The sequence below is a fragment of the Pinus tabuliformis genome, chromosome 3_2, assembly GCF_031772625.1.
Source record: "Pinus tabuliformis cultivar Carrire ecotype Pingquan chromosome 3_2, CPIR1, whole genome shotgun sequence".
Classification (NCBI taxonomy): Eukaryota; Viridiplantae; Streptophyta; class Pinopsida; order Pinales; family Pinaceae; genus Pinus; species Pinus tabuliformis.
In genome coordinates, this window is record NC_142302.1 from 600848139 (window position 1) to 600920227 (window position 72089).

The following is a 72089-nucleotide window of genomic DNA, read 5'->3' on the forward strand; positions in this document are numbered from 1 at the left end:
TGTACAGAAAGATCAAGGACAAAGGTAGAACCAAAGGAATGATTAAATGATAAGTATCTGTATTTTATTTTAGTTTTATTATGCATGTGATGTATGACTCTGATTTATTCTGGTTACACGTGATCTATGATTCTGGTATATGATGATTTCATGAGATTCTTGATGTTTGTTTATGATGGTGGCACTTTGAGCTAACTGGATGTGATATGTTTATGAATGATGATTTGATCAAATCGCTAGTTTCACTTGTTGTGATAGGAAGTTGACAAAATTGCAGGTGTACCTTATTGATAGTCCACAGACGAGGTATGGTGTGAATTTATTTCATTTTTTTTTATTATAATGGAAATTATGTGCTTGGTACAGGAAAGCATGCCAGAAAATTCTTGGTCTGGGTGGTTGAAATTGACTGAAATAATTAGAAACATAAGTAAAAGGAATTAGAACATGCAACAATATGCTAAAACCACTTCAGGAGCAGGGCCATTATGGGACACTGGTATCCAATAGTGTTCATTGATTTCCATAAGCATGCTATGAACGATATGATGGTTTTGAGGCAGGGATATGCCTTGGTTTTTAGACCTTCCGGTACGAGGAAACCTTGCCAAGGGTGGGGTCACCCGAGGGACTATGTAGCAGAGAAGGGGATCCTCACGGAACTTAGAAGGTGTTTGACTACACTGAAGGGGGTGACCAGATTTCCTGAGGGACTATGTAGAAGATAATGGAAGGTCAGGGATGGATTTTTTTTTTGGTCATTAGCATTTCTGGATGGAATCAAATGCACATTAGAAGTGTTCCCTGGAACAATAATCTGGTAACTACTCATTGAGAGGAAAAGTGGCACATGCTTGTAGCACTGGACATTGGATGCAAATTTGACTCTGGCAATGGATTCTGGACTTCACAGGAAGGACATGAATCTTGGTACGAGTTTTGAGGGTGGAGGTGTGAGCCTTTAAATTCCCTTCTTGTTGATGCAGATATCATATCATTTTTTTTTTTTTTTGAGAAATTGTGCATATGTGTATATGTGTATATTATTCTAAATATGTATCGGGTTGTATTTATAAAGCTCCACGAACAATATGGTTATTTGTTTCCTGAAGCAAATATGTATGAGTATATGTGGTTGTTATTGTAAATACAGTAAAGGGTTGTGTTATAAATCTCTAGTACATGGTATGTTTTTCATGTTTTCAGCAGTAGTCATTATAAATATTGCATTGAGTTGTGTTATAAATCTCCATGGGTAGTATGTTTTGTTTTTAGTGGTGTTGTTGGTTATAGGTTCCATAGAACACTGAGGAAGGTGTTCCCCCAAGGGGGAGGGTTCTGTAACAAACCTCGTTGAATTTCAATGTATATATGACCTTGTTCTGTAAGGTCATGGGACACGTATTCTAAGTTGATGGTGGGAAAAACATCCTATTGGTTGTCACTTTTAGTTTACTATGGCTAGGGAAATTGGCAAAAGAAAGAGGCATTAATTGACATTTTATCTATGAAAATAATGGGAAATAGGAGAAAAGGAAGGTGAAAAGTCACACGTTGCATGTGAGGAGGAAAATGAAGGAAAAATAATGGAAATTGAAGAAAATGGATGCCTCAATGATAAAAAGGCTTCTAGGGATTAGTTCATGGATTTTTGTTAGTGTTAGCTTTTTTCAGTTTTAGCATAGAGCTCTCTCTTCTATTCTCTCTATCTCTCAAACTTTTTGACACATAGATTCTTCTTGGAGCACTCTTGGAGGAGTATGTCATACTTTAGATTTGGATCAAGAAGGCAAACAAAAAGAAGGAAAGTGTAAAGGGGACATCAGTATTAGCAGTTACAGCTGGATTTCTCTAAAGATATTGAATTGCATGTATCATTTCCTTTATAGTTTTGGCATGCATTGTAGATTCATTTGTTTTCTTGGTTATGACCTATCATTGGCATGGAAGATTATCTAGATTGGTAGTGGTCTTTCCTAGCCTTGTCATTTCCTGAATAACCATGGTGTTGTGGGTTTTCCCTTTTGTTTTCTATTTGGTGCACATGTTCCTTATGGATGTGGGTTGAGTTATTATTTCCTGGAGCCTTAGTTGGACAAATTCTCTGGAATCCCTATAACAACATGCGTTGAGTAACTAGTCCTGGAAGCCTTGGTGGGAAAAACGCTTTGGAGCCCTTGGTGGGTTGAATTACTAATCATGGAAGCTCTGGTTGGACAAACTCTTTGGATCCTGACAACAACTATGGGTTGAGTTACTATTCTTGGATGCCTTGGTTGGAAAAAATGCTCTAGAGCCCTAGAAAACTTGGGTAGAGACCAATCTAGTGATGGTTAGTGATGTTCGATTGTGAGGTAGAATCACTGGTTCAGGGTTGAGGTGGTTTTTCCTATAGAAGCCCTAGTTTGGTTTTGTTTGATTTTTTCCATGAAATCCCATATTCATGCTTGGAAATGGCTTGTGGGTGATTGGTTGAAAGAGATATTTGGTTCATCCCAATCTATGGTCAGGTGGTACGTGGAAGTCCCTGACTTGGTTAGATTTTAATATTTTAGTAAGAGCACATTTTCCTTGGTATTTTCATGAGTAAATGTGCTTGATATTATGTGTATTTAATGGTTTTTCCTTATTGATATATCTCTAGCTATTTGTTGGTTATAAGTATGTTTTATGACATTTATGATGTATGAGTATAATAATGTTTTGGTTAGTATATGAAATGTAATTAATGCATGACCTAATAAATAACAATTCAACTATTGTGAGGAGATAACAGTCCTCTTTGACAATTCTCAGATATGTATGAGATCTCTGTGTTTAGATTTTTTTCTATGACCTGTAGATTTCATGTTTATGATATGTTTGACAAAATATCTATCATGGCTAATAGGGATAAAATCAAGTCCTTGTTCAAATGTTTTCATTATTAACCTTGTTTCAATGTTATTTGACATTTTGGAAGTTTCATGAAGTTCTGGGTAGTTGTTGAGTCCGAGCCCTGAAAAGGTGGCACAAAATATGGGGTTGTTGTCACAGAATTGTCTGAATAGGGCCACAGTCGCATGGATTCCTTGTTCTGGGAGAGATTATAGGGTCTCAATCACATACATTCCTTGTCATGGGAGCGGCTGAGGCTCTAGGACAGTATAAAAGCAAGTTCTCTTAGGGTTTCTACACCTAAAGGGGCTAGTTGGATACTGAAGGTTCTGAAGAAGTTCGGTTTGGTGTTGTCATGTTGGTTCCACTTCCTTAACCGTACCTAGGGAGTTTAATCATAACATGGTAACTCTTCATCACATGTTTACCCCAGTGGACTGGTTAGCTTGGGTAAATGTGTGAGAAGGGTGTTACATCTATTAGAAAATCAGAAAGGCAGAAAGATTTTATTTATACTTGATAATTACTTGTGATGTTCTTGAATTCTTATTAGGCTTCTCTTATATCTTATTTATTTTATTTTATCAACCAATTACTTAAGAAATAGCAAATAAAAATGGACAGTATATGTAGGCTCACAATCATGGAAAAACCCCTCTCTATTGGAAAAACCACTTAGTAATTCTTCCTTTGAAAGTTTTCGAGAGATATTCCAAGACTCTTAACCTTGAAACAAACTTTTTTTCACACCAAGTCAGCCTTCTCCCTTACTTTGCGATGATCCTTCTTAACCTAGCAGTAGCAGTAGCAGTGGTCGCACTTTCTTCAACCCAACAACTACAATTTTTTCTTAGGGACTTCGATCTTCAGTTAGAGACTTTGATCTTGGCCCACTACAACTTCTTGAGGTGACAAAATCACACAACAAATGGCCACAACATCAACAAATAAACTGGTTATGGAATCATACAACAATCGGCTACGACATTAATAAGATAACTTCAATCTTCCAAACTAGGGCACAAGAGAGAGACGGTTGCAACAGAGGTTTGATTTTACCTTTCTTCTTCTCCTGGACCAAAATCTCACTTCCTTCTCATCCTTCTTCTATTTCACACTTCTTCAAGCTTCACGAGATATCAAACTTGCTTGTGAGAGAATATTCTTCAAATGGATTTCATACTACTCTATTTATAGTCCTTTGGTGAGGTCGAATAGCCTCCTTGAGGTCGACTTGATCATCTTAAGGCCGACTTGGTGTGGAGACAACATAATTCATATTTGACTCAATACTTAACCTTCTTACATGATTCAAATGCCCAAGAAAGGTATCTTTAAAAGTATAATGACTCTGTTGACTCATAATAAATTGTAGAAGTACTCAATGGGAACTTTTACCTAAAAAATGATGACCCAAGCATGAAACCCATACTTTACCAAGTTATAATAATAATAATAATTATTATTATTATTATTATTTTCTTCATTATTTTGATAGGTACATTACAAGGTGACTCAAATATATTAAATGAAGACCAAACCTAATTACATTTTCCAACACTCCCTCTTAACTAAGGACATATTCATCATATACAAGTACAAGGAAGAACTCATGTATATGAGCCATGAATAAATTTAGGCACTGCTATGACATGGACTAGATTCCTGACCAGGGAAATTTATCCAGTGGTCTCTCAACAATTTCATCACTACAATGGCACAAACTAGATTCCTAGCCAAGGAAATCTATCGAAGTGGAGATAACATACACTCAAGATTTCATCCTATCTAGGTAGCATCGGGCTTACTTGCTAACCACCAACCCAAAGATCCAGGTGTGTATCCAAAAGCAAAGCTCTATAATCAACACAATATTTTTCCAACTTCGAGGCCTAGACATCAACACAAAGTGTCGGCCAAATGCCCTCCCAGGAAATGCTTCACTCACAAAGCCTCAACACTCATTCATCTAGTAGACCAGGGATAACCATTCTCTCCCAATCAACCTAATTAGTAACCAACATGCTATTAAAAACATCGAGAGATTCACCTATACAAACATAACCCCAATTGATAATATTCTTTCATATGTACATAATCAAATACAAACCTCTCGGGACTTCCAAGCAACTTGATGTTCAACTTTTCATAGTAGGAATATTAACTGAATCTTTAACAGAATGTTCCTCAATCATACACTTTCCTACTTCTCATGTAGCAACACATCCTTCAAAATTCATTCTCCATTGAAAACTATGCTATGCCCTCCCTCTCAACTAGGGAGCTTCCCTTTAACCAAGATCCCTCTTAATATCAGGGAGATCTTTCTGATTCAGACTCCCCCTTAACCTAGAGAGATAAACTTCTTTACTTCGACATCATAGAATCTTTCGTGGCTTACAACTATTTCATCAAAGTTATTATTGTCATCACTATTCACATCGAACATCTTCACCATATTCAAGATTGTGTACGTGTAGAATTTAGATAGAAAGTACAACCAAATATATAGAACCATGAAGTTATTCATATTACAATTATCGAAGCATTTCAACCTTATACATATCATATACCCTAACTTAATTACAAACAAGAGGCATATACTCCTCAACATATCGCAAGGGACTTTGTCATAAATCCTATATTACCTCATAACAACTTTCATTACATCCAGGGTTTCAATGTTTCTTCCAAAGGTATGACATACCCTCCTACAACATAAAGCATAGAAACAATTCAAACAAATATAGATCTACATTGCCTCTAACAACTTTCAGAATTCATATGTTAGTCTTTCTACTAGTGTTTCCTACAAATCCTAGATTTCATAAAAAATCAATTACAACCAAGCACAACTTAGTCATCAACATGAATAACTTCCACAAGGGTTAGTTCCAACCCCTAGATTTTCATACAATCAACAAATCACAACTAAATCTAAACTTTCAATGATCTTACACAAATCTCAAATTATCACATTGTCATCATACATCAAATGTTTTTACTTCTACTAAGGTTTAACTCCAAAAACCTAGAATTTCATTTTCACAATCTCAACGATCATTATAAATAGATCTCATATTGTTATATCACACATACTAGAGAATTTAAATACTACTAGGGTTTAGCTGCAAAACCCTAGATTTCCAAATATCATCATCTTAGAATCTCAGACAAGGACTTATATCTAAGACTTATGTCCATCAATAACTAGGTCAACACAAATATGTAAGAATTTTTTATCAGGCATAAGCATATCATATGTCAGAAAACATTAATACATTGAACATATACTAACCTAGTCCAAGCTATGGTTTTGACAACATATACATACCTAGGGCTTCATTCCTAGGATTTTACTTTAAACACATAACAAAGGCTTTTCTTATAGGCTCAACCAAATCCTAAAGATCTAGGGTTTCATAACTTAGCAAAGAAAACCATATTATTCCAAAATTTCAAAGGTTTGAGATCTCATAAAAACATCATTCAACCCTAATAAGATAAGATTCCATGATCATACTGAAATCCTAAACATGACATCATCAACAAGAAATTCAAATAGCATTTCACGATAACCCTAAGTAGGCTAGAGTTTCATACATTGTCAACATACACTTATCTTATTTTTTTCTAGAGAACCTGTATACGGCTCTATAAAATCAGTTAAGAATATGACTGTGGTATATTTATCAATTCATCAATCACCTAGAAAAAGAATCATTATGATTCAATATAGATAGACACAACAATGTTAGTAATAGATCATCAAATGAATAAGCATTTACTATAAAGAAATCAATGTTTTTTAGTTTAAGGCATACCTTTCTTTCTTGAAAAACCTTATCTTTGGGTGCTTTCTTCTATACTCCTTGAGGATATAGCAGATGTCTTCCTAATCAAGAAAATAGAGGGAGAATGGTGATTAGTATTTAACATAATAAAAACTAAATAAGTACATGAAACCAAAACTAAAAGTAAATGAGATACCTATCTTTGGGAGTTGTTGGGGGCTCCCTCCAAAACTTTAGGGTTACCTATAAACTTATAAAACAAAAGAAAAAGTGTTTTCTAAAAACATGTTAAAACCTATATATTCTAAAAATGAAAAATAGAATATATAAGACTAAAAGAAAAAGACTTAATAGTGTAAATCCATTATCAGATTCTCTAGGTTTGACTTTCTTTGGGTCTTGTTCTTCAGCAATGTTAGCATGATCTCTATCTCTCTTATTATTCTTTGGATTATCAAGATAGTCACTCTTGTAGTGACCCTTCTTATGGCATTGATAGCATTATACCTTGGACATGTCTACTTTCGTCCTTGATCCTTTCTATTTCTTTCCTTTATGTTGAGAAATGTAGGTATTTGATACTCCTTTAGGATTTGCAACTAGAGATATCCTCAATTCTTCTTGACTGCGGGAAATCCATCTTTCTTCTAAAGTAGGAGCTTCCTTCCAACTGCTAAGACCCGTACCAACACCCCAAGTAGGTGGAAATCCTAATAGAGTAGTAATCACAAGTTCTTTGTTTAGAAAAATTTCATCAATGGTCAAAAGATCATATTTGATTCTCACCATCTTCACAAAGAAGGATGACACTATATATTCTTTAGTCATATTTGTGGTACTTGTTTCATTCTTCATGCTTGCCACTTGACCAATGCTCTTAGTAGAGAATAACTTTGAAAAGGATTCATACATTTCCTGAGCATGATTGATGTTGGCTATGAATGGTACACAATTGTCTTTTATTCCTTCTACCATTAGAGTCATGGCCACCAATTCTAGTTATATGAATTTTACTTTATCAGCATCACTGGAGTCATCTATAGGATTCTTTACATTTCCTTTGACCAAGTCTAGTACCTTGTTCTTTTCAAGGATGAGGTCGATCCTCTTCTTCCAAGACCTGTAGTTTGAGGATCCTTAAATTTTTTTCTCTCCCTTGATTGTGTTAGGCATTTTCCTTGACTATAGTAGACTCCTTCCCTGAAATAATCCTTTTGAATGGTTCACAGATCAAGCTTGAGACAACCTTTTTATTTTTTCTTCCCCAAAGCTCGAAACCATGTTAGAAAATCAAAAACGTAGAAATATTTTCTTTATACTTGATAATTACTTATGATGTTCATGACTTCTTATTAGGATTTTTTATATCTTCTTTCCTTTAGTTCATCAAGGAATTAAAAAAGTAATAACACATCAACAATGGACACTTGATGTAGGCTCACAGCCAAGGAAAAACCCCTCTCTAGGGTAAAACTCTGTCAATAATTCTTCCTTCAATTGTTTTCAAGAGATATTCCGAGACTCGTAACCTTGACACAATCTTTCCTCCACACCAAGTGAGCCTTCTTCCTTACTTGCAAATGATCCTTCTTGACCTAGTAGCAACAACAACAATGGAAACACTTTCTTTGACCCAACAACTTTTACCTTGCCTTAGAGACTTTGATCTTCACTGAAAGACTTCGATCTTCACTTATAACCTTCGATATTGGACCAATACATCTTCTTGGGGTGACAACGTCAACACAATAATTGCTTACGACAACTGGCTACGACACCAATAAGAGAAATTTTATCTTCCAAACTAGAGCACGAGAGACAGAGAGAGTTCCACCAAAGGTTCGATTCTCACTTTCTCCTTTCCCTAGACAAAGCTCGCACTTCCTTCTCCTCCTTCTTCTATTTCGCACTTCTTCTAGATTCAAGAGAGATCGAACTTGCTTGTGAGAGAGTATGCTTCAAATGGAATTCGAACTTCTCTATTTATAATCCATTGGTGAGGTTAAATAGCCTTCCTTGAGGCCAACTTGATCATTTTAAGGGTGGCTTGGTGTGGAGACAACATAATTCATATTGACTCAATACTTAACCTTTTTACATGATTCAAAAGCCCAACAAGGGTCTCTTTAAAAGTACAATGGCTCTATTGACTCATAATAAATCCTAGAAGTACTAACTGGGGACTTTGACCTAAAACATGATGACCCAAGCATGAAATCCATGCTTTAATAAGTCATAACAATAACAGTAATAATTGTTTTCTTTACTGTTTTGACAAGTACATTGCAAGATGACTCAAATAGATTAAATGAAGACCAAACCTAGTTACATTTTCCAACAACATCCACTAGGAGGGAGAAGAATTAAACCCACACCAGGGATGCTAAAAATTGCTCTTTCTCCGGGTTGTAACATTCTTGCTAGTTTCTAAGGAATAGCCCCACATTACCCATGAAATATGGGCCATTCTCAAACACTGTTTCCGGTACTCTAGGTCTGCAAAGCCTCATTGTGAACAAACCCTTTTCCCACAAATGTAGTTCCACTACTCCACTTAGGTTCCATTTGGTTTGGATCCACTGCACAATATCTTGTTCGTTGGGCCAGATGCCCATGAATTTACAAATCCAAGCATGATCTTTCATGAACTGTCGTGTTTTCTCCAGTCGATTTTTGGGGATCACAAATTTGGGGTTTTTGACAATTTTCAAGAGGCAACGGTTTCATCCTTTAGACTACCATTGTGCCCCCATAGTTGGGGAATTTTTTGTGCCCACATTGTCTCATCCAAACCTGAATTTTTGGGATGCTGTATAATTGGTCCTTTGACGACATCGTGAAAGGGGGAGGGTCCTGCCCTCCCCTGCATGGGGGCCACTCATGAGCCTCCCTCTCATTTGGCAGCTCAAAAAACTCTAACTTGTTTTCAATAATTGTTTGATCTGCCTTCCGAGGCGATTGTGGCAGGGGTTGCATCACTCTTCCTGCTGAAAACTAATTACTGCAAACCTTAGTAGAGGGAGCTCCGTAATAATATTATCATATTATTATAATATAATAGTATTTATTTTAAACTCTGATTCTAATTGTTTTAATTATTATCATATTTATAATATAATAATAATTATATTTTTTAATATAATTATTTTTATTGTATTATTATTATTATATTTATATATTTATTAATATCGATAATAATATTAATATTAAATCTATATCTATTTAATAATGTGAATGTGCATATAATTAATATTAAATTTATATTTATTTAATAATGTGAATGTGCATATAATTGATATATATATATATATATTTATCTATAGAAAAGGTGTATTAACCATATTAATTAATATGATTGTGCTAATATAATTCAAATAATTATAAAAATGTGAGAGAAAAAATTTATGTTCAAAATTGAGATGAAAATATGTATTAAAATAAGTAAATGAATATTAACTTACTTACACTTCATAGCTAATCCATAAAGTGATTATAATACATTTGATAAAATGTGAGATGATTTATCTATAGAGAAAGTGTATCAACCAGGTGAATTAATATAATTGTGCTAATATAATTCAAATAATTATAAAAATGTCAAAGAAAAATTTAAATTCACATTTGGGATGAAAATATGTATTAAAATAAGTAAATGAATATTAACTTAGTTACACTTCATAGTTGTTAAACACACATGGACAGCAAAGAATAGGAAAGATAAATCAGTGAGTTCATTTTTTATTTACATAAGATACACATTTATAGTACAATACGTGACTCTTGGGATTCATATCCCAAGGTCTCTTGGAATGCTTAGTCTTTTCGGCTTCCACACTAACCCTTTAGGATTAGGTGTCCAACATTCCCCCCCTTAATCCGAAGGGTTATGTATGAGTCCAAGAAAAGAGCTGTAATACAAAATGTGCAAAAAATACATGGCAGCACTAGGCTGAATGTGCTCTATGAAATGTTGGTAAAAAAGGGCGGTGGTTTAAGGATGACCACCAACACTGGAACTCTTAGTGCAGTTCCCGGAACTCTTCCAAAACTGGCAAGAAATTGAAGTTTTCTGCTAGAGGAAGTGATCCTATTGTTTTAAAGAGGGAAACCTTCAACCATAAAAGGGAGGTCTCACCCCGCATAAAAGGTAAAACTTCAACCTGAAAAGGGAAGTCTCAACCTGTGATGGTTTAAGGATAACCAACAACTCTGGAATGCTTAATGAAATTCCTGGAACTCTTCTAAAACTGGCAAGAAGTTGGAGTCTTCTGCTAGAGGAAGTGTTCTTAATCTGTGATGGTTTAAGGATGACCAACAACTCTGTAATTCCTGGAATTCTTCCAAAACTGGCAAGAAGCTGGAGTCTTCTGCTAGAGGAAGTATCCCAGATCGCCAACTGAAGGCATGTTCAGGCATCTTTGTCTCTGGCTACAACTCTGAAACTGGTGTGGCAGGTTGTGGCTCAGGCTCGCTTGATGTGGCTTTGAAGCTTGTAGATGACCATCATTTCCCCCCCTGTCAGGTACAAGGTGAGAAGATGGAGAAAACTCAACTGCAAGACTGTTCAATACTCTGGAACAAGTTCTAACATGTGTTTGGAATATCTTCTTGGCTGTTGATGCCCATTGCCAAGAAGCGATCCATCCAAGATGAATCTTTGTTCTTGCAGGACGTTTGTTTTTGAAGCATCTGTGTGAAGAATGGCTGGTTTTATGACAGTGCTTACATGGATGAAGATCAAAACAGTGATCTTTCAGATGGCCAACTCGATCACAGTGTTGGCATTTCTCAATCTGTTGTTGTTGTTGTTGCTGTGGAAGAGGGGCAGAATCTAGAACAGATGAAGCTGAACTGTTATGAGGAGTAGACGCACTGTCATGAGGAGCAGGTGGACTGTCATCACTGAATCCAGCACTCTGAAACTGAATGGGCTTTGAGTAGTCTGGAATATGAAAGGACAAGTCCTCGTCATATCCAAGACCAGTTCTGTGCTTGTTGTGGACAAGCTGTTCCCAAGGTCTGATGATGGGCTTGGGAAGTGCAGACTGAGTTTCTGCATCTGCATATACAACTGCTACTTTATTGGATTCTGGATCTGATTCAACTTCAATCTTACTAATTTCACCACTTGTTGTTTTAACCTTGAACAACATATTGTTTTGAGCAGAAAACAATTTGGAATGACAAATCTGTTGAAGCTCATCTTGTTGGAACTGAGATTCTAGTTGAAAAAAATCAATCTTTTCTTGTGCATCATGCAGGCAGGTCTGAATGTCACAAAGAGTGTCTTTGCTGACATTTACCTTCCCATCAATAGTGGAGTGTATTAGTGTATTCAGTAACTCTAATACATCATCAAATCTAGCCATTGTCTCAACAAAGAAATGAACACTCAACAATCCTAGTGGAGACTATAGCAAGTCTAGACAAACCCCAGCTATTGAAGATTTCAAAAAATTAAGAATATCAGTTTGAAAAATACATTGTCCAATACCAGTCTTTCAGAGATTCTGTTCTTTAAATTCTGTAGAAATTTCACATCTGACTAGACTTTGTAGCTGATTCCTTCAAACTCTATAAAACTTGCCTCTATATCCCTTCTGGAAGCTCAGGAATGCAAAAAGAATAAAAAATTCGCAAATACCAGAAAATGTTAGGAAGAATAGTGTCAATTTAGGTCCGTGGAAGAACAAGTCACCACGCTGTTCTATTCCTTAATCAGCATTTATAGATCTTCAAAAGCTTACTGCTGACCCAAGGATACTCTGACTATAGCAAATTTCTCATTTTCTTCATCAAATAAAAGTCAAACTACCTATGTTAACGAGAGACAATTCCAAAGGTCATGTGCCTCATCCTGTGGATTTTTATATAAGTAAATCATAAAACCATCACTGCCAGAAACTATTACTTTACATAGCAAACTAATCCCTGCTTGCCGGGTATTTGCAATTGAATTTTACAAAACCTTGTGTGCACGAGAAAAATGTAACCAAAAAAAGTGCACTTGGTGCCTACCCACTATTGCATATACTTGCCAACCTTTTCCGCAGTAGTACAATTCTAATCATAAATCTCATGCAGCACAAAGCCTAGCAGAACGCTGCTTCTCGATATCCTAGACCTCCCTTTTGATAAGTCACCACAAAGGGTGTAAAAGCTGTAGATTCTATACTTAAAAAATTTCCAGAGCATGGAGAGACATTGTCAATGAAGGGTTTGATTTATAATTGCATGGACCACAAGACAGAAGCTTATGACCTTGTTCGGCATGGCTTAAAGAATGATGTGAAAAGTCACGTCTGTTGGCATGTTTATGGCCTTCTATACCGTTCAGATAGGGAGTACAGTGATGCAATCAAAAGCTATAGGAATGCTCTTAAGATTGATCCAGAAAATATTGAAATTCTACGGGACCTTTCTCTTCTACAGGCACAAATGCGAGGACCACCCACGCTTCCGCTTCAGGCAACTCTGATGTATATCAGCAGCAAACTGTCATTGAAAGCACACGACGGACATCAAACTATTAATACAGAGATGAGCCAAGAGGTTAATGAAGACAGGTGCGCTCTCGCGCTATATCTGCATAAAATCAATTTAATGTATCTCATATAAAGCCGCGCATCAACGCTTTACATATGTGCCAATCACGCACTGAAACACCAACAAGACTACAATTTCGAGTGAAAGAGATAAACTCCCTGCGGAACTGCATCGAGAAGAAATTCGCCGAGAGGAATTGCTGAGAGAAGATATGCTACGCTATCAGGAGGAAGCAAGACGTGCAGCACGTACTGATTATCCTCAGGCTCCTTTAACTGGTTATGGTGTTGATCCTGCTATAGCTGAGAGGGAGCTATTACTATATGGAGCTGGAAGGGATTATATTCCTCAGGCGGCTCTGCAATCTCAAGATCCATATGCGAGTCTGCAATCACAATCCCCACGGCCCTACGTTGAGGAAGATCGATCCTCCCAAGAGCAATTCAATTCGAGCCTATGCTTATTGACTATTTGGAAATGATGCGTTATGACAGATATGTAGCTCAGCGTTCCAGACAAGAAAAATACACGGAGAAAATTACGTAACAGCAGCGACCGAATAACCTTACTTTGAGTCGTTGAATCCGCCTCTACTTAACAATACCGTTGAGCATACCTCATAACCGCGCGGGGCAGATGCATTCCGTAAATCAATTCCTGGTGGAGTGGACGAGCGGAGCTTCATATGGTGGCCCCAGGGTTGACATTATGTTCTGAAACTTTCCTTCCCTTCCACAAATTAACGAAAAACCTTTCGATAAGAGCATTAATGGGAAGATGGATTTTCTCTGCACAAAACTTTAAACCTGGGCAAAGGATTTTCTTTTAACGACAGTTTGAATCTTCTCGGCTGAGCAAAACACGTTCAGATGCATGTAACCCGAAAATAGTGTTCAAACGCTTCAACGGATGTATAGTGCGCAGTCTTCATGACACCTCTGTCCTGATGATTGAGCGCAGCAGAAAACGGATGCGCAGAGAATCAAGCAGAGGATAGAGCGCTGGCAGAGGTAGAGGACAGAGCGCTAGGAGGTGCAGAGAATCACGCAGAGGACAGAGCGCTGGCAGAGGTAGAGGACAGAGCGCTGGAATTTATGGGAGAGAACGTTTCGATTCTAGAACTGATAGAATGTTTTGATTACAACAGCCACTGAATGGTCTCCAGCAGCGTAACGCACCATTACACTCATGAACCGCACCATATACCATTCAAATGATTTAAAAACAAGTCAATATCAAGCATCAACCATTCAAATGTTATTATTCAAAAGCATTCCAACGAACATATATACTAGCATATAATCGGTCTTCAAAATATATTTGCCATCACCATCTTACATATACAACCAGTGTATAATCGATGCGTAGGTTTACACAGGCCACAAAAAACAAGTGGCTCACAAAGGATTGAGCAGATTATGAACGAACTCGCTCTGATACCATGTTAAACACACATGGACAGCAAAGAATAGGAAAGATAAATCAGTGAGTTCATTTTTTATTTACATAAGATACACATTTATAGTACAATACGTGACTCTTGGGATTCAGATCCCAAGGTCTCTTGGACTCCTTAGTCTTTTCGGCTTCCACACTAACCCTTTAGGATTAGGTGTCCAACAATAGTTAATCCATAAGATGATTATAATACATTCGATAAAATGTGAAATGAAACTAAATTAAATGCTATATAACGTGAAAAGGTTTAGTAGAATGGCGGGAGAGGCAGGGCTATCGAACATGCTAGAGTAAATAAGCAAATGAATATTAACTTGCTAAAGTAAATGAAATGCTATGTAAAGTCAGAAGGTTTAGTAGAATGGCATGGGAGAGGCAGGTGACCGAACACTATGGATTGCTAAAGGTTTAGTAGAATGGCATGGGAGAGGCAGGTGACCGAACACTATGGATTGCTAGAGTCACGCCACCGAAGACTTGTTGTGAATAGGTCACCTTTACATTGGGATTGATGCTTGTTATGGATGAACATCAAACATCAATACGAAATCCATAATTTTGTAATTTTGACTGCGCGCGAGATATTTTGATTGGTTAAATTGGTCATCTTCTCGTTGTGATCGATGATTGTTGTGGATGAACATCAGAAATGTATCTGAATTCCAAAATTTTGTTGTTTTAATTTAGTGAGATATCTTGCTGGGTTGATTTGAAAGGAAAAAGGATATTGCTTCCTAGGTATTTTGAACAAGTGATAAGAAATCATAGTTTTGAAATTTGATAGAGTTGGGTTTATGATTGGGACGTTGAAGGGCGGAATGAGATACCTTGTTATAGGTGGGAAATTTGGCTTTCTCTTGTTTGAATTAGAGATCCGGACATAAGCGGTGAATTTCTTCTATGTAAGGTTGATCACTGCGCCCACTTCAATCAGCTTGCATGCTATATGAAAACTAGTTCATACATAGTACCTGTGACTGTTCGCTCCGTCTCGTATTCTTATTTGGAGTTGTTTGATATTAGCAGAGCACACAGCGATCTATGGCGTCAAATGTTCTAGGTTTTCTCAATGACAAGAGCATATTAGTAACTGGATCGACCGGTTTCCTCGGCAAAAGTATTTGAGACAGTAATGTTATTCTTACTTATATCTGGTTTTCACGCTCACAGTGATGCTAACTGCAGTTTGTTTACTTGGTGCAGTTTTCGTGGAGAAAATCTTGCGTACGCTGCCCGGGATTAGATGCATTTTTGTTTTGTTAAGAGCGGAAGATTTGGAATCTGCCAAACTCCGTTTTAAAAACGAAGTAAGAAATCGCTGGACTATTTGTATTCATCCATGGATTAAATCTATGACTACTGTTATCGTTCAGTAAAGAAATAGTTTCTTGCGCTATGAATGGCAGGTTATAGGAGCAGAGTTGTTCAAGACATTGAGGGGGCAACATGGGGACAACTTTGAAAACTTTGTGTTCCAGAAAGTTGTCCCTGTAGTGGGAGACGTTGCAGCAGATCATAATCTTGGAATTGACCAAGAGAGCACGAGAGAGCATCTTTGGGAGATTCTGGACGCCGTTGTAAATATTGCAGCAAGCACAGCGTTTGATGACAGGTTTGTTGAGTTCATATCTAGTTGTAATCGTTCCAATTATATAATTTAAGTGCTTATTGCCTAACATCAAGCAAGCGTAGATATGACGTTTCACTCAATGTCAACACACGGGGAGCTGAAAATGTTGTGGAATTCGCCAAACGATGCCGTAAACTTCAAATCCTCCTGCACGTCTCGACCGGTAAGTGGGATACATTACAGTTACGCTTATGATGCATAATAAATTGGATTTATATGTTGTGGCTACATCTCTTTTTTTTTTGACTTATCAATTTATTTGGCTTATATGATATATTTCTTTATTGGAAAACCATTTGTTTTCGTTAGTGTTATCAATTTATTTGTAATATGATATATTTTAAAATTTGTTTTAGTTATATGTAATAGAGTTTTTATTTTAATATTTGATTTATAATTATATTTTTTATTGGAGATTTATTATGTAAGAGTTTTAAAATTTTAATTTATTATTATTAATATAAATAATTATTTATTTATATATAATATATATATATATATATATATAAATATGAAATACTTAAAATATATAGAAAGATTTAGTTTTATTTTTTTATGATATTTAAGATATATAGAAAGATTTAGTTATATTTTTGTTATGATTTTTTGTTTTTTAATTTATTAATTATTTAAAAAATATATTATATGAATAAGTGTTATAAAAACCTAGTTATAGATTTTTCAAAGTATAAGGTTGATAAATCATGATATTGACTCAATATATCATAATAAAGCCTATTTAAAATTAAGAATTTCTATGATCAAGAATTTTATTATCTTATTATTGTTTTAAAATTAATAATAATAATCTTAGTCTAATTAGTAGATGAAATTATCTTTTTCTTGACATTTTCTTAGTTAATTTCAATAAAATTTGACATAGAATTTTAAAAACTTATTTAATCTACATAATTCAAGTTCTCTAATTTTTTTGAAAAAATTAAATCTAATTATACTTTCAAAAATATATTTTAACCAAAAAAATAACAATTTTTCTTAAAATTTAATTATTATATATATATATATATATATATATATATATATATATATATATATATACAACATAAAAATATTATAAATATTTTAACAGTGATCATGGATTCATTGATGTCCATAAATTTTATTAGTCATATAGTTGAGCTAGTGGTACTAATTTAGTAAAACTAGTTATTTCTAGTTTTAGTTAGTTCATATTTATCCCTGGAAAGATAAATTGTTATGCTTTGTTATTTTGATTATTTCATTAGTGCATCATGTTAGTAATTCCATATTAGGTTGGTTGTTTTACTTTTTTTTGAAAACAAAATATTTATGTTTTACCAGCGAACTTATGCTCCGTGGAATGTGAAAGATAAAGAAAACAGTAAAAACATAAAGTCCTTATGTTTTATTTTGTGATTGGTAGAAGTGATTATTTTAATATGAAGAAAGAGTTATGGTTTTATATTTTATAAAAAATAATATTAAAGGTGTGTTTAAGTAAATTTTAAAATTAATTATTGAGAGAACTGATTGTCATAATTGTTTTGTAATAGTTATTAGCAGAGTGATATTAATAAATATTTAATAAATGTTGTTGATATCTATAAATTTAATATTAATTTTGATATTAATATTCATATCGATAAATATATAATAATAATATTATAATAATAATAATTATTAATTATTAAAACAATATTAATAATAATTAATAAAATTATTTTATAAAATATAAATAATAATTAATTAATTAACTTAATAATAATTTAATATTTAATATTTAATAAAAAAATTAAATAATATTAAATATCAAATAAACAAATAAATAATTGAATTTATTATATACTAAATTATTAAATATTATTAAATAATTATATAATATTAAATATTATTAAATAATTTAATTAAATAACAATAGCATTGTTACTAGTAATATTAATTAACTGAATAAATATTAATCATTGTTGACCATGGTTTATCATAGTTGATTTTCATTTGAGACAATCTTTGTCACAATGAGAGGTTGGACAATGGTTGACCATGGTTGATTTTCATATTGAGACAATCATTGTCGCAATGTGACATTGGACTATGGTTGACCATGATTATAAACCCTAAAATAAACATGATTGATGATGGTTGACCATGGTTAAATTTCATATTGAAACAATCTTTAACACAATGTGACGTTCGACCATGATTGGCTATGGTTGAGCATGATTGATTTTCATATCGAAACAATCTTTGTCACAATGCGACATTGGATCATGATTGACCATGGTCGAGCATCGCTGATTTTCATATCAAGACAATATTTTTCACAATGCAACATTGGACCTGACTGATTTTCATATTGAGAAAATCTTTGTCACAATGTGAAGTTGTACCATGGTTGACCATTGTTATAAATCCAAAGATTAATATTACAAACGTTAGAATAATATTGTACCTTAGGAATATGAACCTTTGAATTAATAATAAAAACCGAAGAGAACTTTTAGCTTAATTATAAAAACCCAAGATATTATAAACCCAAAGAAATAACATTTAATTAAATTTATTAAATATTAAATAATTTAAATACTATTAATTAATTTAATTAAATATTCATAATAATTAATTAATCATTTTAACTAATAATAATTAGTTCATTCATTTTTATTTAATATTAATTAACTAACTAACTAACAATAATCAATTTATTATTATTATTATTATTTAGTAAAAAATATATATTTTTTTAATAATTTATATTAATTATTGATAATTAAATAAATCCAGAGATTAATATTATAAACCCTATGAATAATATTATACCCTAAGAATATGAATCCTTAGATTAATAAACATAAGGGATTGATATTATAAACCGAAGGGGTTAATATTATAAACCCTATGTATATAAACCTTAAGATAAATATTATAAACCCTAAAATGATCGTCGTTGACCATGGTTTACCATGGTTGCTTTTCTTTTGAGATAATATTTGTCACAATGCGATATTGGACCATGTTCGACCATGATTGATTTTCATATTGAGAGAATCTTTGTCATAATGCGACGTTGGACCATGGTTGATTTTTGTATTGAGATAATATTTGTCACAATGCAACATCGAAACATGGTTGACCATGGTTAACCATGGATGATCATGGATGACCATGTTTGTCACCATGTGAAGTTGGGCCATGGTTGACCACAGTTATAAACTCAAGGGATTTATTTTAAACCCTAAGATTAATACTATAAACCCTATGAATAATATTATATCCTAGGAATATAAACCCTTATATTAATTAACCCAAGGGATTGATTAAAAAAGATAAGCCTAGGGCGGGGCTGAAGGGCGAGGGTCGAGGTCGAGGGGATGAAGGCCAGAGTAAGCCTAGGGTGGAGTTGAAGGGAAAAGTATGGATTGGAGTACTGGTAGATTAAATTATAAATATTAAAAAAAGAAGGTGTATGGGCCCTATAGGGGGTTTGAAGGTTTGGAAGGTGGGGTGATGGGGTCCCTTACCTGAGCAGAGCCTTTTGATAAGTAGGGCTTTGGGGGGAATAAAGAAAGGGTGAGCAAGTATAAACCTAAGGGACTGATAAACCCAAAGATTAATACTAAAAATACAAGGGATTATAAACCCAACAGAATAATATTAAATCCAAGGGATTAACATTATAAACCCAAGATACATAAACCCTAATATAAATATAATAAACTCTAAAATAAACATGGTTGACCATGATTCAATTTCATATTGACACAATCTTGGTCACAATGCAATGTTGTTCCATGGTTGAGCATGATTTATTTTCACATAGAGACAATATTTGTCACAATGTGATGTTGGACTATGGTTGACCATGGTTGATTTTTATATTGAGACAAATTTTCTCACGGTGCGACATTGGACCATGGATGACCATCGTTGTCACAATATGATTTTGGACCAAGTGACAATCTATTTCAAAATGTGACCATGGTTATTGGCCATGATTGACCAAGGTTGACCATGGTTGAACACGATTAATGTTATAAACATAAGAAATTCTTAATATTATAAACCTAAGTATTATTGAACACAATAATTTTTTATTATAAACATAATGGATTATAAACCCTAGGATTAATATTATAAATCTCATCAACAATATTATACCCTAGGAATATGAACCCTTAGATTATTAAACCCAGGAGATTGATATTATAAACCAAGATATTAATAAACCGAAGGGATTAATATGAAAACTTAATGAAATAATATTAAACCAAAGGGATTAATATTGTAAACCAAAGATATATAAACCTTAAGGTAAATATTATAACCCTAAAACAAACATGGTTGACCATGATTGATTTTTGTATTGACAAAATCTTTGTCACAATATGACGTTGGATCATAGTTGACCATGGTTAACCATGGTTGATTTTCATATTGAGACAATCTTTGTCACGATGTGATGTTGGACCATGGTTGATCATGGATGACCATGGTTGTCACAATGTGACATTAGACCATGGTTGACCATGGTTATAAACCCAAGGAATTTATATTAAACCCTATTATTAATATCATAAACCCTATGAATAATATTATACCTTGTCAAATAAGGTTGACCATGGTTCATTTTCTTAAGATTGACCATCATTCATTTTCATATTGATAACATATTTATCACAATGCGACATTGGACTATCGTTGATCATGGTTGAACATGGTTGATTTCCATATTGAGACAATCTTTGTCACAATGTGACGTTGAACCATTGTTGACCATGGTTAGCCATGATTGACCATAATTAACCATGGCTGACCAATTTTTTTCCAATGTTGACCATGATTGACCATGGTTTATTTTCATATTGACATAATCTTTATCACAATGCAACGCTGGACCATGGTTGACCATGATTGATTTTCTTATAGAGACAATCTTGGTCACAATGCAATGTTGAACCATGGTTGACCATGGCTTATTTTCATATTGAGACAATCTTTCTCACAATGTGACATTTTACCATGGTTAAATGGTTGACCATAGTTGTCACAATGTGACGTTGGACCAAGAGACAATCTTTATCACAATATGGCTCAGGCTATTAACCATGGTTGACCATGATGGAGCAAGGTTGACCATGGTTTATTTTGATATTGATAAAATATTTGTGACAATGCTACGTTGGATCATGGTTGGCCATGGTTGATTTACATATTAAAACAATCTTTGTCGCAATGTGATGTTGGGCCATGGTTGACTAGGGTTAACAATGATTGACCATAATTTACCATGGTCGACCAATTTTTACTAGTGTTGACCGTGATTGAGGTTGATTGAGCATGATAGACCATGGTTGACCACGGTTGGCCATAATTGATTTTAATATTTAGAAAATCCTATCATAAACATTAAGATAAATATTATAAACCAAGGTATATAAACCCTATGATAAATATTATAAACGATAAACTAAACATGGATTACTATGCTTGATTTTCATATTGAAACAATGTTTGTCACAATGCGACATTAGACCATGGTTGACCATAATTGATTTTCATGTTGAGACAGTCTTTGTCACAATGTGACGTTGGTACATGGTTGATCATGCTTGACCATGGTTGATTCAATGTGACATTAAATCCTAAGATAAATATTATAAACCCTAAAATAAACATTAAACCCTAACATTGATATTGTAAGCCTCAAGATTAATATTATAAACCCAAGCGATTAATAAATCTAAGGGATTAATATTAAAGAGCCAAGGGATTATATACCCAAGGGAATAACATTTAACCCTAGTATTAATATTGAACCATAGGAATATAAACCCTAATATTAATAAATCCAAGAGATTATTACTGTTAGATAGAGTTCTATAACATTCCAACATCAAAATATTGTTAAGTAATATTAAGGTTGAATATTGTGAAATATGGTAAACAAAGAGTTGACCAAGTTTGAGCATGGTTAGCTATGTAAAGGTTGACTTTATTTGACTATGTTAGAATAGTTTGGTTGACTATGTTTGACTATTAATATGGTTGACTATATTGAACTATCAATAAGGTTGAATATGTTTAATAAATATTGTAGAATAATTATTTAAACTCTAATATTAAACCCAATACCATAACTTTAATTCACTCAATTTAAAAATATTTAACTTTATTATATGAATTCTATCTTGCTTTTAAATAAATATATGAAACTTGTACATGATTATGATAGAAAACCTAAATCCCCTTCATATGTTAAACATTCATTAAACTTTCATTGCATTCATTAATACGACTATTACACTACAATGTAATTTATTATAGACATTTTTCGTTATCTTATAAAATATTTAGTTTTTCCATCACATGCATGTACGAGTCTCATATGATTATTTAAAAGCAAAGCCGGTTTCATGTAATAATATTTTGAATTGTTCCTTTTTCCTGTATCATAACATTATTGTTAAGAATTTATTTATAAGGAAGAAGAAGTGAAAAAAATAGAATATTTCAAGAAACACGGAAAGAGTAATTTTATATTTACAACTGTGTAATTTTATATTGACGATTATTTTATTATTAGTATTTATTTATAATTTTATTTTCATTGAAAAATAGAATAGTTAAACGATCAATCAAAAAATATCTTTAGAAATATAGTCTTATTATTAGTGTTTACTCACTATATTAATTAATTTTATAATATTAGTATAATCGTAAGAATTATTGGAAATATCTAATTTATTTACGTGATACTCCACTCTTTTAATAATAAAAGAAGTTACAAAAATATATTAAAGGAGAGGAGAGTATTAGAGTTTTTATTTATTAAGAAAAATGGTTGATAGCCTAAAATTATTATGGAATTAAAAAGAAATTTCCAACTTTGATATAACTTAATTCATTTTCAACACTAATATAACTTCATTAATTATGAGAAATTGTGATTTTAGTGTACGAGTAGTGGAGTTATGACTTTTAGTGTAATAGTTTATTTTTATTATTTTGTAGTTTGTATTTATATTTTTACACTTTTATTTATCAAATATTTTAAATATTAAAATTTAGTTCTATTATATTAAATAATATTTGTTATATTATATTGTAAATGATAATATTGAAAGAAAAATTATTTAAGTTATAAATATAATTTGTATAATTGTAATTATTATAAATTTTATAAAATTTAAATAATTTTATTAGATAATTTTAATTTTTTTATTACTTTTTATTAATTAAATAATAATTTAAAAATTTCGAAAATGAGAAGTATTAGAGTTTTTATAATTTAACATGCACATACACATTAAATTTGGACTTCTCCAAATATAGATTGAACTCAACCTGACTCACACATAACTCAGTTAATTCGCACTTTAAATTTGGAATGCACCTAACTCAGCTTACCTCTTCATTTATCACTTGACTTCAATCTTGCTAGATCTTCATGCGAGGGTAATTACTATTTCCAACACTCCCCCTTAATTATGATCATATGAGTCAACATAACTCCACATGAGTCAACTGTCTGCTAGGTTTTCAATAAAAAATGACTTAATCAACACTAAAACATGCCCACTGGTCTAAGTCTCAGTTAGGCTTACAATGACTCAAAACATTGACAATTTTCTTTTTCTTTTTCATTTCTTTCAGATTCTATATCCTCGAAATTGCTTCATTCTCTGTTGTGTGTTCTTTATGTAGGCTCCATATTTCTTTACTTGTTATTGTTGCAATGTTCCTTTGACTTGTCTTGAATTTGTGCTCAAAAAAATCTGATCACGTCTTTTGAAACTTCCTCTTCATAGATTCTTTCAACTTGGAATATTGCCACAACTCTCCATCTTCAAATTATCTCTTTTTACTCTGCTTCATGTGGTTCATATTCCTATCTTTCTTTCTGCCATATTTCTTGATAGCATAATTTTATTTCTTCTTGAATTCATTGCTGAAAAATGGTTTTAATGCATTCTTCCTTGTTTTCATAAACTGTCGTATCCTTCTCTTCATTTTCATCATCAGGTACTGCTTCTTGTTTCTGATAGTCTGCACACTCAAGATCATCATTAAACTTACATGTAAAATCATAATCATGATCATTTTTCTTGTTCACCACTTCATTTAATTCTTTTATTCCAATTGTTGCTTTAAAAATATCATCAACCTGTTCAATTGACTTCTCAATCCATTCTTCAATGAGCTTTGAATTTGCATCAAATTTATTAACAAACTTGTTTTCAACTTCCACTCCATTGCTATTTTAGAGACTTACATATTCAAAAATAATGTTAAAATCGTCTTCATTAAGGTTCGCAGTGAAAGGTTTCTCCTCTTCCTCTTCCTTCTCTACTTCTTCAACTTCACTGAAGCTAACTTCCACTATTATGGCGTTAGTGGATTTTCTCATCAAAATCTCTTGAATCACTTTATCCTCTTCTTGATCATCAACTGTTGCTAGATCATATACTACGTCATGTGTAGTTCCAAGCTTTGCTTCATAACTTGTTGCTATAGTGGTAGCTTCAAGCTTCAATTCTTCATCAAACATGGCGCTTACCATATTGTCACAATCAATCCATATTTCAAAAAAAACTCACACATCATCAATCTAATGTTCTCCCACTCCATGGTGAGTTATTTGAGCATCCATGTCATTAACAAATTCAACTTCATCAAGTTTATCAATTGTTGTTGGATTCACGAGAGATGCACTCTCAGATCCACAAAGCATTACTACATATGACAAAGTCTCTTTTTCGTTCTCAAACTTAAATATCTCAACATCTAATGAATAGAGGTGATCATTAGCGTCAATCATACCAATCAATATTTTTTACATCACCCCTAAAACAAATATGGTTTTCAATATGTACCCAGTAAAACACAATCTTTATCCAAAACATTATCTCTAAAACATTATCATACTTGACAAAACAAAACCAAAAAATTACAAACTTATGCAAACTCCAAACTCGAAATCAAATAAAACCTTTTTCTTTTTATTTTAATATTTTTTTTTTTTAAATCACTTTTAAAAATCTTGCTTTTTCCCTTTATAAACCTTTTCCAAATTCTTTATATACCATGCACTTGTTTTTATAAGCTTGTTAAAAAAAGACCCGTTTAACATCGCTCAAAACTTTAAAACACACTTTTCAATCTCGTTAATAATAATTTTTAAATGAGCCCCTTTCAAAAAATGTAATAATACCATGTCACTTATATCCAAGGTATACATTCAAGAAATTAGCGAACCGTAATGAACCTTTTTTACTTTTCTTAACGAACTTCATACTCTGACTTTTTGTCACTCATGCCTTTAAGATTCATTCTTTATTATATTTTGGTTGTCCCTTCTTAGAATGAACAAGGGGGGAGTGACTTCAAAATCTTGTGTGTGTGCAGAATAACGTGCCTGAGTATGCTCGAAGTATAGTGACCTACTGTGGTGGTAGCTAAAGGAGCAGATTCCCCTTTCCTGCGAGTCTTGTTCTTTCTAAAATCATAGGATCTTAGTATATACAGCTTGTAGGTAGTTGGATGTACTCCTAGTGTTATAGAGGCAACTACGAGGATTGATCCTGGGTCTCCCATAGATTAGGACTGGCAGTTACCGATTCACCATGTGTAAAAAAAAATGTGTCTGGGTATGCTATAATCAATTAAACATGCCTACTACCACTTGCTTGCGGCCTTTCCAATTTGACTCTCTCTACGCAATGAATTTCTCTTCAACAACTACCATATCTTGATACGGGGGTAGGCACTACAGGCTGCTTGTCTCTTTCACAAAATTTTTTTCCTCAGAACTTCAAGCTTAATCTCAGTTTTGATACCAATATGATGGTAATGTAGACTAGGAATAAAGACGTAAAATTTACACACACAAAATATATGAATTGTTGCTCTTCTCTATTGATCACACAAACTTTGACTAGTGACTCTCCTAAAATAACTTAACATGTATACACATTGAATTTAGACTTCTCCAAATATATACGTAACTCAACCTCATTCACACTTAACTCAGTTAAGTCACACTTTAAATTTGGACTGCACTTAACTCAATTTATCTCTTCATGCATCAGTGGACTTCGATCTCTGCTAAATTTTCATGTGAGACTAATTACTATTTCCAACAAAAACAAACAAAAGATCAAATTAACAAAAGAACATCATTGTTAGAAAAAAGAAATTTTGAAAATGTGTACTCACCAATTTTTCCTTAATTTAAAATTTTTAATTCATACTTTTGTGATATCTTATCTAATTTGATTCCAAATTCTAATTTGGATTTGAACATGGTAACTATGCTATAGATGTTGGTAAGGTAGAGGAGTAAAAAATCAAATTTCACACACAAAATACACGAGTTTTATTGATCACACAAAACTTGATTACTACAATGAACCTAGTGAGGGATATTTATATGTTTCCAACTAGCGACTCGCCTAAAATAACTTGACATGCAACCTCACACTAAATTCCACTATGAATTAACTCGATTTGACTTAATGATCAGTTAACTGACTCTCTAATTTTAGCTAACTCCTAATGCCAGAGTAATTCAAATATTTTAACATTCCCCCTTAATTACAAACACTAAACTAAGAAATGATTCATGAAAACTCAAACATGCTTGTTGGTCTATGTCTCAGCTAGGTTTACAAAACCCAAGTTTATTTTGTGAAACTGAAACACATCTTTTGTTAATGGCTTACTAAATATATAAGCTAATTGATCACTCAATTTACAAGGCTTTAAGTAAACTTCTACATTGCTCACAATTTATCTAAAAATGTTATATCTAATATCAATATGCTTGCTCTTCTGATGAAACACACTATTCTTGGATAGTGCAATCATTGAGGTGTTGTCACAATATATTGTTATTGATCCTTGTTTTTTCTACTGGAGTCCATGAAATACTCTTCTTAACCATATTGTTTGACATGTTGTTGATGTTTCTACTACATATTGTGCTTCTGTTGACGAAAGTGCCACAACATGCTGCTTCTTAGATGCCCATGCCATCACAACTGAACCAATATGGAACAAATAAATAGAAAGGCTCTTCCCATCATCCAAAATACCTACAAAATCATTGTCTATATATTGAATCAAATCCTTCTTCTCTGTGCTTCCATACATTACACCGCAATCTTTAGTTCCTGCTATGTATCTCATAATTCTTTTTCCTGCTCTCCACCATGTGTCTTCTAGAGTCTCCATAAATATGGAAATCAAACTAACCCCTTGCTTAATATACAGTCTTGTAGTTGTGAGATACATGAGGCTGCCAACCAATCTTTTGAATAGAGCTGGATTGACATATAAGCCTCCATCATCCTTGCTTAACTTTGTACCTATTGCAATTGTTGTAGGGAAAGGTTTGCAATTTTCCATCCTGAATCTTTTCAACAATTCTTTGGCATAATTATTTTAACAAATAAAAATTCCTTTTTCTGATTGCTTAATTTCTATGAAAATAAAATATTTCATAAGACCGACATCTTTCATCTCAAATTGTTTCTTCATGGATGCCTTAAATTCATCTAACTCAAGATTACCTGTAAAAATCATGTCATCAACATATAAGCAAAAAAAAAAATTGTTCATGCTTATTTACCTTTTTGTACAAGGTAGGCTTAATGTTGCTTCTGAAAAATCCTTCTTAATCATGTAACTGTCAATTATGATATACCAAGATCTAGGCGCTTGCTTCATTCCATAGAGTGCTTTCTTCAACTTGTAAACTTTATCTTCTTTACCTTCAACATCATAACCTGGAGGCTGTTGCACATAAATTTCTTATATAGAATTCCATTCAAGAAGGTTGATTTCACATCCACCTGATATACTTTCCACTTGTTTTGAGCTACTATGGATGGAACTGCTCTTACAGTATCCAATATGGCTACTAGAGCAAACATTTCTTCAAATTATATTCCCGTTTGCTATGAGAACCCTTTTTCTACAAGTATTTCTTTAAATATGTAAATTTCACCTTTTTCATTCAACATTGTCTTGTACACCCACTTCACACCAATGCGATTTTTGTCCTTTGGAAAATCAACCAAATCCCATGTATGATTCTTTTCATTAGCTTCTATTTCTCTATCCATGGCTTGCACCCAATTTCTATCTCTGATTTTTTCTTCAAATGAAGAAGGTTGGAATGACAACAAGCAAAATTTGAACTAACATCCAAATCATCATAAATATCTTTTAGACTTCTCATATTTCTCTTACCATTGCCTGATTCATCACTTGATTGATTGTTTAGAGAATCTTGATCTGTTGATCTTCTTGAAGATCCATGCTGCTCAGAAAATCTTGGAGTCCTTTGGTGTGTCTTTGTTTGGTGTCTTCACTTGTGATTATTGATGCTCCTTTTCTACTACGTCATCTTCTACCATCAGTGGAACTTGTGCATCAATTGTTTTGTTTATAATACCATTGCACGAGTTTTTTTATTTGAGCACAATATATCTGCTAATTAGGGTCTTCTTGATCACAGGGTTATATAATTTGTGAGCTCTTGATTGCTCACTATAACCAATAAATATGCATTTTTCACTTTTATCATCAAATTTTCATCTTCTCTCCTTAGGCACATGTGCATAAGCTACACATACAAACACTCTGAGATGATATACGCTGCAAGATATATCTGACCATGCTTATTCTAGTACTCTATTCATCATTCTCTTTGTAGGGGATCTATTGATCACATAAGTAGCACATGCAACTGCTTCTGCGCAATATTCATTAGATAAGTTTCTACCTTTCAACATGCTTCTTGTCATGTTCATAATTGCCCTATTATTTCTCTCTACTACACCATTCTAATATGGTGTGTATCCAGTTGTAAATTATTTTCTGATTCCATGTCGTTTGTAGTAATCATGGAATTCCTTTGGATCATATTCTCCACCATGATCTTACCTCAATACCTTGATCTGTCAATCACTCTGGTTCTCTGCTAAGGCTTTGAATTTTTTCAACTTTGCAAAAGTTTCAGACTTCTACTTCAAGAAGTAAACCCAATCCTTTCTACTATAATCATCAATGAAATTGAGGAAGTAACAACTTCCACCAATCAACTGTGTCCTCATAGGTCCACACAAGTCTGTATGCACTAAATCAACAGGTTTCTTTGCTTTGTATGCAACTCCCTTTGGAAAACATTCACATTGTTTCCTTCCCAAGATGCAACATTCACAAGTACTAGTAGGTTCTATGATGGGCGGTAATTCTCTAACCGTATGTTTCTGTTGCACCAATATTAAACCAGAAAAGGACAAGTGTCCAAATAAAAAATTTCATAACCAATAATCATTAGAACATGCAACTCTAAAAGGATTGACCTGATCACTCTAATTCATGACTAGAGGAAAGAGTTTGTTCCTCGTCATGTGTACCTTTGCTATCAGTTGCTTGCTTGGGGGCTTGTCATATATAACACACATTCTTGTCCTTGAAAGATAACTCTGTATCCTTTCTGTGTCAATTGACCAATGCTAATTAAATTATGTTTAAGACCAACAACATAATATACCTCTGCTATTTTCCTCGTCTCCCCTTTCTTGGTCAGAATGTTGACCACTCCTTTTCCATCTACATCCAGAGTCTTGTTAGTCCCCAACTTTACCTCTATCTTCATAGATTGATCCAAATTTGCAACCAAATTCTTGTTTCCTGTCATGTGGTTACTACAACCACTACATAATAGCCACACATTATCATCAGGTTCATGCGTGGTATGACAAGCTAGGAACATGGAGTTACTACTATTTGTAGTGACATTAGCTCTTTGGTTCCCTTGATCGGCTATCCTCTTTTTGCAATCACAGGCATAGTGACCAAATTTATTACAATAATAACATCTCACCTTTGATTTGTCAAATGTTTGATTATTGTGGAAGCTTCTGTAGTTGCTTCCACTTTCATGGCCATGCTCTTCTCGTCCATCTCTTTGACCACCATGTCTTCTGCCTCGTCCTCTGCCTCTCGATCTACTTCTGCCTCGACTTTTGTCTCTTGAAATAGAAACCTGACTTTTGAAAGCAGTTTCTATCTATCCTTGCCTCATGTGATAGAAGTAATCCCATCAGCTCATCAACTATTAGTGATGTCAAATCCTTGGCTTCTTCTATGGCTGCTACCACAACATTAAATTTGTAGACAGATCTGAGGACCCTCTCAACCACTGTTTGATCTTTAATTTCCTCACCATAAATTTTTAACTGATTTATGACAGTGATGACCCGATTCATGAATGAAAATGTCCTCTATCTCCTTCATCTATAGACTTTCAAAATCTCTCCCACTATTTTGCAACTTAACAATAATGACTTTGGACATACCTTTATAGCTTGTCGTCAAGGAATCCCATGCTTCTTTTGTTGAAGACGTGATCATAATCTTCTAGAACACTACTCGGTCCACTCCTTGCTAGATAAGCTTTAACGCTTGCGCATTCTTCTTCTTGTCTTTCTTTCATAGATCCATCTGTGCATTAGTGAGAGCTCATTCTTGTGCTTCATCCTTATGTTCTGAAAACTCAAACTTGACATAATCCCAGACATCATAAACATGCAATGTGATCGTCATCCTAATAACCCACACATCATAATCTTTCCACTTAAATAGTGGAAACTAAGAATAGAAATTTAAAAAGGTGATCTTTCTTTAAAAAAAAATTCTCAACTAATAAAATCCTCTTTTACTGAAAAAGTTTATAAACCACTTTTCAATAAAAAACTTTATTTATTTTTTATTATATAAAATAATATTTATATATAAAATATTTATATATAAAAACAAAAACTTTTATAATAAGCCCTTTAAAAAACTTATTATAATATATTCATTTTCTAAAAAAAAAGAAAAAACTTTTACGAAACTTTAGTAACGAGAAAATATTTTATATTAAAAGGCCTTTTAAAAAGGCACTCTCATAAACAAACTAAATCAACTAGAGCAACGTGAAATTTGACTTCGTCATTTTTTTATTTTGCTGATTTGCAATAAAGGTTGCTACGTGTAACGCGATTTTTTGCTAGGCCCACCAGCTTTATAATGCACTGAATATATAGCTCAGTGTAGCACAAACAACAGGGATTTTTTAATTTTTTTTTCTCACTGATTATTGGGAATCTGTCCTTTTTTTTTTTTTTTTTTTTTTATATTAATTGGTTGGAAAAGCAAAACACAAATTTCACATATTAATTAAGTATCTTCTCTTGATTATACAAAATATAATTATTACAATGAAGGCAGGATCGGATATTTATATGTTTCCAATCAGAAAGATTGGTCTAAAAATAACTTACATATAATTATATACTAAATTAGATTATGACCTATGTTGCATGAGTTTGGGATATTTATATGTTTCCAACTAGAAAGACTTGTCTAAAATAACTTACATATAATCACACATTAAACTGGATTATGACTTGTGTTGCACGAGTTTCTTGAAAGTGGGAATGTTCGGAATTTGAGTATGGGTGTTAGGAACGTTGGGAACTTGGGTATGAGTATCAGGGTTAGAGGTTTCCCCAAAATTTATAGGAAACGGTAATATTATATAATAATGAAAATTAATATTAAATCAAAATATTCAAATATTAAAATCAATTTAAATATATAATCTCTCTTATATATAAATATATTCTATGGGTGTCTCTCCCTCAGTCTCTCCCTTATATATATATATATATATATATATATATATAATATTGAAATGTCAACTTTATTATCAGTTCTGACACATGATCAACGTTTGAAACAATTTGCCTTAAAAATACTAAGGAACAATTTTACCTATGTTTCTCTAGTTATTCTTATGAAAAAAAGTAAAGCAACTCTAGTGGTTAAGCATTGAATGCCACATACAATATGCACACAATATTCTGGGATACATATACATAAACAACAAAATAAATACTCATCAACTTAAGGTGTCAGATGCTTCCGTAACCCATCAAGAGATTGCTCAAGTTTATCAATTAAGGATATCTGTGTTAAGGATGTCTTTCCCCTTTCTTCTTGTGAAGGTTTCAACAAAGACTCACATTTTGTGGGCAGTTCAACATATTTGTCTACATGCTTTGTATTCCCCAACCAAGGGAATGTGTGAACTCCAAAGAAAAGTCTTCAAAGCTCTCAGAACTTTCCCAAGCTTCCATTGCAGCGCCCATTGAAAATGGGATGTTCCCATACAGTTCCAAAGCTTCCCCAAGATCCCATTGAAAAGGGAACATTCCCATACAATTCCAAAGCTTCAGGGAGCGCAGGAACCATTGGAACGAGTTTCCCACCTCTAAAAAGCAGTTTCGCGTAGCAGAAATTATAACTTAACTCAATCTGACTCAACACTCAATTCACTGACTCTAATTTTAACCAACTCCTCATTAAATAGTAATTAGATTATTTTAACCATAAACCTTATCGTCTCTTTACCATACAATTTTTTTATCTCAATTTAATTAAGAATGCGAATATATATGTATGCTATCCTCAAAATTAAAATAGACTGATCTTACTGTAACACGACAAAAGCTTACGTTGCTGGGCACGGAAGTGGAAGAATAAAAGAGAGCCAGCTGCAAATGGGAGTATCTATGACCGCCGCCAATGGACTGGACGACGAAAACGGTCCACCTATGAGCCTAAATATTGAAGCGGAATTCGGGTTGCTGGAGAATACAGTAGCCAAGTTACAAATGGACTCGTCACCCACCACTGCTACAAGTAGCACGGGTTCTCGTTCACAAAAAGAAGCCATTAAACAGCTCAAAGAGCTGGGTTTAGAAAGGTATTTTTTTCCCGAGAAACCTTGCATTCAACTTTTTACATTTTAAATGTTTCATGGATTATTTTTAGTTTTGTGGACATTAAAATCTCCTATCATGTTATACATGTCATATCATATATATATAAGGAATTCATTTAAAAATTATAAATCAAAATAGAATCATTCACGCGCTGGGTATGGATATCTGAGCAGGGCAAAAATGTTTGGGTGGCCAAATACTTACACATTTACCAAAGCTATGGGAGAGATGTTACTGGTGAACGCGAGGGGAAACCTTCCGGTGGTCATCGTCCGTCCGACCATTATTGAGAGCACATTGGCAGAGCCCTTCCCTGGCTGGATGGAAGGCACCAGGTCTTTATTTATCACATTTCCTTCACCGTCTCCATCACCACCAATTTTTCGCATTGATATTATTAGTATGAATGTCATAAGCTCATGATAATATGCTTTCTCGGGAATGTAATGCAGAACCATGGACACCTTTATAGTAGCATACGGAAAGGGGCGACTCCCTTGCTTCATGGCCGATCCAGAGCTCATCCTAGACGTGGTTTGCCCGCTACTCCAAGCATTAATATTTTTTTGTTGTCCGTAAGCCTAGAATTAGATTGATGTCGATGTCAGGATTATTTAGATAGTTTTTTGGTTGTCCATACTTTTTCGTGACCATAAACCACATACTCGATTTTGGCTGAAAACTTTTCTCAATAATTTAGATTTTTTGCTAAATTTTTTTCTTAATAAATCAAGATTTATTGCTAAATTTTTTTCTTTATTTAGAGAATCAAATTATTTTAGCTGTAAATTATTTTTAATATTTAGGTGATTTAATTTCTATAGATTTGATCTTGTCCTTATTTTATATATACAATAGCGAAGATTTATAACATTTTGAAATAAAATATTTTAAAAATTATATAATTTATGTTGGTGTTTTCTTTTCTTTCTTTATAATTAAATTTAGAAAAAGGTAGCAGATGTATTTATTTGAGAATAGGTTATTTAATAATTTTAATTTAATTTTTAGTAATTATTAGATAAATGATAGAAATGTAATCATCCTGGAATATAATAGAATATTTATAATAAAATTTAGAATTTATTTTTAAATTATTATGATATTTTAATTAATTCATTTCAAATTAATTCAAAAAAATGTTATATCAACACATGTTATATTGAACATGTAGTATTCATCAAACCATGGTATTCACCCAAAAAGTATTTAGAAGTTAAAAATTTCTATAATAAATATTATACAAATATTGTTAGACGTTATGTTTTTTAAATGTATATATATTTAACTCAAATATTAATCTTTTATAACTAATAATAAATACTAAGTTTAAATAAAATTATAATTTAAATAAATTTTATAATATTTTTTAATTAGTCAAATAGATATTTTGATATTTATCCTAGATTACTATCTATACAGATAAAGCTATTTACAAATCTATTCCAAATTTTTATATATTATTTTATAAAAAACTAAATTTAAAATAGATAAGCATTCTTCTCACCTTCCAAATAACAATATACTTATTATAAATCTTTTTAATATAACTATATTTTTTTAATTAACAACTCACTAAACTATTTCAAAACCACTCCTATGGAATTAGTTATTTTTGTTTTACTTCTCTTTTTATATATATATATCATTTAATGAGGCATACCGACCTCTTATCGCGCTGTAAAACGTGCCTCTCCTCCTGTAGAAATAAACCGTATATTATTGTTTATTGACATTATTTGTTTGGAGATCAACAGATTCCAGCAGATATGGTGGTGAACCAGATGCTAGCAGCTATGGCGACACATGCTTACGAGAATGATCTGTTTATTTATCACGCCGCATCATCCGTGGGAAATCCATTGCCTTGCTCCCTTCTAAAGGACGAGGCATATAATTATTTTTCAAGGAATCCTTGTGTGAGCAACGATGGAAAACTAATTCACGTAAAAGAGGTCTTCTTTCTGCAGAGCATGAGCAGCTTTCGCCTGTACATGTTACAACGCTACAAAGTACCTCTTCAGGCAAGCTAATACTCCATTCTTCCTTACAAACATCATCTTAATTTCAATATTGCGCTTTCAGTATAGTTTTAACTTTTGCCGATTAATTAGCACAGTGATGTTGGTTGTTGGTTATGAATAGGTGTTCGGTGTACTAAACAAAGTCATCTCCATCTTCACAGCACGTTTTACACCTCGTTACGACCGTATGCTCCGAAATTACAACTTCGTCATGTATTTAGCAGAATTGTACGCGCCTTACATCTTCTTTCAGGGAAGGTACTGTCGCTATTTTTTTTTTCAATTTCTCATTTCGTCACGCATTATACTGTTTTTCTCTATCTGTTGTCACCATTATAATAAGGTGGTTGATTCTGTGGCTATATCAGCTTTGACATAACAAATACTGAACGCCTATTGCAAAAGATTTCCGCAGAAGACTTGAAAGCGTTCAACTTCGATGTAAAATGCATCGATTGGGTCGATTACCTGTCAAACGTCCATATCCCTGGGGTAGTCAAATATGTGATTAAGTGAAACATTGGAAATGAGAACCTCGTCAACAGCTAAGCCCAGTTATACTATATCATATGATTGTGAAGTCTTTCAACCAAATGATTCCTACACCATTTGCTTCATAAACAGGATTGTTGGAATAAACCTCTACTTTTACTCTAAAATTGACATTGTATTTATTTGGCAAGACCCAGATGGCTTAGTTTTATAACTATGAAGAAATCTTGCTTCGTAAAAAGATAAAAAAAATGTATAGATCGTTATTGAAATAGACTTTACTTTTACCCTCTCTGGAAAGATTGACTTAAATTGACAGCGTGTATTTATTTGGTAAGATTGACTTAAATGGATTGTATTTATTTATGGTGTAAGATTGAGATTGTTTAATTTTATAATTATGTCAATAGGTATGTTTATTTTAGAATTGGGTTTTAAGAATTTTAATTTAATTATATATAATTATTTAGTGAATGGTAGAGATTTAATTTTAATAAAATACTTCTATGTAATATAAAAAAAATTAAAATTTGTAATAGTTATGATTTTCTTTTTGTATTTTTAGTTAAATTTATTAATTAAAAAAATACTTATATGAACAAGTGTTATATGAAATAATTTTTTGTTTTTTAGACCTGTAGTACTTAAAAATTATGGTATTGCAACAAAATCTATTTATAAATTTATTTCCATGATAAAACGGGAATCAATCTCCATAGTTAAGAATCTTGCTAGTTGTTTTTTTAACTGTATATATGTTTAATTGATATATTAGTTACTTTTATCATTAATAATATTTTTAAATAAACCTAAAATTTCATTTTTTTTTTATGATTTTTTAATTTTAGCAATTTGAGATGTATTATTAAATAAGTGTTTCCAGACTTATCATAAATTAATGGGTATCTACATTTACTAACCATTTAATTTATATGGTTGTGATAGTTATGAATAAATCAGGTAGCATGTGTTTAAAGTTTCTTTTTAGCATAATGAATATTGTTGTATGTTTAACTATGTTTAAATGATTATTAGGTGGATGGTAGAATTTAAGCTCCACAAAATATTATAGAATATTCATAGTAGTATACCCAAATTTTTGGTTGAGATTTATCTCCAAAGTAATTATACATTTTTTTCACCTTTAATTAAATTGGTTAATTAAAAAATGTCTCATGAACAAGTGCTATATGAATTGAGTTATTGTTTTTGGGCATGTGGTATTGATAAGTTATTGTAATCTCCATATTATTGTAACAAATCTCATTTATATATTAATAATATCAATAGTAAGAGTTATAGCTTTTGGGCATGTGGTATTGATAAATTATACTACTTTCCCATATTATTGTAACAAAACCCATTTATAGATTAATAATAGCAATGGTAAAATGAGAGTAAATATCCATAGTTAAGAATCTTCTTCCAAGTTTTCTCATGTATATATATAATTTTTTTTATATATAATTAATAAAATGATAATAATAATTTAAAATAAAATTATAATTTAGTGAATTTTTTTAATGGTTTTCTAGTTTTATCATTGTGAGATGTATTATGTAGTAAATGTTTTTATGTTTATTAGTCCCTGGAGTGTTTAGTAATTCATTTGTTTTTGGCTACCCATTAGATGAGCTTTATCAAAATATATATATATAATACTAAAAAAATCAAGCTGTAATTGTTTTTATTGGTTCATATTTTTAAAGTGTTTTTTTTCTAAGTAAATAGAGAAGTGAGATTCACAATACCAAAATATAAATAAAAATTAAAACTAAGTAACCACTCACAAAACAATAGTACTTCATCTAGTAAATTTTTGGAATTGATTATCCTATAGTACTTTATCTAGTAAATTTTTGGAATTGATTATCCTAAAGCCTAAAGGTTTAGATTTAGATTAAAAGATTTGAAACACAAAAAAAAAGTGAGGAATGCACGTAATAAAGTTTACATAAAAAAATGGGAAACCATATATACCAGCCAGGATTATTAAAAGCTAATTTAAACAAAGAAAGCAATTGAAGATATCATTTTATTTTGAAGATTACCAGCCACGGTCCGTCCAATATGGATATGGAATATTAAGATATTTTGGTTTCCATTGTTGTTTTCATTCTCATTTTAAGTTTTTTTAGTTGAAGGTATAAAATATTCTAATATTATCTATGGCTCGATCAGTCCAGCTCAAGCAAATAACCTCTACTGCCAAAAAGATTAGTCACTGTTACCGGCTCTGATGGATGAATGAACACTTTACCAAATGTTGGTGTGAATACGCTCACAAGCTCCAACCTAGAGTTGATCCAAATAATGAGTGGGAAGGGATTGTGTTTTCAGTGATGGAAAATGAGAATTTCCAAGTTCCTTTTGCTCAAACATATTTAATAGAAGAAAGTAAAGTATTTAGCGTCATTTTAGTGAATATAAAATGTTGTGTAAATATTAATAAATATATTTTTCAATACACTAGTAGAGAAGAAAGCGAGACCATTTGGATACATGTAAAGCTATCACTCAAATGTAAATTTATTGAAAATGTTTTTAATTATTAATAATATTTTATAAAATATTTTTAAATAATATATTTAAAATTTATTTTTAAAATAGTTATTTTTTAAAGTTTTTTATTAAATTTATTAATTAAAAAAAAATCATATTATGGTTATATGAAATAAGTTATGGTTATTGGATAATATTTTATTTAAAGCTTATTTTTACAACGAGATGTGTTTATTTTTTAACTTGATAATTTTTTATTTTTATTTTTTTTAATATGATAGGTCTATAAAATGAACTTTTAATTTCTTATTGCAACATATAGTTTTTTCAAATTTTTTATCAATGATTATTTATAGATTATTGTTGAATAGTTTCAGATATGCTTAATTGAGTTTGGTGGTTGCTCACCATCATCATTATTTTATTAATCTCATATATTTTCAAGAATTTATAAAATGAAGATAACAATTTATAAGGAAGGAAAATAATTCTTTTATTTAATTAATAAAAAAATATTATTGTTTTTGTACTAAGTCAATTCTCTACATGTAATGGAATAGAAGCTACATATCATAGAAGCATATAGGCAACATGGCAACATAACAAGAACCATATTTGATTTTTAAGTTTTAAATTTGTAAGAAATAGTAGTGGATATGTTAGAAACAAAGATGAAACAACTAAATATTTGAATGAGACAATAGAGTAATCATTTTTGCATAATACTTTTTTCATAATACCAATCATCCATGGATCTCGGTGCAAAGATTTGGATTGCATGCTTCATTAGGATATCATAATAATTTTATGAGCATTTCTTACATCATTCATGGTTCAAGTTCTTTTAGTTTTGTGTATAATATAAGGTCATAAAGGTTCAATTCATGCAACTTCATACATAAATTGAATTAAATGCTTATGTAATTACTTGGTTTGGGCTAAAAACTAAGTAATATCTTTTTTGCATTTTGTGTAAATCAACCACAAAAAATCATTAAGATAAGGTCATAAATATTCAATTTATGTCACTTCATATAGAAATTGAATTAAATGTTTTTGTAATCACTTGGTTCATGCTAATAATTAAGTAATATATCTTTGCAAATTTGTGTGCTAGTGACTATGTTTCCATGCATCACTTTTTATGGATTGATGTCTACAGACATTTAGCATCCATTTAATTTGCGAATTAAGACTTTTATGAGGAAATTTGTTTAAAGATTCTTCTTCTAGATCCATTACATTGTCAGCATTTTGAACCAACTAATGTGGCTCATCATCAAAACAAAATGATGAACCACATTAGTTAAAAATATAGATATCATAGTTAAAAATATTTTAGGTAAACATAACATGATTTATTTTTGTAAAATCTCTAACAATAAAAAAATATAAATATTTGTATATAGAAATTATTGATAAATCTAAATAACTACAATCAACATCACTAAATTTATAAGCTTCCATTTAAGATAATAATAATCAATGTATGTATATATGTGTATACTTATTATATTAATAAAATTATTTTCTAATCCAACATGTTAAACATATGTTTAGTTGTATATAATATAATTTTTAATATTAATTAGGTTTTTAGGGGTAAATTATTTAGCAAAGAAAGTTATGTAAATATTATAAGGTATTTGATTCGAACCTTAATTTACCCCTAATTTACATTAGGGGAAGTTATGGTGCATCCAAAATCTATAGTGGTCATAGATGGAATCTATCGAAGGTCATGCTACTACACCTAGTGGTTATAGTGGTAGATCATAGAATCAACCTAACACAATAAACCCCTTCTTGACTTTGTAACTAGGGTTGGTCTTCATAATGTACATTCAGTCACTTGTTGTATTTGTATATATCATTGTAAAGTATATTTACAAATGCGTGAGCAAAAGGAAAATTTATTTTGAGACAAAGTACCATTCATAATTTTTAAAGATGAAAATTTGAATTTTTGAAATGTAAATTTTAGTTCCAAAAGTGACAAATCAGATTCTCTCCAAGTCAAATCAACCCTATCCAAGAGACACATCCATTCTCCTAGGACATACTACTATATAAGTACAACTGGAACTCCTCTGTATGGGTATTCACATTCTCACATACAAGATAATTTTTAGGCAAACAAGTGAAGGACAAGAAGGGTGAAGTAGGATGAAGGAGGTTGAAATATCTCTTTCCTATCTCTCTTGAAATCGTATGTGTGGTTTAGTCTCTCTCTCAGTAGTTCACTTTTTTCTAGGGAAATTGTTGTAGGGGGTTGAAATTTTTGGGTTAGTAGGGCAACTATTGTAGGGCTGAAAATTTTGGAGAAACTGGCTATTGAAGACGACAAAATTTTTGGGTCACATAGGGAGAGTGAAGTGTGGGATCAGATTGGGTGACTTGACTTGGAGGAGAAAGACGGGTTTGACCATAGGTCAAGGTGTGTCTCTCACTGAGCAAGAAGAATTTTTGTATTGAAAAATGTTGTTGGGTTTTCCCCCTTTATGGGTTTTCCTAGGGTAAATCTTGTCTTGTTTTGTGGGTTGTCATATCTATTGTTCCACCTTATTTATGGTTGAATTTATGAAGTATAATTGTTTAATGATATATTTCAATCAGTTAAAAGAATATCTACATCAAAAGTAATGATCAAAATTCCAAAATATTGTGCTAACCCTAATTGCACTAAGAAAATCAACATGGTATTAGATCTTTCATGAAGGAAGAAGGGAACATTAAGATCACCTTGGAAAAACTGTAGAAAGCATTTTATTCAAGCCCTTCTTACAGGTTGGTTTCTATGGCTTCTTCTGTGAAATCTAAAAAACAAGCTGGAGAGAGCATCTAATTTCATAGCTTGGAAAGTTAGAATAAATATTCTTCTTATCAAGAATAAGGTGTTGGACATTGTGACAGGAAAGGTTATTTAACTAGAATATGATGTAGGAAAATCAAAATTCAAGGAGGATGACATCAATGATATGATCATTATAGTGGACTCCATCAGGGATAATTTCGTTCCCTATATTTCAAAACTTGATACTTAAAGGAACATGTATGATTCCCTAATGAATCTCTACACTGTTAAGAACGTTAGTCAATCAATGAGCTTGAAGAATGAACTTAGAAACACAAGGATGGATCATGAAGACACTATCTAATCTTAATATTAATGCATTTGTCAAATAATATATCAAATACAAGCAATTGGAGAATCCATTCTCGATCAAGAACTAGTGATTACAACACTAAGTGGTCTTTGTAGGTCATGGGATGATTTTGCAGTGAGTATAAATAGTTTAAAGGATACTCCTACATTTAAACAACTATGGACATCATGTGTTCAAGAAGAAGCCATATTGATAGCTAGAGATTGTCAATATAAGTAATTTCAATCCCTTGCAACTCGTTTGAAGAACAAAGGAAATAAGAAGTTTGGACCTAAACACAAGAAATCAAGAAAGGGATATTCTCCCTCTAAGAAGAAGAAATACTTATCAAAGATCCAATGTTATGGTTGTCCCGAATATGGAAATTTCAAGAGATATTTTCTTAACATAGAAAATAATAAGAAGAGAAAAGGGAAGAAACATGCCTCCACAACAAATGTTCAAGAAGAAAAACCAAAGAAATTCAAAGGTTAAAATGATTTCTTTTACTATTCTTCTTTGATAGGTTCCTTTGAAAATAATGATGACATGTGGCTTGTAGATAGTGGATCATAAAGGCACATGACTGGAGGGCATCAGAATCTATCAAGCATAATAGAAAATAAATTATCTAAAAGGGTTGAACTGGGAGATAATAACAACTATGCAATGAAACACGTTGGAAAGGCATCCATAGAGTTGGAATATGGTAACATGGTACGTCTCAACAATGTTCTTTAGGTACTAGGTTTGAAAAAGAATCTTGTCTATCTTTCTTGTTGCAATGCTAGGACTGAGACACAAATTGGCTGTTTCACGAGCTTTTTCTAATCTAGCTAATGTTCCCCGCTTTGGAATGTTAGGAGTAATCCCACGGGAGCCTGGGTTTCCTGTTTGCACGTCCTATGACTAAGACTCTCTCCACGTCCTAAGCATCTGTGTGTGTCCCTTGAGCTTGAAGGAATTTTCACTTGTCCAAGACTGTGCCACGAAGGGGGAGGTATGTAGGCGGTTGGGATAAATAAAAAGGAGATAGAGTTACTTTTATGGATGGAAAAGTACTTATTTGGTCCAAGGGATATAGTATAAATGATGCTAGGGTTATTGGAATTTATGATGGAAGGTTATATAGACCTATGAGTCAACAATATCAAGCATTAGTGCATGATGAGATAAATCCAACTAAGCTATGGCATAGAAGTTATGGATATATTCATTTTGTAGCATTGCCTGAGTTGAGTCAAATAGTATTAGGTGTTCCTGAATTGCATACAAAGAATGTTCGTGTATGAAAAGGTTGTTCTCTTGGAAAGAACATCAAGAAACCATTTCAAAACAATGATAATAGATCTAAGGAATCTTTGGATTTGATTCATTCTAGTGTATGTGGTTTGATGCATGTAAAATCGCTTGGTTGTTTATTGTACGATGTGAAATTTATTGATGAATTTTCCTATAAGATACAGATATATCTCTTGAAGGCTAAGGATGAAGTATTTGAAAAGTTCTAGGAATGCAAAGCTAAAGTGGAAAACTTGACAAGTAGGAAGATCAAGATATTGAGATATGACAATCGAGGATAATACACCTCAAAGGAGCTCGTTGATTTTTGCAAGCAGGCTGGGATTAAGATGGAGCTAATTGTCGCCTATAATCCACAACACAATGGTGTAGCAAAATGAAAGAATGGGTCCATTAAAGAACATGTCAAGGGCATGATGCATGATTTAGAGGCATCACAAATAATTTTCTACATTAAAGTTAGAAGTCTTTGTAGAGTTCTAGAAGGTATGGCTCCAGAAGAAGATTTCTCTAAAAGGAAGCAAAAGGTTAGAAACATGAGAATCTTTGGTTGTATTGCATATATTCATGTTCCTAAGGATAAGACAAAAAATATTGATTCTTTAGGAAAGAAAGCCATATTTGTTGGATATAACGAATCATCGAAGGTTGATAGAGTATACATTCCAGAGCAGCGATAGATTGAGGTCATCTAAGATGTGACATTCAATGAGAAATTGACATATTGGAAGTCGAAGGAAGTCCCTATAAATTCCTTGGATGAAGTGAAGCAGGATGCCTCAAGGGAGGAGCATTCAAGTTCTAAAAAATGTGCTAGAAGGCTAGAAGGGCCTCAAGATCTAGCAAAACAAGTCATAGTTCTACAGATCAAGAATAGACCAACATGGCTTACATCCACATTAGGAGAGGTGGAAGGACATGCAACTCTTAATGGAACATTTAGAGAGGTGAAGAAAGATAATAAGTTCTAAAACTAGGCATCTCTCATGACAAAACTCATTGATGAAAAACCTTCCACATATGAAAAACTAGCTAGCCAACATGTATGGAAGGAAGCAATGATTGAGGAATACTAGTAGATCATTAAGAATGAAGTTTGGGAGATTGTGCCAAGGCCTAATGGAAGTCAATGGTGACTTCCAAGTGGATATACAAGATTAATCATGTGGCATATGATAATATCAACAAATACAAGGTGTGGTTCGTGTCTAGTGGGTTCTCCCTAAAAGAGGTAGAAGACTATGATGAGACTATTTTCTAGTTCTCAAGTACACCTCTATTGGATCCATTATTTTTCTTACTACTTCGTTGGAATGGAAATTGCACTAAATGGATGTCAAGACTACTTTCCTCAATGGTGTGATTAAGGAAGAGGTGTACATAGAGAAACCTCAAGGCTTTGAGGTATTATGAAAGGAATCTCATTTTTGCAAGTTGAAGAAAGCCTTGTATAGGCTGAAGCAAGCTCTAAGAGCTTGTTATCCTTATATCGATAACTATTTGATGAGACTGGGATTTAGCAAGAGTGAAATCAATCCAAACATTTACTTTAAGGTTGTGAAGAATGCACCTCTGACCTTATTATTATATTTTGATGACTTGTATTTGACAGGTGTCGATCCTCTTATCATTCAACAGAAGAATCAATTGGCTTATGAGTTTGATATAAAGGATCTTGGGTTGATGCACTATTAATTGGGATTAGAAGTGTGGTAGAAACTTGGTAAAGTCTTCCTTGGTTAAGGAACGTATCTTTTATAGTTCCTTTAGATATTTGGTATATTGGATTGCAAATCCATGGTGATTCCCATGGTGAGAAACTTGAATATGTTAAGAGGATCCAACTCTAGATTGGTAGATCCATCTATGTACCAATAGCTGATTGGTTCATCGATGTATTTAGTTAACACCAAGTCAAACATATCCTTTGTTGTTAAAACATTGATCTATCTCTAGGTTGAATTGAGACATGAGAATTGGATTGCAGAAAAGAACATTTTGAGATATTTGTGTGGTATAACGAATTATGGATTGAGATTTGTTCCAAACAATAATGTACAACTTCTGGGATATATGGATTCTAATTGGGCGGGAAGTGCTGAAGATAGAAAGAGTACCTCTAGAGTATGCTTCAGTTTGGGATACACTATTATATCATGGATGAGTAGGAATTAGAGGCCTATTTTACTCAACAATGAAAAAGTATAGTACATCATAACCAATGAGGCTTGTAGAGAAGAAATATGTTTGCAGAAGTTGTTTGAAGGATTGTTCGGCCAAAAGTTCGAATCGATGGTGTCACAGTGCGATAACCAAATCTATGTGAAGCTTTTAGAGAATAATATGTTCCATGATAGGTTGAGACATATTAAGATCAAGTACCACTACATATGTGACATGGAACAGAGGAGAGTACTAAGGCTCAAGTACATCTCCACCGATGAGGAGAAAAATAATGTTCTGACGAAGTTGTTGCTAAGATATAAGTTTGAATAACAATTCCATTTGCTAATTTACTTTAAACAAGTGAAATTTTTCTCTTAACAATATATATATATATATATATATATATATATATATATATATATATATATATATATATATATATATATATATATATATATCTATATATATATATATATATATATATGAGAAATTTATATCTATGAGTGTTTCCTACTAGGATATCACAATCTTTGACCATCAAGTGGTGGTTTCTTAGATAAGATACACAAGTGTAGGGGCTTATTATTCATATTCAAAGGGGTTAAACACTTGCAAAATGAATTAATTGACAAAAAAATTCTACTTCATTTCAATTCACTTGTGATAAAACCTTTAGACCCTTTTCTCATAAAAGTGAGTGAACATGTCATGTGTGATCCATTTTCCTTTTTAAATAGTTCATATATGACATCTAGCATTAGGGGGTCATTTAAAACATGGATTCCTACTCGTACTACCACAAAAGAGTAAGGAGAACTCACCATTGGCACCTTCACATCATTAGTTAGTGGGAGTTCTATGTCTCAGAAATCAAATGCCACCTTTTGTGGACTTTAGCCAATCCATACAACTACCTCCTCCTTACATATGGCTACCTTTAGCATGGCCACCTTGTCAACATAGTTTGCTACATATGTATTCTATTTTAACAGGGGTAGAAATCTTGGTTTACATTAGTAGTGGCGTCCCACATATTTAAAGTAAACCCATGGGTAGCTTAGCAATCCATAACATACACGTTCCTCTTTTCTCGATCTTTCCTCATGGAGTTGGTCCACTGAGTCTCCACTTAGTCAATGAGTGTGATAGTGCTTAAATTCATGGGATATTAAAGAGTACCTCTAATATCACTAGATATTTATAAAAAAACTCCCAAAATATTTGTGTTGAACCCCAATCTTTACATCATTCTAATAAAAATTACCCTCTATTTTTCACAATAATTTCAAAACCCCATAGTTAGAGCTAACATAGGTACGTGGGTCAATAATTCCCCTTGGGATAATGAGGTTGCAAGATCTATTACTTTTATTAAACCATAAGTTTGATAGCTCTATTTTTTACAGTAGGCCTCATAGAGGACCTAATATTTTCATTTTGTTTAAATTATATGTTTTTGTAAGAAAAAACCATAGTTTTTAGAATGGTTGCTCTTTTCCTAGTTGTAAGAGTGGTTGGTCAGTCTTTTCCTCTTGTGGGGAAGAATTTGTCATGTATTGCCTCAATGCATGAAATTATTTCCACTAAATATTCTAGATGTGATGAATTTTGATAAGATCACAGGAAAAATGTGTTCGCCATGATCGATCACTACTCTCTAAATTTGCGTATGCCTTATTTCTCATTAAGTTCTAGGCCTTAAACTTATACCTTCACATCTTGCATCATTGTATAAAAGGAAGCTTTGTGGGGTACACTACACATCTAGAACTAGAAATTAATAGCCTTATTCTACAAAAATATAATTAGAGAGATTTCTTTCATAGTATTTAGAATCTATTTTTGGTTCATTGTAACTTCCCTGTCTAGCCTACTATTTTAAAAATAGCATCTATGACCACATCGGTGTGAATTAATGATTAATCTTAATTTACTAATTAATGCAATTAAAAGTTAACCCACCTTATGGATCCTTGGTGTGAGGGAAAATTGTCCAATTCTTCTTATTGCCCTAAAAAAGTGCACCCTTATCTATTGAACTAAACACCAAACCCCTTTCCAACAGTGGAAAATCATTCCCTATTCTGATCACCAACTTACCACTTGGTACAAAGCAAATAAGCACTCATGGATCTTTGATATGGTGTTGATTTCGGACATTGCATGATCAAATATAAATGACATCTTCAATAGTTTTCCACTATCTTTGGGTAACCATACTAATTTCTGCTTCTTATGCAATTTATACTAAACTATAAGTATTCCATTAGAATACACACTTGATCTAGTTTTTGGCTGTTACTATGCATATAGGTGTACTGTTACATCTTTTCTAGAATATGTGGATAGTAGATTCTTGGGATAACTTCTAAAAATGAAAACTAGATTTGGTTGGATGAACAACAATCATTTGACACAACAGCCCCTGACTCCCTCCTTGAAGGGATGGCGTGGCTTGTGCCGACCCTAAAATCCTTCTATGTGATCTGACAAGGCATGAAAGTCACCTTTAGCTCTATGGAGGGAGCATGAAGAAGAACATAAATAACCACCTCACAGTAGAAAATAGGACATGGAGAATAAATTTCTTCGTAATTCAGAATTTTCTGGAACCATTTCCCTCTCACTGTGCTTTGTCAGTCACTTACAACTATCTCAAATGGTAAATCTAGCTCGGAGATGATCAATTGCAAGAGATTTACCATGCCACTGATCTACGATTGGGAGAAGAGTGGAAGTTCCTTTTTTGATTTCCTTATCAACCAATCACACTCTTTGTTCTTGAATGTTTCTTCTTAGATTAGATTAACGTGGTTAGAATTATGTGTTAGACGTTATGTAGTCATCTAAATTATATTATATGTTGTTGGAATTGCATGGTGTCATTAAGAGAGGAGTTTTTGTTATATTATATTGAATGACTTCTAGATCCACACATCTTGAGAGCTGGGATGTGAAATGTGTTCAATAATCTCCAACGGCCACTCATTACCTGGTGCACCTGTGAAAATTGTGTATTAACTGGCATAATTATATGTTTAACAATTGTATCCACTCATATAACCAGCCACCACTATTCATTCTTCATTAAACATTATATGTGGATTGTGTGTTTGGCTCCGTATTTACCCAATCACCAACACACTGCATGTGTATAACATAGATCCATAGGAGTCTCTTTTGTATACTAAGAAGTTGTAGTTATTTTGCAAACTTTCACGAATATGTATGGATATCATTTATTAATTACTGTTGTCGTTGGCTATTACAGCATAGAGATTGATAACATGTGCTAGGTCTATTCTGCAAGTCACGTAAACACCCATGCAACAGTGAGCAAATCTAATTGAGGATTTTGTTCATAACAAGGAAAATATATAATCAACTTATATAACCACAATCCTTTTTTGTTGTTTGATCAAATATGTTTTAAAAGGATTGTTTTTTGATAGAATATGTTTGAACATTTTATTTATAGTAAAAGAAGTAAGATAAAGCATGAAGCAACAGTACAACTAACACGGGGTCGGTGTATTATTGCACCAACCAAAGAAGCATGGAGGAGGCAAGATAATTGGCCTTCTCATATATTTGCATTTCATCCTTTCATTTGAAAGGAGCTAGGCAAAAGATCTTGGAACAACTCCTTGTAGCTATGTGATTAATGGGATCTCTATTCCTAAATATATATTTATAATAGGCCATTTTTTGGTTGGCCCTGTAACTTTTTACAAACATGTGAAAACTAACCTCACGACAGTGACAACAAATGCATGAATACAATATTGCACAAGGAGTAAACGATGCACATGAAATATTACATTGTTTTGGTTAACTCTTGCCACAGTGGAATGGGTACCAGAGATTAATGCCCTCATCCATTACGATTGATGAATGACCTTGAATTATCGGTTATATATTTTGTTTCGGATTAATAAAGAGTGTTTATTCACAGAAGAAAAAAGTCGTTATTTCCCTCATGTTTTTTTGGATGAATACCAAGTTGTGACTGGAGAATCTAGCATGTCAAAGTGCATTAGCATGAAACCCATGTAACCAACGTAGTCTATTGCACTGAGGTAACCCGTGTAAAAAACGTCGTCTATTGCACTGAGATTACCTCATTCCCTTGTAATACTCATTCAACTGTGTGATTGTGAGGCCCCTGTTTGCTTCCTTGTTTAATGTGTGATTGGGTTCCTGCATTGTGTTATTGTAAATAGTAAATTAATAAAAGTCTTAATGGAGGGCAATGTGAAATTGCCAACAAACAGTCAAGACTCATGAGTCAGTCTATGCAGTGCTATTTATTTTCATTCATAACATGTGAACACGTTCTCCTGGGTTTTAGATTGACTTTTACTGTAGGGAAAATATTTATATGCTATTCTAAGTTTAATTCATATAGAAGGGTGATACTAATTTAACATATATCATGGGTTTTAATACCTATATGGTTTCTATGTCTCACAAGTATTAGCTTGTTGCTTCATGTTGGAGGTAATTTATGGTCATGTTGGATTTATTGGAAACCATTAATTAGTAGCGATGAATTCAAATTTTTAGAGAGCTGAGTTTGTTACATAATAAAATGAGTTCTTACACTTAGCATTTCTATTTACTCATCAAGTTTTTTGGGAGCTGAGTTTGTTACATAATAAGTTGAGTTCTAACACTTAGCATTGCTATTTACTCCCATGGAGGTATCGGGAAAGTTTTCGTAATCTTATGAAAAGTTCTACAGGCAGTGTGGCTGCTTCACTCAAATAAAACCACAAGGAAGTGTGGTTGATCAGTTCAAATAAGGTCGCAATGAAAATTATTTTTGTATGTGCAATATGCATAACAACTACACTTGTCATAAGTTTGTATGCATGTGTGCCTTGGCATGTACACAACATGTGCCCACATGGAATGCAGATCATATGTTTACACCCCATGTGCATTGAAGATCATAATACCTCTCCTCCACTCACAAATTGATTTGAGTTCATATATGCAACGTTCTATGTGCATTAAGAATTATAATATTGTTAAGGATGGTTGAAAAAACTCATATATTTTACTCCAAGGTGTATGCGTTCAACACACATTTTACATTCAGAGATTACTCTAATATATAGAGTTTCTCAGGATTAATTTATTCCTAACTTAGAAAGAGAGGTTGAGACAATTTCTCAACCATCTCAAACCAACATCTCAAATATAGGATGTAAGCATTAACTCCAACATCCCCTCTCAATGCTTACATTATATAAATTTATTGAAAGCATCCACAAACAACAAAATACATAGTCATACTTTAACTGGTTTACAACTTAGTAGTATAGACTCCATCAAGTTGCCTCATAACCCTCGTAAAGGTGTAGTTGGCAAGTTGGATTCCTGAGTTCGACTCTTAACTCCCGAATCAATGACCTCCCAAAGTCAATTACTAAACATTGTCCCAAGTTGTTGTATAACCTCATTAGAAGACCACTCCCATGTGTTCAACAAATGAGGGATTCTTCCCAGGATCCAAAAATACTATACTATCAGACAACCATCCATGTTGAGCCTTTTCAATGAGTTGTTCTAAAAAAGATTAAGAGGTTTAAATATTTCATTAAATTCATCATCAGAGTTCAATGGATATTCATATGTGGGTATATTTGTTGATTCCTTCCCTAACAGATCACGGGCACAAATTTTGTAATTCCATGCTGTATGCCTAATTTTCTTGCAATAGTAGCATTCAATTTCACTTTTGTTTTCATTTTTCTTTTTCATCCTTGTCTTTGTAAACAATGCATTTTCTATTGGAGAGTTCTCTTCTGTATCCTCTGGTTTTAGTCTCTTTTCTTCTGTGAGAAGTGTTGCAATTGTCTCATGCAATTTTTGTGAAGACATTTGACTCAAAGTGAAGACAACATTACTATAACTTGAAGGAAGACTATTTAGTAATATTTCTTTAGCATCTTCATCCTCTACCTTGGCACCTGCTTCAGCTAATTGTATTATAAGAGACATTAAATTGTTTACATGATTGGACATAGATGTCTCTTCATTCCGTCTCAGTCTAAATAATTGCAATTTTATGGAAAAAAAAATATTTGTAGCTTTTACACCAAATAGCTAAGTCAAATGTTCCCATATTTCCTTAGATGGTTTAGTGAGATCTACAAGATGTAATTATGAATCTGAAAGAGAAAGTCCAATAATGGACTTAGCTTTGTCATCTCTATTTTTCCATTCAATTAACTGTTTAACATCTGTAGGTGCTACTTTTGAACCATTCACTATGCCCCCAATATTTTTTTGCATTAATTGAATTTGAATTTTTACTTTTCATGAAGGGAAATTTGCACCACTGAAATTTTCTAAAACCATAAACTCCATGATCAAAGAAAACTATTAAAAAATAATTGTTTAAACTTCAACATTGAGGTACCTTTCTGCAATTAAAAAAAATAAAAAATCTTTGGTTGCTTTGTAAAAATCGCATGCCTTGGATAGACCTTGAAATTTGAACAAAACAAAACAAGATAGTCTCACATAAGAATGAATTGAAATGTGCAACTTCTTGGGAATTTTTCTTTTATAATTTCCAAATAGTGCAGTCAACTCATCTACGCTCCATGAAATATTCTCTACGGCTCATTCTCCTCCCATCTCACTATTTTGTGCTCCACGACTTAGATCAAACTCACAATGATGATGATGCTCCACGACAACCTCCACAGTTCACCAAGACAATTTGCGCTTCTGGGAGGAACCTGTCCCCGATCGTCAGGAAGAATAGTCAAGTGGCATCACTAAACTTGTAGAAGCCATCGTTGATGTTGCTTCTGGAGGGGAATCTGTGTCTGATGGCGTCTCCAAGTCCTTCAACAAGACAGTGCATATTGCATAAAAAATGGATTTCCATGCATACGGTGGCCCTTCATTACTTCTCATGGAGGGACCAGTTGTTTGAATTGAAAAATCTACTTCACACGTAGGCAGTAGTTGTTTGAATCAGAAAATCCATTCGCTCTCTGTCACTTCACCCACATTCTTCATAATTGATCGAGCTATGCTACAAAAAGGGCCCTTCTTTTCCTTCAGCGCAATGGATTCTCTTGTCCGTGGCTCTCATCAGATCTCAATCTTGCAACATGTTCAATGACAATTTTTCACTCAAAAACCTCAGCCATGTTTCAAGGAAACTCAACTCCAACCTTGAGCTCTGATACCATGTTAAGAATGGTTGAAAGCACTCATATATTTCACACAAAGGTGTATGCGCTCAACATACACACACTTTACATTAAGAGATTACTCTAATATATAGAGTTTCTCATATCTAATTTATTCCTAACTTAGAAGGAAAGGTTAAGAGAATTTCTCAACCATCTCAAATATAAGATGTAAGCATTAACTCCAACAAATATTAACTTTGAATTGTTTTAGTTTATATATATAAACCATTCCATGTGCATTGTGGTTTATATATATGTATATGTTTATTTTAAGTTTAAGTTTGATTATATTGATATTTATACCAAATTATTTACACGTATTTTTTTAATTACAATTTCACTCATTCATATATAGTTATGTACTGATTTATGTACACATGAATATATATATATATATATATATATATATATATATATATATATATATATATATATAGATATATATAACTTATATTATGTATGTTTGATTTGTGTAGATAGTGCTTGTATAAGGTTATATATATCTATATCTATATATAATGGATCTCAATTGATGCAATGTTTATTTAGCTAGAAGAGTTCTTACTAAGTTAGGACTTGATAAACAAATTAATAATTGATTTCACAAAAATTTTAAATTTGGCACTTTTTATAAATTGATGGCCATTGGGGAATTGGAATTAAAAACATTTGTAACACCTACTATAAACCACTGAAACACTAGTAATACGGTAGGTATTGCTACATTCATCCACATTTGGGATAGGGATAAGGAAGGTATATAGAAACATAGAGCTGGAAGGTACTTCAAAAGTCTCAAGATAACATTACATTATTGTGTTTCTTTCATTATTAAAGTAGATACATGGCATTTCCTGTCCAGTATGCGTGGTACTTAGTCATTTATATTATACATTGGCCTATGAGTTTTTTCGTGAACAAAATAAAGTATATCGGGTTGTTATTTATACTTTTTTATGCTAAATGAGCTTGAGGGAGGTAGTTTATGTCATTTGTATGTAGGTAGATAATTATAAGTGCTAGAAGTGCAGTCTCGAAGTTATATCAAGTGAGATCATGAGAGGAAAAATGAAAAAACAATGTAAGGTCCTACCTCATTTCCTTATTAGTGTATATTGAATGAACAATTTAAATTTAAATATAGTGTGAGAGGCCAGAAATATCTATTCATGCTCTATCTTTGATCTCAATCAAATTGGTGAGAGGGAATTCTTACTCATATGGGAGTTTCTCTAGCAATATAATTGACAAATCCATTGAGAATAGCTTAGCTTGTCTTCCATAGTTTGAAAGGTTTGATTGCTTATTTCTTTCTTCTTTTTCTTTTTTAAAGTTTTTGCTATCATAACGCTATGTCTTATATTGTTTTAGATGTTTAAAACCTCAAAATATCTTAGATCTTAGATAAATCTACAAAGTTTCTCATTCATCTTCCCAAGTTAGTTCTATTTCTTTAAGAAAAGTGCCCAATCACTCTTTTCCATGCTTACAAGAAGTGATTGTTTCCCTACGGTCAGTTGTTACAGAAAGACGATATGGAAATTCATATTATAAGGGAGTTCTTTAATTTTTGTGCTTAGTTTATTTTCAGATCTAGTAGAGTATTGACTTAGGCAGGTTACACGAGTTCTATAATTGACTTGTAGGTCCTTGTATAATTTTTATTTCTTCCATTTTATTGTTAGTTGGTATCAAAGAACATCAGATATTGTTTAGCTTTTGATTTATGATGTTGATGAGCTTAGCCTAGTGAGAAATGATTCAACTAGAATCGTTGTGCAATATATTTGTAGGTTGTTTTTGTAGAGTATTTCTGGTTTCATTTGTGTTTCTTTTTTTACATCCAAAGGAAATTCACATTGCATACATATTTCTTACAAAACTTTGGTATTTCTCCACATATCAACATTGAATTGCAAATAGTGACCTTACTGGTACAATATAACCATTTGTTTTCTTTTCCGTTTTCATAATCATAATTAGTGAAAATGAAAAATTTTGCATTCCATAATCACTTAGGGTAGAGAATATTTGGGTTTTGTTTTATACATTGCATTGGTTTGGAGATTGAAACCTTGAGGATCTAAAATTGTTCTCAATATAGTTGGTAAATATATTTAGAGAGTCAGGTTGCTATTCATTTTTGGAAATTGTGGAAAAGGAAAACTTCCCTTATCTCCTTTAGATAGTTTCGACATAAGAAAAAATTTACATCTTGTGCATTTTCATATTTCAAATTTCTCATTAATTCTTCTAATGTTTGGTACGGGGATGTCTTAATCCCCCACTAAAGCCAATGGTTAACTATTTGTCTATATTCAGATAAGTATGAGTGAATATGTCATGAAAACATGAATTACATAATCATTGGAGACACGCTGTATCAATGTTGAGTAGATATTGTATTATGTTGATGTCTTTTTAGTGAAAAAGTTCAACATGTACCAAGTGATTACTGTGTTAGAGAATTTTGTGGTCATATTTATAGTATTGCCACATAAATATTACACATTGGATAATTTTGGCCCACAATCTTGAAGTATTGTGTGACATTGGATTCGAAGTATCACCCTTGTCAAGTTGTCACTTGAAAAATACATGCAGATATTTCTCCACTTCATTCCATTACTGATGTTGTCTCCTCACAACATGGGAATTTATTTTATGACTTATAATCATTCCTTCAAAAATGACCATGGTTACATCATTTTTTTCATTGACTAGTCTACTAAGTGGCTTGAAGCTATGTCTAAGTACTCCAATGACAACACCCCAATGATGTTATTCATATTCAATCATTATAATATTTATATGTTTAGGGTGGCTAAATCCACTGTTATGGATCACAGTGACACTATTGAGAGAAAATGATGACGAAATTACTTGTACAATGGGTTATCATCACGAGAGCTCAAAACTTTACTATCGTTAGGCTAATGCTCAAGGAAAAGCCATCAATAAGGTTTTGAATGTAATGATCTAATAAATGATAGGGAAACACAAATAAGGCTAGAACTTTATGTTTTCTTAGCATTATGGGAATATCAAATTTTAGTGAAAACTTCGAGTAAGTCTACACCATTTCAACATGTCTATGAAGTGGAGGTAACATTATTGATTGAGTGAAAAATACCTTCATTGAAATTAGTTGTACAATTACTACCTAACCATTATTCCAAGGATGAAAATATATTATATTGTCATTATTTAGATGAACACCATCATGAAGCAATAATAGCAAAAAAAAAATGGTAAATAGTGCGTCAAAAATAAATATGATAAAAAACTTTGAACTTGAATCTTTATGGTGAGACTTGGTTTTGATATATGATCGAAACCATATCAAATTAGGGGCTAGAAAATTAGAACCAGTATGACATGGTCCTTAAATTGTTATCCATGTATTGCAAAAGGGGGGGAACATGTTAGTCGATTATAAAGGAAATTATTTTCCATAGCCATGTAATGGGATTACCTCAATAACTATTATGCATAAGATACCAGGTTTTATAGTTATTTGTATACTATATATTCACGGTGAGTGATTCGGTGTGAGATATTTCTTTGCTCTTGCATGTGAATTGATTTGGTCTAATGCTTATCATGATCGATGCTTCATTTATAAATGTCAACGTAAACCCAAACCTATGGAGGATTAAGAGATATAACCAATTGATGTGAATGAATTTTCACGCTAAGAAAAAATGTAAAACGTTCTTAGGAATTTGATGTTAAAATATCCCTTATTGGAAATGGGATTTGTGGTAGTGGAAGTGTCTTCAACAATTGAAAATAGTCCTGAGGCCAATGACAAGATGAAGCTTATGAAGAAGCTAAAGAACGAGCCAAGTGGACGCCTTGAAAAATCATTAGCTAAGTGTGCATGGTGATGGTAGACATGTAAGTATGGAAACCAACTAAGATAAGTAAGAATTCTTTTATGCAATGCTTTTATATTTCTAATATTTTTTTCACTTGAATCATCGAATTGAATGGATACCCTTCTTAAGGGATGATCAAAGAAGGAAGAAAATATCATAAAATATTTAATAAAGATCCTAGTAATATATGCATATTTTAAACTGCTATGATGGACAATAGGTAGAGCTAAGTGAGTAATAGATTAACAAGTAAAAAAAAAACCTAAGTATAATAACACATTGAGGGAATTTATGGGTTTGTGTGATGCGTGAAGTAAATACAGGATTTCATTATATGATTGAGCACATAGGAATTTTGTTGAGATTTTATATATTCGAAGCAAATGATTTCATCACTTAGTAGTGACTTATTATAAAATGATATCATTAGCATGAATTTTCATTTTCTCTAGTTGATATAAATTAGAGAGAACTACTCATATGAATACATTCTTGTCAATAAATACTTGTTGGATATGAAAAATGAAAGAGCCTATTCATATGAAAATAATTCTTTGAAAATTTGGTAAGGCATATGCTTGATGAATTGAAATAATGTATGCTTGTGTGGAACGAGTACAAGTATGATTGAATGACATGAAAATAAATTGTTATTAATGTTATAAGAATTAATGAGCACTAAAGTCGAGGGTGTGAACCCTTTGCCTTGGAGAAATTAAAGTGGAAAAGTGAATTTCTAATAAATTTTGAGATAGGTATCTTAGTGGAGAGACTAAATGTATAAATATCAACATTGAGATAACCTTGGATTACTAAAATAAAATATTAAATGCATGATTGATTGCCAAGAATGATGGCAATGTATGTGTATGCATAATGTGAAAATGATTATTTTAAAATTGTGTGGTATGTTGTTGAAATGATCGAATGATTGACTATGTGATGATTTTGAAGCCAATTTAGTATATGTTGTAAATGGTGCATTGAAAGGATTTTATTCATGAGAAATTAAAATTATTTGGTCAAGTGGAACTGAAAATCATAGGTATAATGCCCTTGAGAATGGCACAAAATGTGATTCTATAATGATAGTTGGATATTATAATCTAAAATGAGCTAATCACTATGATAAGAGTCTCATACTTGAGATATTTGACTGACATATGAAACAAGTTTGAAAAATATTTTTTTGATCGAAAACCTTATGATACATATGATTAGAGATATATGCATTTGAAATAGGTGAGATAAGATATATATCCAGGGAGGATAGATTCTGGTTATGAAGTAAGGGAACTAGAAATAAGACTATTATGGTTACACTAGATCCTATGGTATCTCATGATCACCATGAACATGACATGTGAGATGTGTTGTGCTATGATGAATTCGCTGTAAGAATCTATGAGTCTTTTGGACTTCTTGTAACATGGAGAAAAAAATGAATACTAAGATGCATGCCTTTTATCCAAATACTTGGAATATTGCTCATTCATATTCCTTCAAGAATTATGTAATGATTGTATGGGAACAACTCTCGTCCTAGACTTAGCTCAACTACCACCCACCCTCGAGCCTCAATCTATTTTTCCAAATTTACCAATATTTTCCCACAACTTAAATATGTTATTATTATTATTTCCCCTTTCTTAAAGAAAGTCTTTCCATCATAAAGGACTCAATTCCCAAGACTCTACTTGTCATAATTATCCTTATCTTAATTTTTTTTTTTGTCTTGTTTGTCTTTCCCTATATATTTATTTCTTTTATTACTTTAATTGATTTGGGGCATGAAATACTCCCCACTTTAATGAACTTTGTAACATCAGAAAATTTTTGTTGTTAAAATAACTGAGAGAATCATTTCCATTAATATAGCTCACATTTAGTATTGTGAAAGAAATTGTAAAATGGAAAATGCACACCAACAATATTCCCTATAACATATATTTGGTCCTTCCATTTCTTTCAAATAAGAAAATATTGGCATATCATGTCTCCAATCTATAGATATCTATTAAACATAGATTGTTTGTGGGATCTACTTGCAATATCTATGTGTTATTGATGCAAAAACCCTTGAATGGAAGAAAAAATTATGAAAGATTACATCTCGGAAAATTTTGATACCTCACAGCACTAGATCAAGTTAAGTTAAGATACGTCTATGATGTTATGTGATGGTGCATAACACTAGGTATTTTTATAATTAAGGAAATTATGGATTTGTCCTAAAGATTATCAATATTTATAAGTATTTTCATAATCTCTCAGGATTTGACATGAAATGTCAAACGTCTTGTAGGAAAATAATACCAAAACATGACCAAGACCATTGATCTTTGTTGAATTCATGGAGAGATAAGGTATTCATCTATGACATAGAAAAAATAATTCTTCATTAGAATTAAACTTTCAACTTTATTGTGTAAGCATGACTTTCAACTTATCAAATTACAAGGAAAAATATATGCTCCATCTTTACAAATTAACACTTGAAATGGCCTTTCATGCATAATTTAACACCACCTTAACCTAATAAGGTAAAATAATAATTACAAACTTGGCTAATCTAGGGTTTCACTCAATGATGCTTCTAAATTCCATCTATTCCATCATAGAGTGAATACACCATAATAAAATGTATTACTTTTCAAAATCAATTCAATTTTCCAAACAATTTCCAGAATTAAAGGATTTCGAAAATTAGTGTCGACTGACTAGAATATAACATATGGGATCTGTACTACCAAGGAAAAAGAGTGACCAATAGTAAAATGTAGAAGGAATATCAAATATAACACAAGTGTGATAATTGAAGCATAAGTTATAGTACAAATTATTTATGATCACATATGATAAAAGTCAAAGTAGGAAGGTGGGTTGACTACCAACATGTGGAATGGAATATAAGTGAGACAATTCTTCCACGGAGTCTTCGATGGATTTTCATGGTGGTATTTTTTTCTACAGGCCCTTTAATATTTTTTTTTGCCATGCCAAGAAAATCCAATCCAATCCAATATGAAACTTCCCCCTCTTCCTACCAAAATTACTTTGGTTTTGTTTACTTGATGGATTTCATTTTATACAAATTTTTTGTTGAGTATGAGTATACAAATTGCTAACATTTTGGGAGCTCAAAAGGATTTCAAAATTTCCCCTTAAATCTAGTATTCTCCACTATTTATTCACATTCTTACTATTCAAAGAAGTTATAAATAAGAAGTGAGAAATTCCCTATAGAAGAAGAGGGTAGGGAAGTCGATTCCAATATGATATCATTGCATTACTTGATTGGGTAATTCTAAATACACAAGGAATGAGGATGGAATCAAAGTAGTCTAGGACTACAACTAGTGATGACAAGTCATAAGGAAGAGGTAGCACTGATGAGATCCATGCCTAGAATTTTGTAACACAATGGAAGAAGAAACTTGGGTATTGTTATGAATCATAGAATGAAAGAGTTTAGATGAATAGACGAGAAAAGTTAATATTGTTTCTTAATGCCATTTTGATTTCCATTACTTGTTATATCATCTATTCCAAATAAATTCAATAGGTGTTCTTCACCCATCCCTAGAGCTTGAGTATTCTTATTCCTCTTCCATGAGGATATTTCTTTTAGATATTATCCGACAAGTCCCAAGATCAAAACCTAGTTCTGATACCACATGTAACACCCAGAAAAAATGAATACTAAGATATGTACCTGGTATTGAAAGACTTTGAATTCAAATCCTTCATGTCGCTTCAACAACTCCAAAAAGATGGTATGGGAACAACTCTCCTCCTAACTATTGGTTCAACTCAATCACCACCCACCCCTGAGTCTCAATCTATTACTGCCATATTGTGACTAGTGTTTCCCAATTTATTATATATATTGTTTACATCATAAAGGACTCAAATCCTAAGACTCTGCTTGTCATAATTATCCTTATCTTAATTTTCCTTTTCTAATTTCTTGTTTTTCTTTCCTTGATTATTTTATTAGTTTAATTGATTTGGTACATGTCACTTATCATTTAAAGAAGTCTTAGCAAGGTAAGATGCCAAAGGGACTATATTGTAGATAAGGGGATTAATTGAGCCTATAAGGCCGAGTCACTCTAAAAAAGAGGATACCTGAATGAGTTATTATGAAATAAATTATATCACATGCTCATTGGGATCATGAGGACATTCAAGTGTGTTAGAGAAAGTAGTGAGCCAATCATTTTTCGTAATAAACTATTTTGAATTGAGGGATAAAGATACTTATGGGCCAAATAATTCCAACAAGAATGTTGAGTTCCTCACTTTAAATATCAACATGGGCTTTGTACAAACTTGTGATGTATCTTGCACTGTATGTGAAAACTACATTGGTACAATTATATTTAAAAAATGAAGCATGCCATTTATAGGAATGTTAGAAGGAGGGAAATGAGGATAAACCAAATGGTAATTCTATTGCAAGGAAAATTATAAATTGAAAGAAAAATACTCTACTAACAAGAAATGGAAGTTGTAATAAAGGAAATGTGCATAAAGGAAATGAATAAGAAGTAAATTTGTATAAATTAAACTATTCTAATAACAAGAAAAAAACAATAAAGAAAACATTTATAATGACAAACCATAAAGAACTATTCTAATACAAATTGTAAAGAAAAATTAGTAAAGGAACTATAAGAGAGTAAATGCATGTTGGTAATGAAAGTACAAGATTTCCATAAATAAAATGACAACTATTGGAAGAAATTAAGTTAGAAGCTATTAAATCAATAGGTAGAGGGGATTAAATCATCATTGGAGCTCCAAATTAGGTCCAAGCCCTAAATCAGGCAATGGGGTGAGTCCTTCAAGATAAAAACACTATCAACCAAGAAACTTCAACCAAAAGCTTGTATTACCTCCAAATTTGAATTTACGACAATGATGAAGATTCAATCCTTTATAGGAGACTTCATATTATACTTGAAAAAGGAATCAAATCTATGTTTAATTAATCTGTTTATTATGAAATTTGTTCCCATATCTCCTAATATCATTAAACCTATTTTATGGTATTACTTTTGTCTTCTAGAAAAGGTGAAGGGAAAAATCCCTTAAAAACCTCAACAATATTCAAGTTTGTATGGATGAATGAATGGGCGAGATTAATCATATTTATTTATTGAATTCCTATGCTTAACACTTGGGGATCATATTATCCTTCATATATATAATAGATGCAAAGAAAAAAAAACATAAATCACTCTAATATAGAGCATATGTCAAATTTCAAATTAAATTAAGTTAATTATATATAATTAGAGAAACGTAAGTCACATTTTTCATTAAAAGGATTAAATTTCCATGAGAATAATGTCTTAGGGGAAAGGATATGTTATGCAACCAGCTCACAAAATAGAAGAAAAGATAGGTCAATGACTTCAAAATCAGCCTCTTCGAGGGGGGAACTTCCTTTACATTACACAAACGAATAATTCTTGGATGATTCAAATGACCAAACCTCCTTCCTATATATAGGATTCTAAGGGGTAACAATATAATCAAAACCAACATAACAATAATAATGTAAGGGAACAACAATAACAATAGTGGGTTTCTATGGGGCACAATAATAACAATATGGGGACAACATAGGCACAACAAAAATAATAAGCATCTACAATGAAAATAATAATAAGGGAATACACTAGTATTACAAGGACCTAACATACCCCTCTCCTTCAAAAAATTCTTGTCCTCAATGCTTGAGTAGTTTTGGATGCTTTTGTATAAAATTCGCATCCTCCCATGCGTAATCTTTAGCGGGTAAGTTCTTCCACTTGATGAGATACTTTGAAATTGGTCAACTTCATAGATGTCGATTTCTTATTTCTTTGACTACTTCAGGTTCCAATATGATTTTTCCTTCCTCATCAAGTACTGACAATATTGTTTGAACTCGGAGCTTGTCACCTATAACCTTTTTTAAGCATGATACGTGGAAAATTGGGTGCACTCGGAAGATGTAGGAAGCTCCAATTTGTATGCCATAGTACCAATATTTTGTAACACCTTGTACGGACCATAATACTTCGATGATAATTTATTATCCTTCTTGAGGGACATTTGTTTATATGATTGTAGTCGTAGAAATACTAAGTCACCTACATCAAAACTTCTTTCGCTGCGATGTTGATCTGCTTGTTGCTTTATTCTATGTTGTGCCAAAGTGAGTTTATCCTTTAAGAGTTGGAGAACTTGTTGTTGATGCTCGATGTGATCCTCCACTACTTGAACCTTAGAATTTTCTCTTAAATATGATGTGATGGATGGTGGATGATATCCATAAAGTGCCATAAATGGGGTCATTTTTGCTTCAGTATGGAAGGAAGTGTTATACCACCATTCATCCAGAGGAAACCACTTGACCCATTTTGTTTATTTATGCGATACAAAGCAACTAACATATCCTTCCAAACATTATTTTATTATCTCAGTTTTCCCATCAATTTGGGGATGATAATATGAGCTATGAGCTAACTGAGTACCCAAACAAGAAAATAATTATGTCCAAAAATTTCTAGTGAAAATGGGATCTCTGTCGCTTACAATGATCTTTGGGTTTCCATGTAGCTTTTGAATTGTTTCCATAAATGTAGTAGCTACTATCACCATGATGACACTCTTTCCTTCGGACTTGGGTAAACCTGTGATAAAATCCATTGAAACCTCCTCCAAACATTGACTTGGATTGGATAAAGGTTGTAACAGAATTGGGACCTTAATTGTATCAATGTTATTTTGTTGGAAAACCAAATATTCCACCACAAACTTTTGAATATCATATTTAAGGCCATCCCAAAAAAATTCCTTCTTAACCCTGTGGTAATTTTTTAAAAATCTTGTCTGCCCTCCTAAGGGAGAGGTGTGCAATTCCAAAATAATATTCTATTTGATTTGGGAATTCTTACAGAGGTATAAGCGATCTTTGTATCATAACGAATCATTTTTCCAGCTAAATGTATCATATGTACAGGGATCTTGCTGCAACTTTTGAATGAGTTCCCGCATTTCTTCATCATTCTTCCATTCATCTCTTTCTTCATTTATCCAATCTGATTGGATAATAGAAATGGCACAAAACAATGCTTCCACATCCTCATCCTTTCTTGAGATAGCATCTGCAATAGCATTTTTCTTCCCTCTTTTGTAGATGATTTCAAAGTCATAACCCAACATCTTTGTGACTCATTTTTGTTGCTCTTCTAAAGATAATATTTGTTCTAAAAATTATTTAAGACTATCATGTTTTGTTTTTACCTTGAAGTGTCTTCCCATTAGGTGAGGTTGCCACTTCTTAAATGCATGTAGTATTGCCAACATTTCCTTCTCATAAATAGCTTTGTGTAAATATTTTCCTTTGATTGGATGAATTTCGAGAGCAATGGGTCTTCCTTATTGCATTAAAACAACACTAATTCCATTTCCCGAGGCATCACATTCCACAATAAAGGTTTTTGTGAAGTCTAGCGTAGCTAAGACCAGTGCTTGACACATTACTTATTTAAGATGTTCAAAGGCCTGCATTGCTTTTGGAGTCTAAGAAAACACATCTTTCTTTTGAAATGTTGTTAGAGATGCTACTATTCTCCTATAATTCTTAACAAACTTGTGATAATACCCTTTCAACCTGAGAAATCCTTGCAGATGCTCTATGGATGTGGGGATTTTCCATTCCTTAATGGCTTTAATTTTTCTAGGGTCTACCTTAACACCTTCAGATACAATATGACCCATATATTCGACCTCTTGTACTCCAAAGAAACATATGGAGGTTTTTGCATATAATTTTTTCTCCTCCAATATTTTGAGCACCCTGTCAACATATTGAACATGATCCTTCCAAGACTTGCTATAGATTAGTATATCGTCAAAAAATACTAACACAAATTTTCTAAGGAAGGGTTTGAAAATAGAATTCATCAAAACTTTAAATGTAGATGGTGCATTGGTAAGGCCAAAAGGCATGACCAGAAATTCATAATGACCCTCATGAGTTCTAAATGTTATTTTCAGAATGTATTTAGTCTTGATTCTGATTTGAGGATATCCTAAATGAAGATCTAGCTTGGTGAAGTAAATTTCTACTTGTAATTCATCCAATAATTCATCTATAACAAGAATGGGAGAGTTATCTTTAATAGTGATCTTGTTGAGCTCCCTATAATCTGGACACATGCACCATGATCCATCATTCTTGTGCACCAATACTATTGGAGGAGAGAAAGAACTTTGACTAGGTTGAATTATACCATCCTCTAGCATTTTTGTAACCATACATTCAATTTCACTCTTTTGGGAATATGGATATTTGTAAGGCATGATGTTTGGAGGAACACTTCCTAGAATCAAATCAATAGAATGATCATGATCACGAATAGGTGGAAGGCCTTTGGAAGTCTCAAATACCTTGGAATGATTGCCAAAATCTTTTGGAGATCTGGAGAAATAGATTATTTCGATGTGGGAACCTCTAGTGAACATAATTGTGCAATTATGTTGTGTTTTTTTCTTTAGAAGCACTATCATGATGTTAGAGCTGATTATATTTCTTGGTTTCCCTCCGATACCCCTTAATTCAAATTCCTTTCCTTCCCAAAAAATTTCAACAAAAGTTCTTGAAAATTAAAAGTTATCATACCCAAAGATTGTAGCCATTGGACTCCTAGTACAATATGAGCACCACCCATTGGAATGGAAAGAATTGGACTCTTCAATACATATTCTCCCACAGATACTTAATATTATGGCACTTTTTAGAGAAATTTATGGTTCCTCCATTTGCAACCATCACTTGGCACTCTTGTGGTGATATAGGAATAAATTCAATTCTTTGGCTATCTTACAATGATTAAAATTATAGGTATTACTTGAATAAATCAACACTATTACCTTTTTCTTCTTGATATGTCCTTCTATCTTGAGGGTTTGAGGAGTGGTAATTCCTGCCAATGCGTTACAAGATATGGCCATATTCATTTCTTCTTTTTCTAGTGTTGGTTCCTGGTTTATATCCGCTTCTTTTCACATTTCTGTTTATTTTCTTCCTCCTCTTCACAATCTATGTAAAATAATTTCTTCTCAACACACTTATGACCTTTAGTGAATTTTCTATCACAACTGTAACAAAGCCCTTTTGCTCTTTTTTCTTCCAATTGTTGTGGTGTCAACCTTGTAGGTTGTGGAAGGCTAGGGGCAGCAACACTTCCATATTTATAGCTGTGAGTGGTAGGATTCCTTATTGCCATAATTTTTCTTTCAATTTTTCTTTCCAACCTGGATGCCTTCTCCAATGAATCAGGTTCCAAAAGGAGAACCTCATTTTGTATGTTATCCTTTAAAGTCCCTATGAGAACATCAATCCTATGCTCCTCTGGGATATCTTTTACCCTTATATTCAATTTTTGGAAGTCCTCAATGTGCTCCACCATTGAACCCTTTTATTTGAGATTTATCAATTGGCTAAAGACAATGTTTCTTTTTGTATCCTCATAATATTCTATCATTTCCTCCATAAAAATTGACCAAGTGACAATTTTTTTACAAGAGAAAAGTCATCGATACCATACAAACTGATTGGGTTCTAAATATAAAGTTGTTATGCGTACCTTTTGTGTGTTTTACACAATATGGAGATAAAAATATCACTGCATTTGTAGTATCCATGTTACGGGATCCTTTCCATCAAACTTCCTCATAACAACCTTCGGAATATGGTGGGTCTTGAATCCAACATTAGATTCTATGAAATCACGATTAACATTTCTTTTGTTCTCATCATGAGTTTCCTCTACTACCTTTTCTCCATTAGGAAGCATTTTTTGTAGCAACTTTGCCAAACCTTACATGTCATTTTTCAAATCTTTAATGTTTCCTTTCATACCATCCATCTTAGCTTCCATGTCATCCATCTTAGCATCCTTAGCTTCTGTTACTTTTTGTGAGAGTGAAATTTGTTGCACTTGGTCTCATAATTTGTAAATATCATGTTGCATTTCTTCCTCTTCTTCATGAGTTATAGTAGAGCTTTCGGGTTGCTTACTAGGTGTTTCCATTTTATTTCTTTGGGGAATCAATTAATGCTAAAAAAATTACCATGCCCTTTTAACTACTTTAAACTAATTTTTCAAACAAAATGTATACAAATTATAAAAAGACTACGCACCTTTTTTCTTGTTTGTAGAAGCTCTATATTGAATCTGTTATATCTCTGTAATTTCAGATCTCCAACGTCTAAAATTTCATCCTGTGTTAGCCCTCTAAGCCCTCATTCTAACCCCATAAGTATGATCAATATTGGATTCTCCAAGGAATGTTTATGTGAAATCTCCCACAATAACCTCATTATAGACTAGTTCAGTTGAGTGAACTTGTGTGAAGTGCCACGTGTCATAGTTTCGACCTTCGAACTTGAAAACGATACAAAGAAAACTAAAATCCATCTCAGTTCTATAACTTCTTATGAAATTTCAAGAAGAATCTTAGAGAGACAATTATGACAATTTTCCCAAGGTCACCTATTTAGGATGTAATTCGAGAGCTTGCAAAAACTCTAACTTCCTTGGCTCATGTATCTGAAACTATAATGAGACAAGATCTGAAATTCAGACCCAAGGTTAATAAATATTACAGCTCAAATGGGTTTTCAGTTAAGCTTTTGAAACGTTGTAGAAAACAATTTATAGCCAAAATTCCATGATGACCTGTTTGGAGTAGCGAAACCCTAGCATCCAAAGCTCTGATACCAAATCTTATGCAACCAACTCACAAAATAGAAGAAAATATAGATCAATGACTTCATAATCAACTTCCGGATTTAAACAGGAACGTAACAAAATATAGAGATAACCATATAAACAAAGATGCAGCAGAAATAATGCTTCATTTCATTAATGGAAAGTATTGAAATATGCTTACAACTAGAAATGGAAATAAACCAGCTAGGGCGATGGTAGCTTATCTCTGAGAAGAGATGTGGCGGCTACATGCCTCTGAACTGTGTTACAATGAGGCTCGAAGGCCTATTTATTATTGAGAAACAATGGAAAACCCTTCACATCCCAAAACCTAACCCTAGAAGATGAAACACCAAATTGTGGGCCCCGTTTGGGTAAATTGGTACATCAATTTCCCGGGGTGTAACTTTGGCATACGATCTCCATTTGACGCAAACAATAGCTTGTTAGAAATATCTATTCGAGCACTACCACTTTGGGAAGGGAAACATCGATCCATTGACCCATGTTACCGCCAGATTCCAAAAAAAACGTCGTTTAGGGCCTCAAAACGGCTCTGGAAGTTCAGGACCCGAAAGATTGCTAAAAATAGTAAACTGTGCTACAATTTAGGAAAATGAAAAAACTGAAAGAGACAGTTGTGGGGGTCCAAATGGGATAGGTGGGTGGCCACCAACATCCACCTGGATCATTCCTCCCCCCTTACGAAGCAATGGTCCCCATTGTGTTGAGTTCCTCCCCTAGATGAGGAAGCTTCTGCTGAGCTGGGTCTCTGGTGAGCTGTTCTGCAATCTTTGATGTGTCCAGAAATGGTGGGAAGCATGGTCGACGACAGTCCACATTGAACACTCGGTGCAGGCGGAGGAATGGAGGAATGTTGTGCTTCAAAGCATTGTTTTCCATAGCCTTGGTACTGGTGTAAGGACCATGTCGGAGTGGTCTAAGTTTCTAATGGGTTCTGATAAGGCGTTCTCTCTGCAGATGTAACCAAACATTTTCGCCCACCTGGAACTTGTGTGGTACCCCTATGGGTGAGGAGAAATTGTTCCTATGTTATGTCATGACTGTATCCCTTTGCTGCTGCTGCTGCGTGGAGGAACCCTTTGCGGGGGTCATGGATGTAGCAACGATCTTCCCCTTACTTTGGGAGCGAACTAGATAGATGAATTTCCTAGTCTGGGAGATGAGCTTGCTGCCTTTCTTAGCAGTGATCAAAGAGGTGGCGGTATGTGGGGCTACCTCCAGTATCCTGTATAATGCATCACCCAAAGAAATAATGACAGCGCAAGGCCTTGACTCATACACAGCATGTCACCTCCACAAGTATGGCTAGCCTAATAGTACATCACAAACATCCAGAGGTGTAACATCACACAATACCTCATCTGTGAAGGACTTGATGCTGTAAGGAAGGTGACACTGCTGGCGGAATTTAAGATCTCGTCCTTCATGAAGCCACCCGATACTGTACCACTGCGGGTGTGGTGTATTCCATAGGCCCAACCGCTTCACGACCTCTGCTGAAACGAGGTTCTTCTAGCTCCCGCTGTCAATAATGAATTGCAGCGGTGAACCCTTCACCCACATTTGTGGGTGGAAAAGGTGCTCCCCCTCCTCTGGGTATTCGGGCTCATTTTTTTGGATCTTGGTGGTGGCAACAGTGGCGTTGGGATCCGCATCAATTATCTACTTCCCTTTGCCATTCCCCTTGTTGGGTTCTGGCTCAGGGTCAGAACATGCATCTGATTCGGAAGCCTTCAACTCGGCCACCAGCGACTGCTTGGTCCAACGCTCACTTGTGTTATGAGTGGGACTCTTTTGGAACTCACACCACTTTCCTATGTCCTTCTTCAGCTTCGTGGTGTTGTTCTTTTCTTGTGGCTTCAACAGGTTGTCTTGGGTCACCCCGCCTTGGCTTTGTCCTTTGGGTTTCGGATTTGCAGATCCAAAGTCTCGCTTCTTCTGTTTTAACTTTTGCTCGATTTTGATAGCGTATCGATATGCCGTGCCGAGCAAGGAGATGTTCAGGAACTCCATCTCTTCTTGGATGTATCTGTGTAGGCAGCCGCGGTATTTGAGTACCAAATGCAGATCAAAATCTTTGATACCCAACTATGTGCGAAGGGTATGAAAAATGTTGGTGAACTTTGGCACATCTTGGTCTCGTCCCTGCCACAGTGTGGTCCATTTGATGTATTTGTCCTCATAGATTTTGACAGGGTAGTACTGCTCCTTGATGGCATTCCAAAAGTCATTCCAAGTGGGTGCGGCTGAAAATAGTGAGCCTGTACTTTCATCCTTCTGCTCGCAGTAGGTTTCCCATCAGTCCTTGACGTGGGGGGCTGCTTTGAGAAGAGCGAAAACAATCTTTTCCCCACTCAAAAATTCATGAACAGAAAAATACCCATCTAGCAGATTTAACCATTTATCTACATCATCTATGTCTATTTGACCCTCGAAGATGGGGATTTCAAAATTAACTTGTACCTTAAATGGTGTGGCATTTCCAGAGTAGCTATTGGAAGCCGATGCATCGCCTCTGGGTAGCCACTTAAGGATTTGTGCAAAATTGTCCATCATCGTATTCCTTTGTCGCTTGAGGGCTTCTTCGAGCAAGATTTTTATAGGATCTCCTACCCTCTCATCTTTCTTCTCATTTGCCATGGGAGGCCGTCGGGATTTGCGAGGTTTGTCTTGCAAAGGTTCGACCAATTCAAGCCCTAACTCCTTATATCCCGACCTCGTTGGGGACATGCAAAGAAAAACAAAGAAAAAAGCAGACTGCTCTGATACCACTGATCCAGATTTAAACAGGAATGCAACAAAATATAGAGATAACCATATACACAAAGATGCAGTAGAAATAATACTTCATTTCATTAATGGAAAATATTGAAATATGCTTACAACCAGAAATGGAAATAAACTAGTTAGGGCGATGGTAGCTTATCTCTGAGAAGAGATGTGGCGGTTACATGCCTCTGAACTGTGTTACAATGAGGCTCGAAGGCCTATTTATTGTTGAGAAACCATGGAAAACCCTTCACATCCCAAAACCTAACCCTAGAAGATGAAACGCCAAATTGTGGGCCCCGTTTGGGTAAATTGGTACATCAATTTCCCAGGGTCGTAACTTTGGCATACGATCTTCGTTTGATGCGTACAATAGCTCATTATAAAGATCTATCCAAGCACTACCACTTTGGGAAGTTCAACATCAATCCATGGACCCATGTTGCCCCCAGATTTCCAAAAAAACGTCGTTTAGGGCCTCAAAACGGTTTTGGAAGTTTAGGACCCAAAAAACTGCTAGAAATAGTAAACTGTGCTACAATTTAGGAAACTGAAAAAATTGAAAGAGATAGTTGTGGGGGTCCAAATGGGATAGGTGGGTGTCCACCAACATCCACTTGGATCATTCGAGGGTCCAACCTCCTTTATATTAAACAAATAAATAATTCTTGGATGATTAAAATGACAAAACCTCCTTTCTATATAATGTACCTTCAATTTTTAATGTACCTTCAATTTTTAACAATGTGGGTCTTCCCAAAAGCATGCATAATGGGTACTCGATGGATGTGAAATTTAATTCCACATCCAACAAGTGTCTACACTTGAAATTTGAGTAAACCTATAAGGAGATCAGCCAAAAATACAATTAAAATTAGTTTTCTACTTTTCCCTCCAAAATTCATAACTCTTATTTTATTATTTTAACTATTATTTTATTATTTTTGCTTAGGAGGCCTCTTTTAAGCATAAATTTCCTGTAATGCACCATAATCCTACTTGAAGTATATTTCACGTTGCCATATCACTTAGAAAATGTTTACTTTTCGACACCTTGTGGGTTTCTTTAATTATACCTTGCCTCTTGCATTCTAAAGTGCATTGTTGGAATACCTCATCTACTCCCAGCTTGTATAATTGTCCACTAATTAGTGTGAAAGGAGTTTCTTTCATTGTTAAGAATTTCTTATTTTTCTCACAAAAGTCTTCGAGTGCTTTTACCACGGGGCCTTCACTCAATGAAACTCTCACATATCACATGTGTTCATGCCATTCCAAAAAATACCCTTAATTTAACTACATATTCAAAAATAACGTTAAAAATCACATTATTTAACCCCCTACTAATCTTTCCTAATTTCACTAGATATTGTAGGTATCCATTTTTTCATTATCATTTTTTATACCATTTTGTATCTTTGCATTAACTTTGAGCTCCATTGTTTATACATGCAAATATAAAAACACTTCCCCCTTTACATGCTCAATACATTATGTCATTATTTTCTTAGTTTATATCCCCCAATATGAATGCACGTGGTATGGTATTGCTTCCCCAATGAATCCTCTTGGCTTTTCCTCTATGTTAAAATTAAATAATTTCTGCAAATTTTGTGGGAGTGGCTTTGACTAAAAAATGTGCATTGGGTGAATTATCGTCAATATCTATTACCTCTTCTCATGTGTTGAGTTGAGACAGGTGGTGAGGCCCAACACGTTTTTTTTTTGTGGTCATACTATTTTATCAAATTCAAATTCTTGAAATAATAGCAACCGTTGACAAATCCTCCCCAAATGTATAGGTTTATGAACAAGGTATTTTAAGTCATGTTGATCAATGAAACATGTCGACGAATTGGCCAAAATATAGTGGCAGAAATTTTACAAGGCGAAGATCATGGCTAATTCCTCCTATTCTATTGTTGAATAGCTTCTTTATACCTTGTTTACTTTTTAACTAACATATGTTTGGATGTTTACTTTTTGGTGTCACGTTGTGCTAAAAATACTCTGATTTCTACATTAGACGCACTCATATACCTACAACTTTTTGGACCAACAAGGAAATTTCTAAATTGGTGCCTCTACCAGTTTCTTTTCTAATAATTTGAATGATTCATTGTACAACGCTTTTCTCCATATATATTAAACATATTTTCTTAATAGTTCATTGATTGGAAATTTTATATTGGAGTGATGTCTAATTTATTTTTTATAGTACTTTGCATGCTCTAGAAATATTTTTCTCTACTTTTGGTTGACATGGGGCTTTAGGTCAAGGATCACTTTAATTTTTTCCATATAGGAATTGATTCCTTTCTTACATACCACATGCCCTAATAATATTCCAATTGGCGTGGAAAGAAAACACTTTTTAATAATGAGAGACAGATGAATCTGTCTACAATTTTTAGTAGTATTCCTTACATACCACATGCCCTAGTAGTATTCCAATTGGTGTGGCAAATAGACACTTTTTAATATTGAGAGAAAAATTAATATGTCTACCTTCCTTGCATACCACATGCCCTAGAAGTATTCTAATTTGTGTGGAACATAGATTTTTTTTAATATTGAGTGAAAAATGAATCTATCTACACTTTTTACAGTATTCCTTCCATACTAGTAGTCATCTATTCGGCTTAGTTTTGGTCAAC

General features: G+C 33.1%; 1 protein-coding gene across 1 annotated transcript; it reads left to right on the forward strand.

Moving 5' to 3' along the window:
- Positions 1-15486: 15486 nt before the first annotated feature.
- LOC149182027 (putative fatty acyl-CoA reductase 4) lies at positions 15487-35840 on the forward strand. Its single transcript, XM_089418460.1, has 10 exons — positions 15487-15792; positions 15879-15982; positions 16082-16287; positions 16368-16468; positions 32854-33109; positions 33302-33463; positions 33581-33662; positions 34886-35152; positions 35274-35410; positions 35521-35840. Exons 1-10 carry the CDS (start codon positions 15717-15719, stop codon positions 35666-35668), a joined length of 1539 nt encoding a protein of 512 aa, XP_089274586.1. The 5' UTR covers positions 15487-15716; the 3' UTR covers positions 35669-35840.
- The last annotated feature ends 36249 nt before the right edge of the window (positions 35841-72089 follow it).

Bases quoted from the DNA above. Each gene is read 5' to 3' on its own strand.
- LOC149182027 (XM_089418460.1), top strand. From the start codon at position 15,717: ATGGCGTCAAATGTTCTAGGTTTTCTCAATGACAAGAGCATATTAGTA. The intron at 33,110-33,301 runs GTATTTTTTTCC...ATATCTGAGCAG, and splicing joins AAAGAGCTGGGTTTAGAAAG to GGCAAAAATGTTTGGGTGGC. The intron at 33,464-33,580 runs GTCTTTATTTAT...AATGTAATGCAG, and splicing joins GGCTGGATGGAAGGCACCAG to AACCATGGACACCTTTATAG.